This window comes from Pinus tabuliformis, chromosome 2_2 (genome assembly GCF_031772625.1).
Source record: "Pinus tabuliformis cultivar Carrire ecotype Pingquan chromosome 2_2, CPIR1, whole genome shotgun sequence".
Classification (NCBI taxonomy): domain Eukaryota; kingdom Viridiplantae; phylum Streptophyta; class Pinopsida; order Pinales; family Pinaceae; genus Pinus; species Pinus tabuliformis.
The window spans coordinates 1,041,339,311-1,041,411,399 of record NC_142300.1 but is presented as its reverse complement, the minus strand read 5'-3'; the positions used below and the strand labels follow the sequence as shown (position 1 = coordinate 1,041,411,399).

Genomic DNA, 72,089 nt, shown 5'->3' with positions numbered 1-72,089 from the left:
ATCATGTTCTATTCAAGAGTCAAATTAGGATTAACATTTAGATTTTTTTCCAACTCCGTTTAAACTAGGATGCTCTTGAGATTAGGGGCATTTTTCATATGTTCTAGACTCAAGTCTTCCATGGTATCTTCTATGCCTAAATCATCAATAGAGGTAACAATAAGGGAATTATTGATAATGTCATCGTTTGTTTCATTCTTAAAATAATGGGCTTTGCCAAGAGTGAGGAGTGCTCAGAATAATCTTATTTAGGTTCAAATTTATCGCATAAGGGATTTTCCAAATCCTCACTTTGTTTTGGAGGAGGATAAAGGATGAGGTTCTTTGTGTCTTATCCATCTGAAATTGTCATGAAGCCTAACCTAAAACCTATGAATGCATCTGCAGTAGCCAACCAAGGCCTTCTTAATATCAGGGGATGTCGCACAATATTTTATTTGGTTTGCAAAATAAGAAATTCTGCTAGATACCCGAAGGAATCCACTGTGACGACAACATCCTCTACTACTCCTTCATGTTTAACACACGGCCTATCTACTAGTTATAACACTGTAGGTGTTTGTCTCAACCCATGCAACCCTAAACTGGTCAAGATTTCCTTAGTCAATACATTGATCGTTGCCCCTAAATCAATTAATTTGTTCAGAATGGGCTTCTCATCAATATAAATAGTGACTGTAGGATTCCTTGTGTCATTGTATTTAGCTAAAAGAGGCTGATCAATCATTTATTCCGATAATTTTCCCATGACATGGATGGTAACGGGATCTTTAGGCTTCCTTCCAGGTTTTTTAACACATAGGTCTCTTACTATTTTCGCATAGATGGGGACATCCTTAATGTCTTGTAGCAAGGGAATCCTTCTGTGTAGATTCTTTAACTCCTTAAGAAAATCATATTTAGGTTGACGAATCATCCTAGTTTCAACTAATATTTGTAGATATGGAGGATTCTTAGTCACTATAACAGTTGGATTGTTTGTTACAGATACATTAGCATTAAATGAATTAGTTGTTACAGGTGTAGCAGTTTCGTCAAAATCCACAGGATCATCCCTAGGTGATTCACATTCCTCTTCAGTAATAATAGGGGAGGTTTTCGAGTTTACTACTTTTCTTGATTGAAGGTGGATCTCGGTGCATCCAACAAGGGTAATGTAGTAAGTTTGGAAAGAAGTGGGGGATTTTATATTCTGAGCTACCTTATTATTTCGGTAATGGTTAGACTGTACAGGGAATTGGGGACGTATGGGAGAAGTGGTAGCAGATGATGAGAGAGGTGGAAGTTGGAATTTTTGATGCACTGGTAATGAAGGAAGGATTGGGCCTAAAGATTTCCCCCTCCAATTTTGAGGCCAAGAGTATGGCTGAGATGGAGGATACTGAAAAGGTGGAGAAGGAAACCATTGGTTGCATGGTGAAGGAAAGAGTTGGAGGAGGAGTGGGATATTGCCATGGAAATTGTTGAGCATTATATACATTATTCCATGGTTTGAAAGAAAAGTATTGAGACATAATTGGTGGTCGTGGCTGCCAAGGTTTCCTAGACCCGATAAAGTAAGAAGAAAGAGCCTCCTCAACTAATTCCTTGAGCGCTGCCTTCAGTCTTGGGAGTTCTAGACAGTAGTTTGTAGAATGCTCCAGGTCACAAAGATTGCACAAGTTAATGTTGTTGACTCTGCATTCTTTCAGGGAATGTTTCTCTTTACATTTTGGGCAGAACACGGCCAAGGCCTTATCAACTTCATCTTGTGCCTTTTTCACTTGTGTTGTCATCAATTGGGTAGATAAGGTATTGAGAAGATCGGTCTTGAGATTTTCAAACAACTTTCCAATATCAGCTCTAGTCACACCTCCATTCGCAGAATTCTGTATTTTAACAAAGGCATCCCGTGCCATACTTCTCCCTTGTGACGATCCTTGTGAACACCTTAACTAGTTTTTTATTATCTCATCATATGGCTCCTGAGATATATCTCCTTTTCCTAAAATGTTCAACATTTCAAGGAATTCGCCTATCATTCCTCAGATGAATATTATTTTCAAAATCTTTGGATCCAAATCGCTACGTTTGGACCTTTGTAGATTATAATGGAACTACTCTACATAATCTTCTAATTTCTCTTCTTCCTTTTGTGTCATTCTAAATATCTCCTCTCTTAGATATCTAGTTCGGCAATAGTCATGGTATTTTTCCAGAAACGTAGTCTTCATATCTCCCCATGTCTGGATAGTGGCAGAGCCTAGTCCCATAAACCATCTTAATGTTTCTCCTTTTAGAGTGGCAAGAAATAGTTTTAGCTCATGAGCATATGAAGTGTAGTCATAACTCCTACACAAAAAATCAAACTCAAACAAAAAAGCATCAGGATCTTCTACAATTAATCCCTAGAAAGATGGAAGGGCTGATAGAGGGATATTTTTCATGAGAGATTCTCCCCTTATATCACTTATTGGAAATTCAAAAGTGGTAATAGTGGCATCTTTCCTATCATTGTTGTTATTTTTGTTGTCTCCCATTAGAAATTCTCTTGATTATTGTTCTAGTGAGTATCCGTTTAAAGATTGTTTGGATGAATTTTCTGTAGATAAGGATTCTTGTAATAGTTGCTCAGATTGTTTTGGGGTTGGCTGTTTTACTGCACTGCTTGAGTTTTGGTATTCAAAAGTAAAATAATTTTCTTTCGATTTTGGTTCTTGATATTTCCAACTGGTTTCCCCTTGTCCTTCTAATCCAAAATCTTGGCCACTAGTTTCTCCTTGTTGTTCTCGAGTTGAGTTTACAGATTTGGGAGTTTGTAGGCTAGTTTGAAGAAAATGGAGTCCTAAAATAGAGGAACCAGAGACTCCTATTTTTGATGTAGAAGCAACATATTTCGGTGGGCCTATTTTTGTCACATCCCTATGTGGTGTGGACTGCTCTTTATGCTTTTGAGATTAATTCGTGGATGAACATTTTTCTCCCTTGATCTGTATTTTTCTTGTTCTTTTTCTGACCCCTTTTTCCTGTAGATTTATTAGAATTCCTACATTTTGCTTCTTCTTCACTCATACATTCTATACGTGGACCATATGTGTAATTATTTGCACACCCTTAGTGTCCTAATTATTACAATGGTGAGCCCGCTAAGGTATACTAGAGCGATGAACAAGTTCTTACCTTTCGTCTTACTGCCCAACGCCTGTAAAATTAAATGCATTCTATCAAAAGAAAATTAAAAAAATTACACACCCTAAGTGTTCTAATTATTACAATGGTGAGCTCGCTCAAGTATATTAGAGCAATGCAAAGGTTCTTACCTCTCGTCTTACCACCCAAAGCCTGTAAAATTAAAGACACTCTATCAAAAGAAAATTCAAAAGTTTACACACCCTAAGAATTCTAATTATTACATTGGTGAGACTGCTTAGGTATATTAGGCCGATGCACATGTTCTTACCTCTCATCTTACCACCCAATGCTTGTAAAATTAGATACACTCTATCAAAAGGAAATTCAAAAAGAAAATGTTGGCTGACTGTATCATTGACAATCATCCCTGGCAACGACACCAAAATGTTTGGTTGGTTTTTATCACTTCTTAAAGTAACTAAAACAAAATCATTAATTATCAACTAGGATAAGTCTTTTTATTTCAAAGGTGTTTGCACTATCTGTGCTGATACATATAACATCCAGGTAAAACAAAAAAGATGTTGTTGAACACACTTGCATAAATTAAAATACTCTTGCAGAATGGATATACAAACTTGCAAGAATTAAAAGGCACATTGCAGAAATGAAACACTCTGCAAGGAAAGAATCAATACTTCATAAAAACTTCAGAATAAATATAGGCATGCCATATACTATCAGCTAAATATATAATAAGAATTAAATAACATGTAATTGATTAACCTGTGTAACAACACACAATAAAACTAGAAGCGGAAGTGTATCTATCCCACAATAAACATGTATAATGATCATAAGAAATCCACACCTAACACATGAAAGAAAAATATATCCTATCAACAATGATATCCCTTCTAAAGAGGAGGGCCCTTCCTCCCTAGCAGGGTGCAGGAAGAAAACGAAAACTTAGTTAAGAATTCAACATAGAAATTGTCGTAACATCACCAGATATGCTTATATTAAAAATAGTTGAAGAGTACAAGATCAAAATGTCCGTATCATCTCTGTTCCATCCTACCTCTCACATGAGACTAATCTCTTTTTATAAAATCTTTATAGAGCCCCAAATTTAGGAAAATGAATTAGTCATGAGAATCTTTGATTCTCATGCTGATTAAGCTAATAGAAATAATAAAAATATATAAATTGTTACAAGTTGTTTTAATAAAGATTTGTTGTGGTTACACCACTCTTGTTTAGACACAATTGTAATTGCTCAAATATTCTTAACTATCCACGTGGAATTAATTTATGTGGCCCTTGTTAGTTGTCTTTGAAAATAACATGTACAGTCTTGACAATTCGCGGTGTAACAACAACTTCGTTGTGTAACAACAACTCAAACCGTGTAACAACAAGGAATAGAAACATTCATTCATCCATGGCTATTAGTAGCTATGGAAACACCTGAAAGAAAAAAAAAAAATTGAATAACTCTTCCAAAGGTACACTAGTTAGTCATCCCAAACAAAGCATTGTTTCATTCAATACTTAGCATAAAATAGCATAATAATACATCAAAGAAAAGATTGCTTCTTTATAAGAGGGAGTGAGATTGTACTAGGGAGATTGTTGGCTCAAATGAGGGAAAATTGTCAAAAATGGGGAAAAGGATGCCTAAAATATCCTTAAATATTGCACCCAACAATGTCCATAATCACTATGTTGATACATTGGTGGACTCGATCATCGTATGATAAACAGATAATCACATTTCAGAGTTCACCAACTACATGGACAAGAATATTGTCCAACTAAATGATTTGTGCATCTGTTTTCTCCCATTTTGCATTGATTTTCTTGGCAACATATAATGGCCTTACGTTTACTGATGCGCTAGAATCAACCAAGCAATTGTGTACATTGAAATTAAAGATTTCAAAAGTCAACAAAAATGGAGGCCAAAGTGTATTTGCATCCATTTTCAAAGAATTAAGTACAAATTTGAGGGAACCAGAGGACATACCAAATCCCTTGTTTGAAGAAGCATCATTACCTGCGGTGGACTGCCCAAGTGTGTGTAAGAGGATGTCCTGTTGGCTCGAGATATTTGTTAGTTCGAACATTGAGATATTTGCACGAGCATTCTTCATGCATTCAATTATATTATAATCCAAAGTGAGACAAGTTTCCAAAATGTCTGGGTGCATGACTTGGTTTGTGACTTACGAGATGATGGCCTTACTCTTATTTCTTATAGAAGCACTTTTCATTGTATTTGTGTTCCTAGACTTGCTCTGAGTGTTCTGTACTAAGCTGACGGGTGGATTGATATTTCTTAACAATTTTTCTTTGAGTTTCTGCTTTGTAAGCTCTAGTCCAGTGGTCGACCCTTGGACTCTCAGATTATATCGGTTGGTCTTATTTTGGGCCAAACCATGACTCAAAGATTGTTTGTTGGCCATGTTCTTTTGGGCTGTGAGTATGCAATTAAGCATGTTTACTGTGTGCCCCACACTAAGAGTTTATTCGGTTGCAGCAGATTCTTGTTTTTCTTATGCTGGCTCTATTTTCTCATCAACCATTACCACATTAACAATATGTGTAGCAAGAATGCTCATGTCGTGATTTCAATGCGGGCATGTTTTCTTGGAATGATATTCTTGATGATATGCACAATATTGGTTTTTGCCCATGCTTTCAATATTCAATACAATGTTCGAGCTAGAGCATAGACTTAGCTAGTTGGTTGTTTCTACTGTCGAAATTTGCAGTCCTTCTAAATAGGTCGATCTTAGGAGGATTTTTTCTCACGGTGTTCTTGCTTGACCATCTCATTTGATAGAGTCTTGAAAGGACGGGTCAAGCTCTCAAGATCATTAGTTTCTCTCTCTTTGGCCTTGCTTATGAAGGCCCGAGACCTTTTACCCATGTCTTTAGAGTCTTTGGCTGGTTCATCATCTACAATGACTCCAATCATGTGCAAGTCCTTTTTTACTGCAATTTCCTCTTGATAATTTTCTGTTAAAGTTTGTTTCACAGTTCTCTCTACAAACTGCGCAATGCTGGTTAGCAAGGTAGGAGTGTAATAATCAATGGTGATGGAATCATGAGGTTTAGTGTTTATTGAGAACTTATTTAGAATGTGGTTAACCCTTTGATTGAAATATTTCACCTTTTCCTTTTGCTCCATATTAAGACTGCCCAGCTCTTTCAACCACATGGTAGGGGTCTTGTTATCAGCAAATTTCTCAAGGAAATTTTTCTTAAACCCCATCCTGTTCTGGATGGAATTCAGAGGAAGGAAATGGTACCACATAGTTGCTCTACCATATAAGGTACACGGAAATAGTCTACATGCAACATCATCATAGCATACCTCAAGTGTTTGCATATGTAGGTAGAAGTTGTCTAAATGATCCTCTGCCTATACTATTTTGTCAAGGTCATACTTCATTAGGTGCTTTTCCAGATGCCTTGGCATCTTGTGTAACACACCCGGTAGAGGAAGTGGGCCTTGAGACATCCAATATAGATCTTAGTATGTCATGTCTTTGTCTCTATCTTCCCCTTCAGAATCTAACTGGTCTCCTTCTTCTTCTCTGCCCAACTTATAGAAAGTACCGCCTGAGACCACTACGTTATCACTGTCACTGTTAGTGTCAGTCTTTCCAGCCTTCCTACAGTGATCAAATGTGCTCTTACAAAGTGATTTTGAAGTGTCAAGGTCAAATTTTGTCATTTCAGTGAGTCTTCAAGCAAAATTTGGTCACTAGGCATTAGGTCTAGGGTTTGCCCAAATGTCAGTCCATGTCACCATTCAGCTGAGTTTATCATCATTCGTAGGGTTGTCATTATCATGTCAGTGTCTAATGAGTCATTTTACACCTTGTTCATGCTTCATGTTGCGCCCAGGCAAGGTCATTTCCCTCTCCTAGGGCTTTGAAGGCAATTTCTCTTGGATGGTCAAATCACCGGCAAAACTTGTTTCCTGATGTTCATACACCTTCCCCTATCCTTAATGTACCTTATCAAACACTTCCCAACACTCAGATCCCCCAAATTCCTCATTTTTGCACAAATCCTAGTTTCTAGCTACAACTTGGCAATTTTCTAGGTTGGGCCTGTGTTTTGCCCTTTTGGACCCCTTCCCCTCACTCAATCTCTAAGATTCCACTTTTCCCTACTTCCTAACATCCCTCCCTACTCCCAAAAATTTCCCCAAGAAATTAGAATCCCCTTATCCCCTTCATTTCGCTTCATTTCGACCAAAATCCTTGTTTCACACATCGGGGCAAGTTTCACTCAAATGATGTTTCAGAGCAGTCAAAGATGAATTTTGGAAAACGGAGAGAGGTTTTGGTCCACAACATACCAAATAAGAAAAACCTCCTTCACTTTTTACACAGGTGTCATGGTTTGAGAGAAATGTCAAGAATACCGTTGCCTCAGGAGAATCAAAGACACCTCTGAAGTGACCTTGGGAAAATCAAGTTTTCTCCTAGCTTGGTTGGCCAAATGACTTGATTGATGGGTAAAATGATAACTAGACAAAGGGATATTTCCAATGAGCTATCATGAGGTCAATTTGGGGTTGAGGAAGGCATTCAAAAGTTGACTGCAACAACAATCTTCCTTGAAGCAGCCTCATTTGGCACTTTTTGACCAGTCTTTAGCGATTTGATTTTTTACAGGTCAAATCAACTCCAAATTGAAAAATTCCACTTGGGTTGGAAAGTAGACTCAAATACCTTTCCAACGAGCCATCCTGTGCCCGATTCTGACACCAGGAAGGCCCTCAAACAAGGCTGTGAAGGGGTGCGACCACTCAAGCGGGGTGCGACCACTCAGTGACCCCTCTGCAGTGTATTTTTCTCAAGGGTGCGACCACTCAGGCAGGGTGCGACCACTCAAGCTGTCTTCTACAGAATCACTCTAAATTTACTAAATTGCCCTCTTGCTTGCTAAATTGATCAAGGTAGGCACTCAATTCATGAATGATGATATGGATGGTGAAAATAATGATGTGTGTCATGGTTTTATCATTTAAAGTTGCAAGTGAATGGATTAATATGGCCGTTGCTAATGTTTGTAAAATGCTAGGGTTTTGTGACTGTTTCAAGTGTTTATTGTCCCATTGATCCCTTCCTTTTTTCACTCTTTCATTAATAATCATGTTTGCATCTCTGTCCTATTTCATTTGCACATAAATGTTGCCCTACTTCCATCCCTAAGTTATAAACCCTACCCCTCTTACAAGCACTCAAACCCTAATTTCCTCTACCATACACATGCAAAAAACTAAAACAAAAAGAAAAGATACATTGTAAAGACTGAAGAGAGTCATGTAAATTTAATGTGCTGTATATTTAAAAGCATGTACAAACCCCTATATATCCTTGACATCCCCTTATACATGAAACACTTTCCCTTCATGTGAAAATGATGAGTATGTACTCCTTAATGTGCATGTAACCCTTAAAGAACAAAAAGAGCAGAATCTGCCTTATAACACACATGAACTCCTCAGTGAATTTGGTGTATGGTGTCCCTAGGTCCCTCTTGATTCATGTATGCCCCTTCCATGTTCATTATCATACATGTTTTGTCCCATATGAGATGTTCTTGGCAAGTGATTTCCCAATGTTAAAACGGTTCCTATATGCATGACAATGTGTAAAGTTTCCCTTGAAGATTCCCTGTTATTATCATATATTCCCATTCCTTGTTAAGAAGTTCCCTCCCCTAACATTCCCCTCATGTTTTTTTTCCCCTTGAAACAGCATAGAGTTCAGTACTTTTGCAGGCAGAGGCAACAGTCCAATTTGTCCTTCAGTTTGCCCATTTTGCTCCAAAACCATGCCAGATACTGAGACTTATGAGCAAGGTGATGCCCATTCATCATCTACAGAGGTTGAGGTACAGAGGAGGCCTCATAAGGGTGGAAAGGGCGGTCATCACAGGTTATTGGGCTAGGATGCATGTTTGCAAGGCAAAAATGAAGATACTCCAAGGGAAGTTGTCCGAGGCCCGAAAGAGGAAGAAGAAGACCAACCCACTCCGTATCTTGGCTGAGGCCTCTCTTACTCACCATGATACTCACTAGCCTTCTTCTAGCAGCAAAACCAAAAAATTTGAGAAGTTTTGGAGCATTTTTGACATTTTTGAGAAATTTACATGTTTTGGCCGTTGGAGTGGTCTCACCCCGCGCGCGACCACTCGTGGGGACAGCTCAGATTGAGGAAAACTCTACATATTTGGATTTTTCATGACAAAATACACTTGGATATGGATGGGTTTCAAATTTTATGGGGATTTGGGCCTCCAAAAGCTCAAAATACATGCAAATTTTGACTTTCTGCCCCTTTTTTGAGTTGCAGAAAGCTGCCTTGGGAGAAATGATTTTTGAGGGGTCAAAACAACTCCAAATTCAGAAATTCTGGTTGTGTTGGAAATTAGACTTCCAGACCTTTCCAACGAGCTATCCTGCACCTGATTTGGACTCCGGGAAGGCCCTCAAATAGAGCTGCAAAAAGGTGCGACCACTCGAGCCAGAGGTGCGACCACTCAGGCAAAATTTGCCAGTTTTTGACCAGTTCGGCCAACAAAGCACTGTTTTCACTTTGGTTGACTATTTGGGCATGTAAATGATGGATTCTTGTGTAAATGTCATGGCATTAGATACTTTTACTCTTCTTTACCACTTCTAGAAGCTTCTTTGATGTAAATAGTGAATATTTAATGCATAGATAGGCTTCCTAAGTTTTAGAGGTAAGTTGTTGAGCTGGCCTATTATCTAGTGACTGATTTAGAATTAGTTGCAACAGCTCCTAGGAAGCTGAGCTCGACCCCTAGAGGTGGGGAAAGGAGTTGGATCTCCTATATTATGCCTTCTCTTTCTCATTTTCATGGTTGGACTCTTGAGGGAGAAGCTCTATTGTATATTGTACTTGTATTTCTGCAATTTGAGGAAAAGGAAGGCCAGGGTTTTGCAGACATCATTGGGATTCTTGTGGACTCTTGTGTTGATGGTGTGTTCTCTTATTGTAATTGTAAGTGTGTTTATGTGTTTCATCCCTTTCTTTACTGCTGCTAATTAAACAAATGAAGTGATAAAGTTTGAATTCATGCATGTCATGCTCAGCTTTCAAATTTGTTTAATGTTTATGTTTTCCACTGTCTAAAGAGGATTCAAAGTCATTGTTTGCCCTCTTTAGCTTCTCTTCTTTCCTCCTTGATCATCCATCTCAGCTAAAGGCATCAGCACAAACTCCTACCTTGCCCCAAAGACCCACCTGCAAAAACTGAGCTCAATCCCCACACCCTGAATTGCACTCCCTCCAATTGCCACCAAAAACCCCAAAAAACTTTAAATCAACCCTCCTTATTAGTTTACTAGCCTAATATCAGTGTTACCTTTGATTGGTCATCTCGCCCCATTGAAAGATCTGCCGAGATAGACCGGAGAGAGCCTTCTCATACCCCGTAGGGCTAGCTACGAGGTGAAATGGTTTGATGTTGCCTTGAAGGTTTACCTTCCTCAGCCTAGGGTGAAATCTCAAGCGCTAACATAGTGGCGACCATACTGGGGAAGAACAAACTTGTCTGTTGATTGATGTGTTTGTTTCATAAGTCTTAGACGGAGCCTGAAGTTACGCCAGAAGCCTTCGAAAACGCTCTTGTTTTACATCAGTGTTAGTAGATAAACGCTGCTTCAGTCAATCTCCGTGAGCTTGTGAATATAGCACTTCATTTGCATTTTACCCCAGTACATGTATCAAGTTCAGATGTGATTGTTGATGGTGAACAACGATCAGACACTTGAAAGGCTGAAATCATTCACTTGGCGACTCTAAATCAGTTTTGAAGATCAGATCCAAAGACTCCACTGGAGGATGATCCCGACCAGCAGAAACATGAAAGGAGAATATGGCAAAATCAGGTATTCAAGTTGGAATTTCATCCAAGACATTTTGTTCTTTGTCATAAATTATTTCTTCTCTTTTCCCAAGAATGTAAAGAAGGCTTTGCAAAGTATACTATGCTTGAGAAGAAATCCTCGGCCTGCAATTGATTCTTTCCCTTTGAAGATTGTGAATACCAAAGATTTGCATGCTTTTGAGCTTGATCAAGATCCTTTTTCCGAATTTTGTGATGAACCTCAAGCGACCAAGTCTGATTCTATACCTGCTGTACATACCCCTACGCCTTGTAAAATTTCAGATCGGTATAAACCTCTTGTTTTACCTTCTTTTCTTCATGCTTTCCCCAAAAACTATGATCTATACTTGCCGATGTTTGATGGTGAATGTAAGAATGTCAACGCTGAGCAACATGTGCAGAATTTTGAGAATTTTCTAGATCTTTTTGAAGTTGATGAAGAAGATGTTTGTATAAGGCTTTTTGCTCTTTCTTTGCAAGCCAAAGTGAAGAGTTGGTTCAAAGCCCTGCCTGATGCGAGCATCTCAGATTTCCAGCAGTTTGTCAAAGTTTTTCTCGACAGGTGGATGATCGGACAGAACCTTCTCTTGATTGTAGAAAAGTATAATCAGCTGAAAAGATTGCCAGGGGAGACAGTACAACAATTTTCAGCCAAATTTAATCAAGTTTATTATTCAATCCCAGTTGATATAAGGCCTACTCCTAGATCTGCTCTCTTGCACTATCCGGGTGCCTTTGATCTGGAGATGGAGTTTCAGCTGAGAGAAAGGGACAGTGCAACACTTCACGAGATGCAAAACAGTGCAGTAAATGTAGAGGCGCATCTGCTGATCCGAAGGGCAAGGTTGGAGGAAGAAGGGATGAAAAACATAGATCCGGAAAAATCGACATCTTTAGAGGTAAAGCTTGACATTTTGGTAAGTGCAGTGGAAAATATGATGGACAAGATCAACGCAAGGAATGCTTATGATGTTCAAGATCATGGCGCGCTGATTGAAGAAGAACACATTGCTGATTCAAAATATTTTGTTTATGATCCCAGTTGTCATAGTGATTGTTTTATAGATCATTGTGAAGAAGAGAGAGTTGTTGATATGACGTGTATGTTTGATGATGATTTGCCTCAGTTTGATGAGTATGATGATGATTATGTTCTCCAAACAGTAGCTAATCTTGTAGATAAATCAGGAGCTAGTTTGTGCGAGGAAGAAGTTCATTTTCAGCAGCTTGAATACAATGTTCAGCCATCACATATCAGCTATGAGAGTGACGAGGAAAGTACAACAAATTTTGAAGTAAGTGAAGGATCTTTGCCTTTTTGTTTTGATTCATGTCAGTTCATTAGAGACAACTTCCATGAAATCAGAAATCAAATGTTAACAAGTCTTGAGAGCAATGAAGATTTTGTTCAAGACTTCTCATATTCAGATTTGCAAACTCCGAAAGCCATTGATTGTCAAGACGCAGCTGAAGACTTGGAAGTGGACACACATGATTTAATGATTCAGGGTGACTCTGCACCATTTTGTTTTGAATCAATTCAGTTTTTGAAGGGTAGATTGCATAGTAAATCATTTAATGTTGAGGATGAGACAGATAACAAAATGCTTGAGCAGCCTGTAGCATCAGATTTGCAGCCACCAAATGAAATTGAAGGGCAGATTACAGATGAAGGTATAGCAGCCGAAATACATGATTTGATGATGCAGCAAGATTCTATTCCCTTTTGTTTCGAAACATTTCAGTTTATAAGGCAGAATCTTCATAAAATCTCTCAAGAAAAAGATGAACAGCTAGAAGGATGTCATACATCTTCAATGGATACATTGCAGCAGTCTTTTCAAGTTTTTCATGATCCCATAGCTGATGTTTTGGATGAGTTTTGCAGTCAAAATCTTTCTCCATTGACTACATGTGAGCTTGAAAAATGTGCTGATATGAATTTGATCTGGCAGCCAGTTTCTTCGTCATTTTCAGCAGGGGTCTCGTCACAAGGCTCAGATCAAAGTTTGCATGCATGGTATGAGGAAAAGAGAAGTACTCCATTGTATGAGCTAAGTTCCAATGTGCTTGAATTTCAAGATCCTTATGCAGTGTTATTGGAGGCGGATAGAGAATTCGTATCATTTAATGGGTCTGTTTCTAAGTTGTCATGGGAGTTGCCTTTCAATAGTTCTCTTTTGTTGTTCATAAGCAAGCACTTGTGGAGAATTCGAACAGCAAATGGGACACTTACTTGGTTACATTGGTTGTTTCATTTCACTTGACCAGGTGATGAATGAAACTGTTAGAGTAGGTTTTGATGAATAAGCTCCACTTTGAGCATCATTTTCAGTTGGTCGAGTGTGTTTAAGTATCGAGTCAGTTTTTAGTTGAGTCATGAGTCCTTTATGAGTCAATTTTTAGCCTTGTGGTTAAGTTAGTTTGTGTCAGTTTTCAGTCTTGCATTTCAGCTTGAGTTTATGACTCCATTGCCCAATGATTGTAAGGCACTGGTCTGCTCTCCCAGAGGTCTAAGGTTCTTGGCACCTCCAAGGAGCTACCATCCCCATTGGAGCCAATGTTAGTGTCAGTCTTTCCAGCCTTCCTACAGTGATCAAATGTGCTCTTACAAAGTGATTTTGAAGTGTCAAGGTCAAATTTTGTCATTTCAGTGAGTCTTCAAGCAAAATTTGGTCACTAGGCATTAGGTCTAGGGTTTGCCCAAATGTCAGTCCATGTCACCATTCAGCTGAGTTTATCATCATTCGTAGGGTTTTCATTATCATGTCAGTGTCTAATGAGTCATTTTACACCTTGTTCATGCTTCATGTTGCGCCCAGGCAAGGTCATTTCCCTCTCCTAGGGCTTTGAAGGCAATTTCTCTTGGATGGTCAAATCACCGGAAAAACTTGTTTCCTGATGTTCATACACCTTCCCCTATCCTTAATGTACCTTATCAAACACTTCCCAACACTCAGATCCCCCAAATTCCTCATTTTTGCACAAATCCTAGTTTCTAGCTACAACTTGGCAATTTTCTAGGTTGGGCCTGTGTTTTGCCCTTTTGGACCCCTTCCCCTCACTCAATCTCTGAGATTCCACTTTCCCCTGCTTCCTAACATCCCTCCCTACTCCCAAAAATTTCCCCAAGAATTTAGAAGCCCCTTATCCCCTTCATTTCGCTTCATTTCGACCAAAATCCTTGTTTCACACATCGGGGCAAGTTTCACTCAAATGATGTTTTAGAGCAGTCAAAGATGAATTTTGGAAAACGGAGAGAGGTTTTTGTCCACAACATGCCAAAGAAGAAAAACCTCCTTCACTTTTTACACAGGTGTCATGGTTTGAGAGAAATGTCAAGAATACCGTTGCCTCAGGAGAATCAAAGACACCTCTGAAGTGACCTTGGGAAAATCAAGTTTTCTCCTATCTTGGTTGGCCAAATGACTGGATTGATGGGTAAAATGATAACTAGACAAAGGGAGCTTTCCAATGAGCTATCATGAGGTCAATTTTGGGTTGAGGAAGGCATTCAAAAGTTGACTGCAACAGCACTCTTCCTTGAAGCAGCCTCATTTGGCACTTTTTGACCAGTCTTGAGAGATTTGATTTTTGACAGGTAAAATCAACTCCAAATTGAAAAATTCCACTTGGGTTGGAAAGTAGACTCAAAGACCTTTCCAACGAGCCATCCTTCGCCCGATTCCGACACCAGGAAGGCCCTCAAACAAGGCTGTGAAGGGGTGCGACCACTCAGTGACCCCTCTGCAGTGTATTTTTCTCAAGGGTGCGACCACTCAGGCAGGGTGCGACCACTCAGGCAGGGTGCGACCACTCAAGCTGTCTTCTACAGAATCACTCCAAATTTACTAAATTGCCCTCTTGCTTGCTAAATTGATCAAGGTAGGCACTCAATTCATGAATGATGATATGGATGGTGAAAATAATGATGTGTGTCATGGTTTTATCATTTAAAGTTGCAAGTGAATGGATTAATATGGCCATTGCTAATGTTTGTAAAATGCTAGGGTTTTGTGACTGTTTCAAGTGTTTATTGTCCCATTGATCCCTTCCTTTTTTCACTCTTTCATTAATAATCATGTTTGCATCTCTGTCCTATTTCATTTGCACATAAATGTTGCCCTACTTCCATCCCTAAGTTATAAACCCTACCCCTCTTACAAGCACTCAAACCCTAATTTCCTCTACCATACACATGCAAAAAACTAAAACAAAAAGAAAAGATACATTGTAAAGACTGAAGAGAGTCATGTAAATTTAATGTGCTGTATATTTAAAAGCATGTACAAACCCCTATATATCCTTGACATCCCCTTATACATGAAACACTTTCCCTTTATGTGAAAATGATGAGTATGTACTCCTTAATGTGCATGTAACCCTTAAAGAACAAAAAGAGCAGAATCTGCCTTATAACACACATGAACTCCTCAGTGAATTTGGTGTATGGTGTCCCTAGGTCCCTCTTGATTCATGTATGCCCCTTCCATGTTCATTATCATACATGTTTTGTCCCATATGAGATGTTCTTGGCAAGTGATTTCCCAATGTTAAAACGGTTCCTATATGCATGACAATGTGTAAAGTTTCCCTTGAAGATTCCCTGTTATTATCATATATTCCCATTCCTTGTTAAGAAGTTCCCTCCCCTAACATTCCCCTCATGTTTTTTTTTTCCCCTTGAAACAGCATAGAGTTCAGTACTTTTGCAGGCAGAGGCAACAGTCCAATTTGTCCTTCAGTTTGCCCATCTTGCTCCAAAACCATGCCAGATACTGAGACTTATGAGCAAGGTGATGACCATTCATCATCTACAGAGGTTGAGGTACAGAGGAGGCCTCATAAGGGTGGAAAGGGCGGTCATCACAGGTTATTGGGCTAGGATGCATGTTTGCAAGGCAAAAATGAAGATACTCCAAGGGAAGTTGTCCGAGGCCCGAAAGAGGAAGAAGAAGACCAACCCACTCCGTATCTTGGCTGAGGCCTCTCTTACTCACCATGATACTCACTAGCCTTCTTCTAGTAGCAAAACCAAAAAATTTGAGAAGTTTTGGAGCATTTTTGACATTTTTGAGAAATTTACAGGTTTTGGCCGTTGGAGTGGTCTCACCCCGCGCGCGACCACTCGTGGGGACAGCTCAGATTGAGGAAAACTCTACATATTTGGATTTTTCATGACAAAATACACTTGGATATGGATGGGTTTCAAATTTTATGGGGATTTGGGCCTCCAAAAGCTCAAAATACATGCAAATTTTGACTTTCTGCCCCTTTTTTGAGTTGCAGAAAGCTGCCTTGGGAGAAATGATTTTTGAGGGGTCAAAACAACTCCAAATTCAGAAATTCCGGTTGGGTTGGAAAGTAGACTTCCAGACCTTTCCAACGAGCTATCCTGCACCTGATTTGGACTCCGGGAAGGCTCTCAAATAGAGCTGCAAAAAGGTGCGACCACTCAAGCAAAATTTGCCAGTTTTTGACCAGTTCGGCCAACAAAGCACTATTTTCACTTTGGTTGACTATTTGGGCATGTAAATGATGGATTCTTGTGTAAATTTCATGGCATTAGATACTTTTACTCTTCTTTACCACTTCTAGAAGCTTCTTTGATGTAAATAGTGAATATTTAATGCATAGATAGGCTTCCTAAGTTTTAGAGGTAAGTTGTTGAGCTGGCCTATTATCTAGTGACTGATTTAGAATTAGTTGCAACAGCTCCTAGGAAGCTGAGCTCGACCCCTAGAGGTGGGGAAAGGAGTTGGATCTCCTATATTATGCCTTCTCTTTCTCATTTTCATGGTTGGACTCTTGAGGGAGAAGCTCTATTGTATATTGTACTTGTATTTCTGCAATTTGAGGAAAAGGAAGGCCAGGGTTTTGCAGACATCATTGGGATTCTTGTGGACTCTTGTGTTGATTTTGTGTTCTCTTATTGTGATTGTAAGTGTGTTTATGTGTTTCATCCCTTTCTTTACTGCTGCTAATTAAACAAATGAAGTGATAAAGTTTGAATTCATGCATGTCATGCTCAGCTTTCAAATTTGTTTAATGTTTATGTTTTCCACTGTCTAAAGAGGATTCAAAGTCATTGTTTGCCCTCTTTAGCTTCTCTTCTTTCCTCCTTTATCATCCATCTCAGCTAAAGGCATCAGCACAAACTCCTACCTTGCCCCAAAGACCCACCTGCAAAAACTGAGCTCAATCCCCACACCCTGAATTGCACTCCCTCCAATTGCCACCAAAAACCCCAAAAAACTTTAAATCAACCCTCCTTATTAGTTTACTAGCCTAATATCAGTGTTACCTTTGATTGGTCATCTCGCCCCATTGAAAGATCTGCCGAGATAGACCGGAGAGAGCCTTCTCATACCCCGTAGGGCTAGCTACGAGGTGAAATGGTTTGATGTTGCCTTGAAGGTTTACCTTCCTCAGCCTAGGGTGAAATCTCAAGCGCTAACAGTCACCACCGTTGAAGGTTGGAGGTTTTTCTGGTTTTCTGTGTTTTCTTTAGTGTTTGTTAACTCTACAAGGGTGGCAAGAACCAAATCTTCAACTATTGATACCACTATCCCAATGGGGGTGGTTTGATTCTTCTTCGAAAAATATGGAAGTGTTTTTATTCCAGGTATCAATCCAATAGCTCTCGCAAAATTTCGAGTGATGGGGTAGATGGATCAAAGTTGTTCATATGTGAGCTTGTAAGGTTGTGCAGTCGCAGGATGAGAAGAATTAACAACTTTAGGAATGTGCGCAGGGGAGTTGCTGGGAATGTGATTGCCTTGACGAAAGAAATTAAGATTGGGGTTAGTGGGGTTATCAACCATAAACGTATGGTTTCCCTCCTTCTAGTGATATAAATGTTGATGATGCTAGACTCACCAACATTCAGGGGATCTCCCTAATATGAAGTCCCAATTAGACCTAACACTATTTGGTGTGGGAGTCCCATCCAGTATAAAGTCCCGGTTGTTTAATCCTTAAAGGTTTTCATTGGCTCTAACTTTTAGCAAGAGAGAGGGATGCAATGGTTCCTTCAAAAAGCAAGAAGGTGTGCATGGCGAGTGTTCAGTTGTAAATGTGTCAAATTTCTTCTACTATAGAGAAGGGAAGAAAGTGAGCTTCTAAGAGAGAGGTAGTAGTACCACCCAAGAAGAGACACACATGAACCAAAGGGATACGTCTAGCATCCAATGAAATAGTCCAGATAGGATGTGACGATTATGAAAACCAACAAATGAAAAGGTTTGTCTAATATCCTGCAGAATAGCCCACAAGGTTGGGACAACAATAAAAACCATTACAACAAATTCTCAATAAGATAAATACAAAACAACCGAAATAGTTCAACTATCTTAGCACATGTGAAAGCAAACATGAAGTACAAAAATCCCCAGAATATTCTTACAAACATTCATAATTTATGCATGAAGAATGTGCTAGCCTTGAAGGCCTTTGTTATTAAGTAAAATTTCCAAGACACATGTATACAATGAACATCACTAGCTCCAGTAGTGGAGCATTGGAGCCACTCCTTTCTCCCCAAAAGACCTATATTTTCTCCCTAATGCTTTGTGGGAGGAGCCAAGGTGAAAATTCCTTTGCTCATACAATTAGGGAGTATATATAACCAAGGGGTAATGCTTCCCTTCCTTGTTACTCTTTGACTACCCTCGAGATTGTTTGACTTCCTATCACTTTTCAACTTTACACGACTCTTCGTATTCCACACATGTCCTTTGGAATTTCACTTTACAATACATTTCTGAAACATATGTTACATCATCGTCCACAATGTGTGGCATGTGACTACATATGACATGAAATGACATAGCACCACTAAAATGGACTGCTTGATGATGTGGCAATTTCAAGCCACTGCTATTGCTAAGTGTTGAGTGTCTTCTTGAGAATGCTCTTCGTTTCACCTTCGTATGACTTGGTGATGAGGAATCTTCAATGATCTTAAGACTTGAGTTGTAATCACAAACTGATGTCAATTTTATTTTCTTGATTGATCGGCTTGTGTTTTAATCTACAAGAGTGTCTTTCAGCATTCTTCCCTCCTTCATCTCCTTCTCCATCATCTTTCTATGGTATGCTAGAGTAACTACATTTGCAATTCACTCATGATGAGATGACATCAGTCAGAAAACCCCCTAGTCTAAGATAGTGCATTTTGAGCCATTAACTGAGCCAGAACCAGGTGATAGGTCAGGAGAGAGGGCTTAGTGACTGCACAGTTGCGCAATTCAAGTAGTCAGGGGTGAGGCTTGAGCTCTAAAACTATGCAGTTCATAGTCCAGGTAGGACTTAGGGAAAAAATGTGTGATTTTGAGAGCCAATGGGACAGGCTGAGGGGAAGGATACTGAGATGACATACTACATATTTCTGGGAGATAAGGGAGGTTGGGATATTATGAAATTGCATAGTTTAGAGGCTCAGGGGATGAGATTTATGCTTGTGATTAAACCGTGCTTAGTGAAGGTCAGGCTAGGAGGAATGATTGTGCAATTCTAGATGTCAAGGTTGGAGCCTGGGCATAGAAACTGCATAGTGCAGCAATCCTGGGAGGAAGGAACTACGCATTACGCAGTGCCAAGGGGCAAGGTCATAGCTAGAGTACTAAAACTACACAATGCACAGTTCAGGGAGGTCGGGTGAAGCCTATTTGGTTAGTCAGGAAGCCTTCTCAGAAATGGCTAAGTGTAAGATTGATTAAACTAATGTGAATAGTGATAAGACTTCGAATGTGATCTCACACTTAGAATACTTTTTGACACAACAAAAAGGATCACCCAGGACACATGAGAAATGTATTTTCCTCTATGTGACAACTTTATGACCAATTACGACAAGTGGGACACTTAAGATAGACTTTGGGATGACCTTGACGACACTTGTATGACATTGCTTAAAACTTTATGAATGAGTGCGACATATGTTTACATAGTTAGAAAAAATCATATACATAAATATATACCCTTGAAATCATCATAACATGCTTCTACACATTGTGCGACAACCAATCATGCCCAAAAGACGAAAAATTTACCCAACTTGCAAAGGGTACAAAATACTTCAAGAAAGTTCATGAAATAAGCTTTGGTGTCTGCAACAATAATGTACAAGACCAAGGAAGGATATGAAATTAAGTGTAAGCCAAAATTTTGGAGGTTGTTGTAGAAACTACAACACATTCCCAAGAATAAATGTTTCACGTCTAGTGGTCGACACACAGAGAATGCAACTTAAATTTGTCGTTGCAGTAAAGATGGAAGAAATAAATGTAAGGGAGGAAGCTAATGCAAAGGGATGGATAAACACATAATCCTATGCAACAAATCCCGGTAGAATCATGAAAGGATAAAAGGAATGAAGTGCAGAAATTATGGAGCACATTTTAAGGCTTATAATTCAATGTCTCCCAGGTACTATATGCTATCACACAACATACCTAAATGTGTAATTTCACAAGTACCATCTGCTATCACATAAAATAGGTAAATCTATAATTTCACAAGTACCATCTACTACAACATAACATAAGCAAATTTGGGATTTAAGAGTGAGTCTGGCAACTAAAATTACATAATTTATGAAGAAAAAAATACACATCAAGTGAAATATAGAGGGAGAACACATACTACATATCCCAAATGATTGGAATCACCATCCACTTCTTCATTAATTTTCAAGAATGAAATATATGTCACATGGCCCAAACTTGAGAAAAATGCAAAACAGTTATAGCCTCAGGGGCAGAAAAATAGAACCATCAGAATCGGAAAATCCAAAACCCTTCTAATGAGTTTTTCCCCCCTCTTTACAGGGAGAGCCCAAACAAACATTAAAAAATATTTTGAAAGTGCTATAGTTTTCTGAACTACCAGCTGTCTCAGCATGCAGATGTTCTAACTGTCCTAATTATTACATAACATATCTGATTCTTTTCTTGAAAATGCAATATTAACTAAAACATGAGCAATAGGAGTTTTCATGATTGACACAAAAAAATATCTCCCATGTCAATTCCTTTGATTGCATTTGATCTGGCCACACCTCTACCATAATATTCATCCATGATTACCTGCCAATACACTTGTCACTTTCTCCCTTTAACTGCTTGAATTTCCTCTTTCTAGATTGAGACATGGATGAGCGTGGTGGTGTTAAGGAACTGATCACATTTATGAATCATTAACTGTTGAGAATGGGCCTTTGAGTGATATCCATATTGAGAATTAATTCTCAGTCATACTCCACAAAGATCAAAATGTACAACAACATGGCTTCTTTGTTAAGATAGTCTTCGGCAAAATCACATAACCAATCTTTTGTCGACGCATTTCGAACCAACCAGTGTGGTTCATCGTCAGGACAAGTTGAAGAACTAATCTGGCTTAGCTCGCTTAAATATAGTGTGCAGAGACTCCAACGGCTAATTTGACCTAATGAACCTGGTCAAATCACTAAAATAGTTAATTAATATTTTTCTAGAAATAGTTAAAATTGGTAAAAAGGAATTCATTTGTGAATTTAAAATAAATAGATATATTATTAATATTATTTCTATTAATAGAATCTATAGTATAAATGGTTATTATATGTTAAATGATTTATTATTATTTATTATTTAAATAATTGAATAATAATAAATTAATTTAAAAATAGATATATTATTAATATTATTTCAAATCTCTAGTATAATATTAATATTTTAATTATAATGGTCATTATATAATGATATATTACTATTCAATTATATTATTAAATAATTATTATTTAATATTAATAATAAATAGATATACTATTAAAATGTTAGTTTAAAGATAAATAGATATATTATTAATATTGTTTCAAATATTAAGAGAATCTATAGTATGATACTTATATTTTAATTATAATGGTCATTATATAATATATATTAAATTATTTATTATTATTCAATTATTATTTAAATATTGGTAATAAATCACTACTATTTTAATAATTTAGTTACATTAGGTAATTATGTAATAACTTAATGGTCCATTGGTAAGTTAGATTTCCATTATTTAGTTCTTTAAAATATATCATATTCATTATTTAAATATAATGGTCATAAGTTATATAAAGTAATATATGTTTATCGAATACTTTATAACTACTAAATGATTTTTAATCCCAAACAAATTGTTAAACCATTATTCTTCCTAGAGTCTTGTTATCCTAGGTAAATGCCATTGTTAATTCATAATAGTATCAATAATATTGGTAAATCAAAATTTTTTATCCTTTAAACTTAATGGTCAAATAATCAATGTTAGTTCAATAATAGAGGTAACTAAGACCTTAGGTAAATAAATTGTTACCTACAAGGTTGAAACTAACCTTATTGGTCTATCACAATTTATCCTTTAAACTTAAGGTCAAGTTACCATTAATAATCGATATTTATTCAATATTTATTTATTCAAAAAATATATTAAAGTCAACTATGTCATAAGGTAAGTATTATTATTATTTATAAGGATTAAGAAAGGGGGTCTTTATAGACATTGATAAAGGGAAACTCAATGTATAATTAATAAATCTATGAAAAAATAATAAATGCCCAATGGTATCATAAACCGGTTAAGGATAATACACTAATACGCCGAGACTGATTCCTAACTTATTAAAAACACTCCAAAAAATCAGACAAATCTGCCAAAAGAAAATTAAAGGAAGGGGAAGATAGAAACCCTAAGACCAAACAAAAACAGGGACAGAGGAGGCTAGGAAGACAAGGCTGGGACCCAGCAACTGCTGATCTTCCAGCCATCATCCCTATTAAGATTGTTTGGCCTTTTCTCAATCTTCAGGGCCTCTCTAAATTTACGATGGTGAAACTGCGCAACTTTGGCAATGACTTGAGCCTCCTCTATACATACATGATGCATAGTCTTCCCCGCATGCTCAGCCAGGGCCGAGGACTTGGTCCTACCATGTCTTAAATCCGCAAAATGCTCGCTAATCCTCTTATTGATAGAGCGACCAGTCTCACCAATATAAGGGGTGCCACAGGAACATGGAATGACATAGACGCCCTTCAAGTCCTTAGGGTCAATCGGGTCTTTCACAGACCTGAGGGAGCCACGGATAGTATTGAGAGGTCTGAAAGTTGCGGGAACATTATACTTCCTCAGAATCCTCGCAATCCTATCCGTGGTTCCTTGGATGTAAGGAAGATTCACACCCATGATATGATCACTAGGAACCCTTCGGATCGAAGGCTCCTTCTTGGCCCTGAGGAAGGCTTTTTGACCGAGGTGCCTCTTGTAACCATTCTTCTCAAAGACTTCTAGGAGGTGAGCCTTCTCCGACTCCAGGCTTTCCTCATCCGAAATTCTAACAACACGGGTGGCAAGTGTGCTAAGAACTCCTATCTTCTGAGCGGGAAAATGATGCGACGAAGCATGTAAGTATTGCTCAGTGTGCGTCTTCTTTCTATACACCTGATGAGAAAAGGAACCATCCACCTTCTTTGAGATGAGAACATCCAAGAACGGGAGACAACCATTATCTTCTTTCTCCATCGTGAATTTAATGGCGGCGGATTGGCTATTGAGGTGACTGAAGAAACGATCCAGCTCTTCAGGTCCATGAGACCAGACAACACCAGTGTCATCAATGAATCTTTTCCAAAGCTTTGGTAAGAGGCGAGAGGAGGCCAAAGCCTTAGACTCAAACTCCTCCATGAAGAGATTAGCCACGACAGGGGACAAAGGGGAGCCCATGGCAACTCCGCAAGTCTGCTCATAGAATTCTCCCTCGAAGCTGAAAAAGGTAGAGGTAAGGCAAAGTTCAACTAACTTAGCCGTATCAGGGTCAGTTAGCTTATTAATTACCTTCATGGCCTCATTGATAGGAATGCAAGTATAAAGAGAGACCACGTCGAAACTTACCAAAATGTCATCGGGCTCAAGATTAATTTTCTTAAGATCCTCAATGAACGAAGCTGAGTCTTTGACAAAGGACTCAGTCTTCCCAACCAAGGGTCTCAACTTTGCAGCGAGGAACTTGGCCAAGAGGTAAGTCGGACCACCGATGGTATTGACAATTGGTCTCAGGGGGACCCCATCCTTATGGATTTTAGGAAGACCATAAATCCTGGGAGTGATGGGGTTACCCTCAATAAGTTTCTGAGCTAGAGGAATCGTGGAATTGCACGACTTGATCGCAAGAGCAACCGCTCTGGAAACATTTTTGAGGGGATTCTTCGAAAGCTTCTTATAACTACCACTGTTACACAAATGGTCAAACATGAAAAGGGGATTAGTCAGTGTCTATGGTCAGTCTGTGAGAAGAAAATCTTGAAGAACATCAGCAAGTCTGAACTACATTGTATTTAAATCTTTTTGGCAGATGAATATAAAACTGTTTTGAGCACTTAATCCAGTCTTCATTTTCCTGGGGAATCTTGTGAGAGGGACTGGGCCCACCTTCCTCACAAGATTCACCCATTTACTTTCCTGTCAAGTGTGTAAGTGTGCAATAGTTTCTTTCTGGTACTCTGCTTGGATTTGATAGCATTACCTCTGGTATTCTTTGTTTTGCTAGTACTCTGTTTCATTAATCACTTGAGTTTGTTTCTCACCGGTGAATGAGAGTGCAGTGTGCATTAGTAAATCTGATTACAGGGGCAGGTGCTGAACGTCCCCATCTGGAGGATAGGGTCCTGATCCTCTGCCAACAGAGCATCCATCATTTCGCTTTCCAGATTTGTAGTTTTAATTAATTGCTTTCACTTTAACCAGTACTGTAATGACATAGCGTAAGAATTATGTATACTACAGCTTTTCAATGCTTTTAGATTTTGAGTACATACAGTACGCGGTAGCCTTTGGAATAAAAAGACTTTCCCTGGTTGACAATTAATGTGGTACTTGAATGTTTAATTCATAAACAATTCAACTAGCCAACAATCTTCGTTGCTTTGTATCTGATAAACAGGCACAATGGGTCAAATGGTTGCCTCTGGCTGAATGGTGGTATAACACTTCCTTCCATACTGCAACAAAAATTACCCCATTTATGGCACTTTATGGATATCATCCACCATCCATCACATCATATTTAAGAGAAAATTCTAAGGTTCAAGCAGTGGAAGATCACATCGAGCATCAACAACAAGTTCTCCAACTCTTAAAGGATAGCCTCACCTTGGTGCAGAATAAAATGAAACAGCAGGCAAATCAACATCACAACGAAAGAAGTTTTGATGTAGGTGATTGGGTATTCCTACGCCTACAACCATATAAACAAATGTCCCTCTAGCAAGCTAAGAAGGAAAATAAATTATCACCAAAGTATTATGGTCTATACAAGGTGTTGCAAAAGATAGGTACTATGGCATACAAATTGGAGCTTCCTGCAGCTTCCTGAGTGCACCCAGTTTTCCATGTTCCATGCTCAAAGAAGGTTATAGGTGACAAGCTTCCAGTTCAAACAATATTGCCAGAACTTGATGAGGAAGGAAAAATCATATTGGAACCTGAAGCAGTCAAAGAAACAAGAACTCGACAGCTACGAAATCGATCAATTTCAGAGTATCTCATCAAGTGGAAGAACTTACCCGTTGAAGATTCCACATGGGAGGATGAAAATTTTATACATAAGCATCCAAAACTACTCAAGCGTCGAGGACAACACCTTTTTGAAGGAGATGGGCATGTTAGGTCCCTATAATACTAGTGATTCCCCCATTACTATTGTCGTTGTATCCCTTATTGTTATTGTTGTGCCCCTATTGTCCCCATATTGTTATTATTGTGCCCCATAGAATCCCTCTATTGTTATTTTTGTGCCTTTATATTATTATTGTTAGGTCGGTTTGGTTATATTGTGACCCCTTAGACTCCTATATATAGAAAGGAGGTTTTGTCATTTCAATCATCCAAGAATTGTTCATTTGTGTAATGTAAAGGAGGTTGCCCCCTCGAAGAGGCTTATTTTTAAGGCATTCATCTATCTTTTCTATCTTTTTGTGAGCTGGTTTCATAACACGTTCCTTGCAATATAATAGTTTGATCCATGTTTATCTTGTCTTCTCGTGTGATATTTGTTGGAGTCTTTTAACCTTCTTATTTCTCATTAAAGTTGGGAGCTCAACCCCTCGGGTCATTTATGAGCGATTTGATTTATTTTCTTCATTTTTTCCATTTGTCTTTGTTCTCAATATTTCATCATCCTTTCTCATTGTAATAATTTCCTCTTGTCACATTCTTCATTAATTTATTTGAGGGTGTTCCTTTACATATTGTTTTGATTGATTCCTTTATTTTCCCACCCTTATAAACTTACTTACCTTTATATTGGGTTGGGGATTTTCCCTCATTATTTTTGTGTGTCCCTTTCTCGTTTTAGGATATGTTGGCAGTGATGTTAAAGATGTCCATATTCACGATAATGTCTAACTTTGTCTAGGAAGCTTTCATAATTGATTAATGATCTCCACTCATGACCTTCATGATACAATATTATGTATTATTGATTTAGGTAGTAGTTTTATTAGATCCATGCATGCATAAAACTTGACATAAATCTTTAGTCTCATTACTTTCATTATTGCTGAAATTAGGAAAATCTTAATTAAATCTCTTATTTTCTTCAAGAATTTATCATCATAAATCTCAAGTGAAAGGGAGTATGATATCATTCGAACTTTCGCCTTTGAGAAATCTTCCATTTGCAAATAAAAACCATTGATCCAATATTGCACATATATAGATAATTTTTTGTTTGATAACATGGATCATTTTCCATGATTGCTTCCCTTTCCTCTTTATATTTAAAGACCCGTAAAAAGAAACCCTTTACACAAATCTTTAAATTGATTTACTCATCGATTTACCATGATTTTGTTCCACTGCAACATGGTTGGTTCAAATGGATATATGACCAAAAAAATAGATGAGTACACGGCCAATGATGAACTTCATGATTTCTTTAAATTTTTTGAAGCTACGTTGAGGCATTTCCCCATTCTTTTTAGACAAACCCATTGCCACATTTGAGAGAATTGCACCCTATTGGTTCCTCTATATTGTTCACATGTTTTAACATATCTTGAAGACTTAGGGCCCCGACACTCGATCCATGACAATAAATTATTTTGGAAGGAAGGGGTGGCCCCATACCTTGGTAACCACTACGGAAAAAACTTAAAAAAATAAAATTTATAGAACCTTTTTATTAAACCCTTTACATCTAGTTCACATAGGTCCTTTCCTAGAGAAATATTCATTGAATGTGAAACTATTGATCATAGAGGTACACAAATAATTTCCTTAACAACATAGACATTAAGGAATCTTACACATTTATAACATATTTGTTTTTTGTATTTAGGTTGAGCCTAGGTTGGGGCCAACCCATCTATTAGATGGAAGAATGATCTACCCACTAGTGGGATGTTATCACCAAGATTATGTGAAGTTTGGTTAAGCTTGGACGCCCCTTAGGATAGTTTAATTTCCCCACAAGTGAGTTTCATCCTCAATCCCTCCCATGCGGTTTAAACTTGAGATATGGTGTGCACTAAACCCCACTTCAACCAACTAGTCTACATGTCATGGGTTACACATTTATAACAATAACTTAGTGTGGATTATATTCCAAAATATCTCAATTTTCATTTAGTTTCCACTAGTTTAAAACATAATTATAAATACTTTCAATGGAAGTTTTAAATGGGACATAAGCCAAGTCCAAAGATAAATCGTTATATGTGCTTAAATTTATGTAGAGCATGACTTTGAGTCAAAATTTATAGATTAAGGTAGTTTTAGAGTAGATTGATTCTTGTTGGATTTGGAAATTGGAATATGAAAATATGGCTTTTATTTATGACATAGTTAAGGGATATACCATTTGAAGAATGTTTCTCCAAAAATAATGGTCTCTTAGGAACAAAAACGGAAAAATAATGAACCTAGATGTTGAATTTATTCTTAGATGACTCCCATGGAAACTCCAGAAAAATATGTAGTTTTCTCATACATTAGAACCTTAACAAAGTGTTAGGAAATGGCAACAAGAAATTCCAGTTTAATTTGTCCTTGAATTAAACTGCGAAGTAAAATCGAATTCTATTCTCATAGCAACTTGTAAATAGTTAATTAAGTTTAATTAACTTAATTAGCTTAGGAATTTCGAGTTGGAAGTCTTTTGGAAGTCATGTAAGTGTTCTCCCTAAATTTTAGGGGTTCAGTATGAGTTTAGATTGAGTTGTAATTAGATAACTCAGTTTACTGAGTTATAGTTAGTTAAACTAGTTCTAACTATTTGTTGAACTAGTAGAGGGTTAATAGTCAGTTAGTGCACCAGTGCACCCACAAGTGCTACTCCAAATAACTAAAGATTCACTCTTCGAAAATTCATGCATGTCAGTTCTGAGAAAGACCCAGTTAAGACTAGAGTGCAGGGACAACGTACTATCAGTGGTATGATTTACTAAGTTGTAAATATCATGCATGCAATCAGGAAGAGGACCTAGTTAGGATTGTGCAGCTTTGGAAGCATGAATTTCCTTTAAATATAGGTTATTCATCCTAGGAATTGCGTAAGGCAATAGGGTCTTGGTAGGCAGTGGAAATTGGCTAAATGTTAGCTAATAATGGGCTTGTGAGGTAGAGAGTTGAGCATACTTGTGCGAAATTGTTCTAGTGAGAACAAGCTTTGTATCTTCACTCATACTTCTGATTAATGCAATATAGATAGGCGGGGTTTTTGGTAGTGGCTTTCTCCAGGAAAACTTATTGTGTTATGTGCCATTGATTTGTCTTCTTCCTGTTCATATTGTTTTCATTGATATATTGGCTTCCACTGGTTGAAAATAGAAGTATATTCTTGTCACGTGCTTTAGTAAATTGCATGATCTTGTGAATCTATAGGAAAATCTACATGGTATCAGAGCTGAAGACAATATACTAGAGGAGATTTCGAAGTTTTGAGTTTTGGGTTACATGTGAAATTCGAATTTGTAATACATACTTTAGGATCGACAAATGGCGTTCTACGATTTGTGGCTCGAGTATGCCTTGGAAGGCAGCTCGAATTATAAAGCCTGGAGGGACAGAATGGAGGTTGTGCTAGAGGATAATGACTTGAAGGAATTGTTTGATCAAGACATTCCTAAGCCAACAACATCAGATGCACAGAATTTGGAATAATGGAAGGAAGTGTGTGGTGAAGGCGAGGCAGATAATCCTTGAGGGAGTTCGAGACCACATTGTATCGAGTCTCCATTGCAAGGAAACTTTGTATGCTATGTGGAAAGCATTGACAGACTTGTATCAGAACAACAATGACCAAAGGAAATTGGCACTGAAGGAAAAAAATTTGAAAAATAAAAATGGAGAAAGGCGAGACTATTCCAAAATACTTGACCAAGTTCACTCAATGTTGTGATGGACTTGGAAGTGTTAGAATCATTGTTTCCGAGGATGATACGGTAAGTTTTCTCTTCTTAGACTGCTAAAGAGTTGGCATAGTTATTGGGACTCTGTCAATGGTCAGGAGAAGCTGTGAGATTGGAAACGATTGTGGTCAGATTTGATGCAGGAGGAGATCAGGAGGAACACCAGGGATGACTCTTCATCAAAGACAAATGATGAAGAGAACTATGCCTTAGAGATTAAGGCAAAAAAGGGGAAAGGGAAAGCTTCCCATTCCAAATCAGATTCTTTCCATGGAGGTAAGAAGAAAGACATGACGAAAGTTAAGTGCTTTCATTGTCACGAGTTGGGCCATTTTGCTACAAATTGTCCACTAAAGAAGTTCAAGAAGAAGTCCTTAGGAGGAGCGGCGGGTAAGGCTTTAGCCTCTCAATTCAAATTGGACTTTTCCCTCATTGCATGCATGGTGTCATTAATGGTGGGAAGTGTATCGTACTTAGATAGTGGAGCTTCATTCCACATGACTGGTGACAAGTATATATTTAGTGACTTGGAGGAGAAAGATCTCCATATGCATATCGATATGGGTGATGATGAGGGGTATAGTGCTATTGGATTGTGCACGGTTACTTTTTAGAGGGAGCATGGGTCTCCACTCACCTTGAAGAATGTTATGTATGTGCCCAAGCTGAATAAGAACTTGGTATCTATTGCCATGCTTGAGGATAGAGGCTATGATGTAATCTTCTCGAAAGGAAAGGCGTTCCTTCAACACATAGCCAAGGGTCAGGTAAAGAAGATAGGGATTCAGGTGAAGAATCTCTATAAGTTGGAGGTAGAAGATTGTGCTACCTTGAGTACGAAAGCAGAGATGGTGCAGAGCTGAGACGTTGGCGAGTTGTGGCACAGGCGATTGGGCCACTTGCATCATGGGGCTTTGAAGATCATGAAACAGATCTCCACTTGTTTTCCCAAAGGTATGCTAGAGCAAGTTGATACATTCAAGGGGTGTTTGGGTAAGTACACCAAGTCTTCCTTTCATGACAGAGACAGTCAAGCAGAGGCTATTCTGGAGCGAGTCCATTCGGATGTGTGTGGACCATTCTCGACAACATCCATGACCAAACATAGGTATTATGTTATAATTGTTGATGGATTTTCTTGAAAATGTTGGATATTTTTCATGCAGAAAAAAGGATCAAACCTTCACAAAGTTTTGTGAGTTTAAAGAATTGGTGGAGAAAGAGTCAGGCAAGAAGGTTAAAGCTCTACAGAGTGATAATGGTGGTGAGTATGTCTCAAATGATTTTAAGAACTTCTGTGTAGCGGAAGGGATTAAATGGGAGTCGACGACACCCCATAAACCTCAACAACATGGGGTGGTCGAGACAAAGAACAGAAGCATAGTAGGGGTAGCAAGGGCGATGTTGCATGATCAGGGCCTACCACTACACTTGTGGGTTGAGGCATGCAACACAACGGTTTATGTTTAGAACCGTAACCCACATCAGATACTTGGGATGAAGACACCAAAGGAGGCTTATTCCGGTAAGAGGCCAGATGTTGGTCACTTCAGGATTTTTGGGTCATCGGTATATTTCCATGTGACCAAAGATGCACAGAAGAAGCTTGAGTCGACAACAGAGTTGGGGATATTTGTGGGGTACACTGATACACCTCACAACTATCGAGTGTACTTGCTGACCAGCAGGATGACAGTGGTTCATAGGGATGTCAGATTTGATGAGGAGAAGGCCATGTGAGTTTCCCTTGAGAGGGAGCTTCAACTACATGCGGTTGAGGAGATTTTAGATCCTAAGGTTGAGGAGCCTCAGATTGATGTGGAGCAACCACATGCAGAGGATCTAGGAGTGGAGACATCCACTCAGGTAGAGTCTTCCAAAGATGGGAGAAAGTGCACCAGAGAGGCAGATAAATCATTGTCGGATGCTAGAGAGAATGTGGGAGAACCCGCATCATAGCGTAGACAGAGGAGGTCACCTAACAGGTACACTGAATACATGATTCTTATGAGGGGATGTGTCGTGACAAAGCCATCTTCCTTTGAGGAACCAGTGCAACAATCGATTTGGGTTGATGCCATGGAGGAGGAGTATGAATCCATAATTCGTAACAGTGTTTGGGATGTGGTCCCGAGACCAGAGGATGAGTTTGTGGTGAGCTACCCTTGGCTTTACAAGGTAAAGCATGTTGGAAATAATACTGAGAGGGGGGGGGTGAATCAGTATTATCAACTCAATAATACTTTTTCATTTCCACACTTAGATACATATACGCTACTTCAGTTAATGGAACACGCGTGTATACACAACTGTGTCTAATGCAACTAGCGTATATCTAAAATACTTATGATTCAGTTAATCCCTTAAATGTTGATCTTTATTTAGTGCATCAGAACTTCATTAACCATATGAACAGTAAGCAGGTGCAGTAAAACAGAACAGATCATCACACACAAGAAGCACACATGAACACCATGATATAAGGTGGAAACCCAATGTGGGTGAAAACCACCTACTGCAAGTCATCTCTATCTTCTTCTTAATAAGAAAATTCTTTTACAAAAGTTTTGTACTAGTGCAGTCCTTTACCAGTACGCAGGCTACTACCTGCAGAGAGCTACAACCCTCTCTCGTTCTCCAGTCTCTCCTGGATGGGAGCTACAACCCCCTTAGCTCTTGTACTAGCTGATCCATTTACTAGTACGTAGGTGCCTGCCTACTGAATGCTCCAACCTTCACTTGTTCTCTAGCTGCTACTGGAAGGGAGCTACTACCCCCTTTGCTCTTGTACTAGTTGATGTACTAGTACGTAGGCACCGACCTACAATCTCCTTTCATCCTCCAGGGACCACATTTCACACATTTTCAGACTGGATACTCCTGAAGCACAACACTATAATCTGAAGGCCACGTTTCATCAAATTTTCATACTGGACCCATAAATATCATTGAAGCACAAAACAATCAATACTAGCATCATCAATTTCTGAATCACTGAAACCCTGTCAACAACACAGTCACCAGAACACAGAGCAGAACACTGAACTCTGCAACAATATTCAGAACCAACTGTATCATCAAAATCATGCATCAAAGTGCATACGCTAGTTGGAAGTGCCAAACCAGCGTGTATACGCAACTTTACCAAAGTGAACCAGCGTATATGTCATTAATTACTTATTCAAAACTTCGTTGCACTTCCTGACTTCAGACATACCCAGATCATTACATATACAAAGGTAATACATGTGTTAGCAAACAGATCTAGTTCATCAGATCACATAAGGGTAAGTCATTCTGATCCTGATCCATTATAGATCTCATCCATCAATACTGAAGCTAAACATAATCCACCAATCTAAATATGCAGAATACTGACACCAGTAAACAGCCACCAGAACTCATCAACAACCAGAATCACCTGTAACTTCAAACATCATAGCTCAAAATGTATACGCTACTACCATGAACCAAACCCGCGTACATACGCGCTTACACCAAAGACAACCCGCGTATAGATCTATAAATATTCAATCATGACTTGCAGCGATTTCAAACTTAAGTTATACCCAGTTCAGATCATTACATGCGTCAGTATACAGATCTAGAATAAACATAATCAATCATATAGAGATAGTTCATTTCAAACCATTTGATCCCGATCTATCCTTAGATCTTGTTCTCCATCAACCGGTGAGATCCCTCCTTAGCTCAGATCAAACAATGCGTCATCAACCCATAACCTGCATACTGGATCTCCTACTTCATCAGATATTCAAGACTTTTTCGATATCTTTGCCTAATGATCTTCTTCTCCTTTTATAGTCTTAGGCCTTGCTCAATACCATGGTCCAAAACCATAACAAACCAATACCATGGACCTAATACTTGGGATCAACACATCTGATGAGATACTATGGTCCAAAACCATAGGTTCAAATACCAAGGACTAACTACCATGGACCAAAAGTAAGTTCTCCAACATATACGCGCTTTTCCTTGCATGAAAGTGCGTGTATACGCATACACGCCTTGGAAACGTCTAACCCGCGTGTATACGCGGCTCGGTCATGATGAACCTGCATATATATATTTTCTCTTCATTCTTGTAGTCTGATCATCAAATCCTTGCTGCTGACCTGCTGCACTATGATCTGTCATCTGTGTGATTTGCCATCAAGGACAACACTTGTCTCATAATGCCAACAAAGCAAGCTGTAGATGGTAGTGTGGAAAAACATAAGGCTAGATTTATGGCCCATGGATTTTCACAGGTAGAGGGGATTGCCTATGATGAGACCTTTGCTCTTGTTGTAAGGTACTCATCGATCAAATCTATATTGGCACTATATTAAAGACAACCTTCCTTAATGGCATGATTGAGGAAGAGGTGTACATAGAGCAACCTAAAGGTTTTGAAACCTTTGACGTGAGTCACATGTGTGCCAACTCAAGAGAGCGTTGTATGGGCTGAAGCAAGCACCCCATGATTGGTACACCAGGATAAACAACTACTTCACCGGGTTGGGCTTCACGAAGGGTGAAGAGGATGTGAACCTATACCACATAGTGGTGGAAGGTAAATTGTTGATCAATGTACTTCATGTTGATGATCTCATGCTGACAGGTGATGGTCAGTTGATCAAATCTTGCAAGGAGGACCTTGCAAGAGAATTTGAGATGAAGGACTTGGGGCTCATGCATTACTTTTTGGGCATGGAAGTATGGTAGGGTGATGGGAGTTGGTAGGGTGATGGAAGTATGGTAGGGTGATGGAAGTATGCCAACGAGATACTCAGGAGGTTCCACATGGAGAGTTGCAAGCCTATGGAGACTCCTCTAGCTGGTAACTCGAGGAAGGTGTTAGGGTCCCACCCTAACCCCCTTATTTATGTCAGGGGATCACGTCATAGTCAAGAGTCAATAAAGCCCATATTAATAATTGTAAGTGGTTAACCCGCAATTAATGACGGGACCACAGTTAGTTGCAAATGGGCGGTAGTATTAGTTAGATGGTAAATGGGCGGTAGTATTAGATAGATGGTATTAATAAAACCCACGATATTGGCTCGTGGTATTGCATGTATGAGTCATATATAAAGGATAGAGACTCCCTGCGAGGAGCATTGTGTCTTGTTTTGTAATCGAGCTCTGCTCTATTGGAGGTTGCCCCCTCGAAGAGGCCTGTGAACATTTCTCTCTGGATAATAAAATCATTGCTATTCTGTGCTCTGGGTATATTTTCTTCGCATATTTTGTGTTCTCGGTATCTTTTCTTCGCAAATTCTATGTTTGGGTATCGCTTTGCAGGTTAAGAGCATAACAAGTGGTATCAGAGCACTTTCCAGGGCTCGGTGGGATCTCCAAATTTTAGCAAAAAAAAATTTAGGCTAGAGACGTGTTCCGGCGTCTTTAAACCACGGGATCTGTCGTTAAGCGCATAAACCTGCGGATTTGGGGAGGCATGCACGCAGGAAATACAAGAGGTGGTCACGTCTGTTGGACTCCCTTGTAACCCCTGTGGGTACCCCTTCGAGTAGTAGCGCATTAGATAGAACCGCGCACAGACTGTCTTCCACGTACCCTTTGGGTATATAGGAAGCCCCCTAGCTCCCTTGAAACCTCGCCATAGATAAAACTTCGGCCGTCTTGTGGCTACAGTACACCGAGAACAGCACTCGGAGAGATTACTCGCCCGTACGATAGGGTAGTCGGGTTGTACGGCTAAGGGTACGGTCGATCCTCCTTAGTTAGAGCCCTGAAACATTGGGCCGAGTACTATTGTCAGACCCTTATGTATATTGCGATCTGTAGCACCTGACACTCCCCAAGACCATAGTTCCCTTTCTCTCGAGGGATCACACATCATCTATTCCAGATCAGCAGCAGCAGTTGTTCCACCATTCAGATCTCTCAGATCCACCAGATCGGATATTCCAGATCAGCAACAGCAGTTGTTCCACCATTCAGATCTCCCAGATTCGCCAGATCGGAGTAGTTGGAAAGGGTTCCTGTACCTGGATATAATTTTCGCATGACTTTTGATGGCATTGACATTTTGAGGATTTGGCGACTGCAGTATTGATCAGAAAGGAGTAAAACTCTGTTAGGAGTTTTCAAAAAAAAAAAAAAGTCTGAGATCTTCCAGGGCGCTTATTGGTGACCTAGCCCATCAGAATCAGGACGACGAGCTGAGCAAGGTGGTACCATTCAATTCTTGGCAAAAAAAAATTCGGCGGTCCCAAATTTTCGTCAGACGGGTGTATGGTAGAAACTCGCGCTCAAGCAATGGCCACTGAAAGGATAGAAAAAATAGAAGAAGAAGTGCACTCCCTCCACTCTGTGGTGGAAAGGATTGAAAATCATCTTAAAGGATTAGATTGCCTACTACAGGACAAGGGCAAGGAGCCAGCCCACGAGGAGGCGTATAAGGGTCATGAATACCATGAGGGGGAGTATAGCCACTCTCCTCACGTCTGGCACACCCATCCACCACCCAATCAGAGACCTCCCAAGTTGGATATGCATAAATTTGACGGTTCTCACATGTCCACATGGCTAACACAAATGGAGCAGTATTTTCAATTGAATCATATCATAGATGAGGGGACTAAGCTTATGGTGGGCACCATGTACTTGGACAGTGAACGATGGCAATGGAAGGAATGGTATCAGCGTTGCAATGGACAATTTCAGAATTGGGGCCAATTTACCAAAGCTCTTCGAAATCGCTTTGAACAGGAAGACTCCTTTTTGGGGCGTCTCACTAAGCTCCGACAGACGGGTACAGTGGATGAATATATTACCGCTTTTGAAGCCTTAGCCTTCCGCACTAAGGGTCTCACAGATGAATTCTACATGGAATGCTTTATCAACGGTCTTAAAGAAGCCATCAAAGCTCAGGTTCTACTCCACCACCCCCCCACATGGAACGAGGCTTGCCAGGTAGCCCGTAAGGTGGAAAGGGCATTAACAGCTCAATCCAGCCACCCCAACTTTCCTGCTAAAGGTCGTCCCTCACAGGCTCCCAATATGACCCAAACACTTAAGATTCAAAAGGTGTCACCTGCAGAAATGGCCGAAAGAAGGAAGCAAGGACTATGTTACTACTGTGATGAAAAATATTCCCCGGGTCATAAATGCAAAGAGCACAAGTTTTTTCAAATAGATGCTACTGACTACAGCTCCACCGAGGAAGATCCACCACTTGAGGAACCAGAGGCGACCGAAGAAGAGAACCAACAGGAGATGGTATCTGATGAACCAATGATTTCGCTACATGCATTGGCAGGAATTTCTTCACCTCAAACTCTCAAAATCAGGGGTTTTCTTAAACATCGGCCAGTAATAGTTTTGATTGATAGTGGCAGTACCCATAATTTCATCCACCAAAAGATCGCTGAAGCAGCACATTGTTATGTCCGAGCAATTTCTAACTTCCAAGTCCAGATTGCAGATGGAGGCACGAAGGTCGCTGTGAAAATGTCAAAATTCAAATGGGGGATTATCAATTGAAAACCCACATGTTTGCAATACACATGGGGGGTTGCGACATTGTCCTAGGGGCGGAATGGCTCCGCACTCTTGGGCCAATCACAATGGATTTCCAGGAGTTATATATGAGTTTTAAGCAGAACGACTACACACATACCCTCCGTGGGCTACAAGCGGGAGCCCCATCTATCATAAGCTCGCATCGTATGGAAAAATTGTTAAAAAAGGGCCATCATGGAGTAGTAGCTCAATTTAATGCCATACAGGTAGTAGATACCATGTCTTCGCCAATTCATCCTGAGATGCAATAGATTTTGAATAAAAATCGGACGGTCTTTGACAAACCTCATGAACTTCCACCCTCGCGAGGGGAACATGATCATAGCATCACATTGGTCCCAGGGGCCCAACCCCCAAATGTGCGGCCATACAGACATCCGTTCACCCAAAAGAATGAAATAGAAAAAATCATCAAGGAATTGTTGGAAGCAGGTGTCATTCGTCCTAGTATTAGTCCTTACTCATCTCCAGTCGTCATGGTCCTCAAGAAAGATGGGGAGTGGCGGATGTGTCCAGACTTCAGGGCCCTCAATAAGTTAACAGTCAAAGATAAATTTCCCATCCCGGTGGTTGACGATTTGCTGGACGAACTCAATGGGGCTCAATTCTTCACTAAATTGGATCTTCGTTCACGCTACCACCAAATTCGCATGAAGGAAGTTGACATTCCCAAGACAGCTTTCAGAACTCATGAAGGCCATTATGAGTTCTTGGTCATGCCATTTGGTCTCTGTAATGCCCCCTCTACTTTTCAGAGCCTTATGAATCACCTCCTCAGACCATATCTCAGAAAATTTGTACTGGTCTTCTTCGATGACATCCTCATCTATAGTGGCACTTGGGCGGCACATCTTAAGCATGTAGATATCCTCTTGCAACTGCTCAGCAAGCATAAACTATTTGTCAAAATGTCTAAGTGTGCGTTTGGCATGGAAGAAGTTGAGTATTTAGGCCACATTGTGGGCCGTGAAGGTGTCAAGGTTGATCCCAAAAAGATCCAGGCAATGCAAGAATGGCCTCAACCTAAGACCTTGAAAAGCTTGAGAGGATTTTTGGGTCTCACAGGCTATTATCGTAAATTTGTCCGCAACTATGGCTGCATAACGAAGCCCCTGACGCAACTTCTCAAGAAAAATTCCTTCTTCTGGAACGAAGAAGCACAACAGGCATTTACCGCTCTCAAAACCGCCATGTGTTCCACTCCGGTCTTAGCACTACCGGACTTCACCAAAACATTTGTCATTGAATCTGATGCTTCGGGAACAGGTATTGGAGCAGTCTTAATGCAGGAAGGGCGACCATTGGCCTTCACCAGCCAACAACTAAGTGGGAAGAACTTGGGCCAATCTACCTATGAGAAGGAAATGATGGCCATCTTACATGCAGTTGAGACCTGGCGACCTTACTTGTTGGGGCGACGTTTCCAAATCCGCACAGATCATCACAGTCTTAAATATTTTTTGGAGCAACGCCTATCTTCCCCCCAACAAAATAAATGGTTAGCCAAAATGCTGGGTTATGATTATGAGATCATTTACAAGAAAGGGAAAGACAACAGGGTAGCAAATGCATTGTCACGCCAATTTGAGGAGGAAAGTACGCTGCTCGCAATATCCCTCCCCATTCCAGACTGGATTGAAGAGGCTCGCGGGGAATGGTTTTCACATCCTGAGCTCTCCCAACTCATTTCTCAATTACAGGCAGATCCTAATTCCAGCAAGGGCTACTCGTGGCAGAATGATATTCTTCGCTACAAGGACAGAGTCGTCATATCACCAACTTCCACCCTCAAAAGCCGCATTTTGGCAGAATTGCACTCCTCTCCCATTGCAGGACATTCGGGCTTTCAGAAGACATACGCTCGCACCAGAAGATCATTTTTTTGGACCGGCATGAAACAAGACATCCTTACTTTTGTAGCAGAATGTGACGTCTGTCAACGCCACAAAGGGGAAACCGTCAACACACCAGGCACATTACAACCATTGCCCATTCCGGCGTCAATTTGGATGGAGGTCTCCATGGATTTCATTACAGGTCTTCCAAAGTCTGGGAACAAATCAGTCATCATGGTGGTTGTGGACCGACTATCGAAGTATGCTCATTTCTGCGCTCTACCCCAACCATTCACACCTACTTTGGTTGCTCAAACTTTCATGGATCAAATCTTCAAATTGCATGGCATGCCCACTTCGATTGTGTCCGACCGCGACCCAATCTTCACCAGTAATTTTTGGCAGGAGCTCTTCAGAATACAAGGCACTCAACTCAAACTCAGTACTTCATATCATCCGCAAACAGATGGTCAAACCGAAGCAGTCAACAAATGTCTAGAAACCTACCTTAGGTGTTTCACTTCAGAAAAACAACACCTTTGGGCACAGTGGTTACCTCTGGCGGAATGGTGGTATAACACCAACTATCATGCCACCACCAAAATGACTCCCTATGAAGCAGTCTATGGACAACTTCCGCCGTCCCCTACTTCTTATCTCACGGGGTGCTCCAAAGTACAAGCAGTGGATCAACTCTTACAACACCGTGCAACCATGCTGGCCCACTTGCGCGAGAATCTTCATCAAGCTCAGAATCGTATGAAGCAACAGGCTGACCAACATCGCTCAGAGCGCCAATTTCAAGAAGGGGATCAGGTCTTTCTGAAGCTACAACCATATAAGCAAACATCACTCAAAGACAAGGGCTGTCAAAAGCTCTCTCCAAAATTCTACGGACCATATCAAGTACTTCAACGCAGTGGAGAAGTGGCTTACAAGCTGGCTTTGCCACCTACAGCAAAAATCCACCCAGTTTTCCATGTATCATGCCTCAAGAAAGTGATTGGGAACAATTGCCGAGTTCAAACCAGTCTACCTGAATTGGATGAAGAAGGATCAATCTGGCTTCAACCTGAACAGGTTCTAGACACACGAGACAAGCACCTGCGTGGCCGCGTGATTAAGGAGATCCTAGTCAAATGGAAAGACACCTCGCCGGAAGATGCAACTTGGGAACCAGCCGCTATTCTTCAGCAGTTTCCGCAGCTTCAGCCTTGAGGACAAGGTTAGTCTTAAGGGGGAGGGCATGTTAGGGTCCCACCCTAACCCCCTTATTTATGTCAGGGGATCACGTCATAGTCAAGAGTCAATAAAGCCCATATTAATAATTGTAAGTGGTTAACCCGCAATTAATGACGGGACCACAGTTAGTTGCAAATGGGCGGTAGTATTAGTTAGATGGTAAATGGGCGGTAGTATTAGATAGATGGTATTAATAAAACCCACGATATTGGCTCGTGGTATTGCATGTATGAGTCATATATAAAGGATAGAGACTCCCTGCGAGGAGCATTGTGTCTTGTTTTGTAATCGAGCTCTGCTCTATTGGAGGTTGCCCCCTCGAAGAGGCCTGTGAACATTTCTCTCTGGATAATAAAATCATTGCTATTCTGTGCTCTGGGTATATTTTCTTCGCATATTTTGTGTTCTCGGTATCTTTTCTTCGCAAATTCTATGTTTGGGTATCGCTTTGCAGGTTAAGAGCATAACAGAAGGATGATGCTACTTCGGGAGAGGTAGTGGAAGCTACTGTTTACAGGCATCTTGTGGGTTCACTCATGTACTTGGTGAACACATGACTAGATTTATGCTATACAGTTAACCATCTGAGTCAAGCAATGGTTAGGCCTACCAAGCTAATTGGAAGGCAGCAAAGCATGTATTGAGATACCTCAGGGGCACTACTCAATACATATTGTGGTACATGCAGACAGAGGAAGTGAAGCTGCAAGGCTTCACAGATGCAAATTGGGTGGGGAGTCCATCCGACCGAAAAATCAGATCAGGAGGGATTTTCAGTATTGGGTCAACGACAGTTTCTTGGTACAGCAAGAAACAAAGATCGGTTGCACTTAGTTCGACATAGGCATAGTACATGGTTGCAAGTTAGGCAACATATGAGGTCATCTAGATGAGGAAGATCCTGGTTGGTCTGTTTGGTTAGTAGATGGATCCGACAATGATTTACTGCGATAATCAAAGTTGTATCAAACTCTCTGAAAATCCAGTTTTTCATGATAGGTCCAAGCACATTGATATCCGATATCATCATCTCAAAGATTGTGTATTGAGGCGGATCATGTTGTTAGAGTACATTCCCACGAAGGAGCAAGATGCTGACATTTTGACAAAGGCATTGTCAAGATGTAAATTCGAGTTTCACAGAGACAAGATCGGGGTAGCAGATAATCCCTTTCTTGTTGAGAGGGAGTGTTGAGAAATGGCAACAAGAAATTCCAGTTTAATTTGTCCTTGAATTAAAATATGAATTAAAATTGAATTCTATTCTCATAGCAACTTGTAAATAGTTAATTGAGTTTAATTAACTTAATTAGCTTAGGAATTCCGAGTTGGAAGTCTTTTGGAAGTCATGTAATGTTCTCCCAAAATTTTAGGGGTCTAGTATGAGTTTAGATTGAATTGTAATTAGATAACTCAGTTTACTGAGTTATAGTTAGTTAAATTAGTTCTAACTGTTTGTTGAACTAGTAGAGGATTAACAGTTAGTTAGTGCATTGGCGCATCCACAAGTGCTACTCTAGATAACTGAAGATTCACTCATCAGAAACTCATGCATGTCAGTTCTAAGAAAGACCCAGTTGAGACTAGAGTGTAGGGACAATGTACTATCAGTTGTATGATTTAATGAGTTGTAAATATCATGCATGCAATCAGGAAGAGGACCTAATTAGGATTTTGCAGTTTTGGAAGCATGAATTCCCTTTAAATACAGGCTATTCATCCTAGGAATTGCGTAATTTTGGAAGCATGAATTCCCTTTAAATACGAGTTATTCATCCTAGGAATTGCGCAAGGAAATAGGGGCTTGGCAGGCAGTGGAAATTGGCTAAGTGTTGGCTAATAGTAGGCTTGTGAGGTAGAGAGTTGAGCATACTTGTGCAAAATTGTTCTAGTGAGAACAAGCTTTGTATCTTCACTCATATTTTTTATTAATGCAATACAGATAGGCGGGGTTTTGAGTAGTGGCTTTCCCCAGGAAAACTTATTGTGTTATGTGCCATTGATTTGTCTTCTTCTTGTTCATATTGTTTTCATCGATCTATTGGCTTCCGCTGGTTGAAAGTAGAAGTAGATTCTTGTCCCGTGCTTTAGTAAATTGCATGAGCTTGTGAATCTACAGGAAAATCTACACAAAGGTCCCTGCAACCCATTTTAAGGTAGGGGTTATAGACGTCGATTTGATCAAGTCAAAAGTAAACAAACCCTCACATGCATGTTATTTAGATTAACAAATCCTCAAGGGGCACAAAGAGACAACATGAAATAAAAAACTCAGACAAGAAATAAAGGGAAAGAACCCCTTTAATTGAAGTAGAGGAAATTAGATAGTTGGTTCCATTGGAGCCTCCACCATTGTCACTTTGTTTGATTGAGTAGAAATATCTTACAAATAAGAGGGGGGAAAGTAATCAATAAAAAGTTTATGATACTCAACTACAAGAAACTAATAATCTCATGTTTTTTGACACTTTAAAGCAACTAAGCTGGAACCTTGGCTTGATTGATCATAGTTGCAATTAGATTTTTAGACCCAGTAAAAGGTATTAAAAAACAATTTTTAATCATAGATTTGAGCTTATAGTGGTCAAAGATTGAAATTCAGATTTTCAAAAAATAGTTGTACATGCAAAATTTATTTTCAAAACTACAATTCATTCAATTTTTTTTTTTTTTAAATTCTTTCACTCCAAAGTTCAAAAGACAAATATTTGATGTGAGATGTATAATGTGGTCAAAACCATCTCATGCAGTACATACCACCCTTTTAATTAAAATACCACAACTCGAAGCATTTATCTTAGCGAAAGTTATGGAGGGTTTGCATTTGGTTCCATGCTAAAAAGAAAAGGAAAGAAAATTAAGCAATAAAGGTTTAAGATCCTCAACTACAAGAAACAATAAAAATCTCACAATCTCACATTTTTTTGACAGTGTAAAATAGACAAGTTGGAACTTGGGCTTGATTGATGACACTTGTAATTATATTTTTTTATATTCAATAAAAAAACATTAAAAAATAGAAGAATATTGAATCCTAGGTAGGATTCAATATGAGTATGCAATGGTCAAAGATTGAAAACCAAATCCTCATTTGTATATGCAAATTGCATTTTCAAAAATATATTTCATCAAGTTTTTATTTATTTTTGGAAAATGTTTTGATTCAAAAGTTCAAAAAATGTGAAATATACAATGTGGTCCAAACATTTCATGTAGTATATAACACCTTTTTACTAAAAATACCACAACTGAAGGTATTTATCTTATCAAAGTCATAGAAACCTTGCACTTCTCCATTTTAAAAAGAAAAGGAGGCAAAGGGAAGCAATAAAAGGTTTAAGATCCTCAACTACAAGAAACAATAACAATCTCTTATTTTTTTGGTGGTATAAAGCCAAGTTGGAAATATAGCTTAATCCATGATAGTTGTAATTAATTTTTTAAATCCCCAAAAAAATTTAAAAATTGAATATTTAATCCTATATTTGAACTTAAAGTGGTTAAAGAATGAAAACTAAATACAAATATAGTTGTGCATATATTCTTATTTATTTAGATTTTTTTCAAGTAGTTAAAGAATAAAACTAAATACAGATATAGTTGTGTATATATTCTTATTTATAATTTGATGTCATTTATTATTATTATTATTATCCAAATTTAAGGTCACGGCTAAGCTAGACACCTAATTGGTGTATGAGACCCCCTTGTTTTTCAGGCAAGGATTTGACTATTAAGTCTACAAAGGCATACAAACTTTACCCCCTTTAGTTTTGAACCTGACTCTCTTTGGAGGAAAAACATGGTCTTAACCATTAGGCCCACTCGAGATGCATACAATGCAATCAAAGCATCACTTAATATTTTTTAACTTAAAATATCACAAGTAATCTAAAATGTTTATTTTCTCTAGTTATGTAAGAGTTGCACTTAATTTAATTTATATTTGATATAACACAAACTTAACTTAAAATATCACACTTCTAAAATGTTAATTTTATCATGTTAGGTAAGAGTTGCACTTAATTTAATTTGTATTTTATATAACATAAACTTAAATAACATGTTAAGAAAAAAATCAAAATTTAATAAAATAATAATAATATATATATATATATATATATATTTTTTTTTTTTTTTCACAACTTGGGAAAACCTATCATAGTTTCACTTGCCAAACTAGCAGCGAACTAGCAATGATGACAACCATCTCTAGCTGCTATCAGGAATGTAGGCTGACTCATCACCATTATTCAAGGAAAAACGCCACCTTGAATAACCAACTAGTAATCCGTAAGGGGCAACTTTCACTCTTCAGAGATGCATGCGGGTCTTGAGCCCTTAACCTAACCTGTTTCCTTGCATCTGAAAAAACAAGTCCTTAGCCAAACAAAAATAATTTTAAAACATACTCACCTAATAATATTTTACTTTTACTACATCAACAAATTAATTAAATATATAAAATCCTAAAAATCTAATTGGCTCCCTGAAATGGAATCCTTGAGATTCACACCCACATACCTCAATACATAATTGTATGACCCGAAGCCTTAATTACAAAGAAAAAATTAGGTTAACTACAAGGGAAAAATTAGGTTAAAATTTATGGAACACCCTAAAAGAGATAAGAGTAAAAATAATTTGTTTAAGAAACCTACGGATTTTTTTTCAAGTGCACACATGAAAAAGCATTAATTAATGCGAGTGTGCCGCTGAAAATTATTGCCAAGACTTTTCACCAAGGAACCCAATCAATAACCCTCATCAGGGAAGGCCTTGGACTCGCATCAACCAAAGAAGTGGACGGCCATATCATTCATGCTAAATTTTCTTAGTTACAGTTTTGCTCAAAAGCTACTATAGATTATGAAGATCTATTTGAGTCCCCATGCCAAGTGACACCTGTACTCTCATCATCCAGGTTTACTATCTATATCAAAATTCACTCTCATAAGCACGGAAAAGGTGAAAATTTCAGTTATCATAATCCAGAAAGAGTTCACACCATATATGGAATGGAATAACTTGAATTTTACTCCTCATGGCAATAGCCTTGGTTTGAAAGGGGCAGGTCCGTAATATAAATAGGTGAAAGTGGTCAAAGCGATCTCTAAATTTGAAAATTTATGTTTGGGATTGGTGGGAGAAGTCTTCAGCGTTCTTTCCCTCTTTCACACCACTTCTCCTGTTATGCTTCTCTTGGGCATACTCTTACTTCAGTAGCTTTTGCCCTTGTTCAGAAATTATTCCAGATCCATGGCCTCAGACCAGCACAGAATTCATGCAAGCTTGTCCACAGATGCAGATAATGTAAACAATGAAGGTACCATGCACAATAAACTGAAGAGCCAATCCATCACTGGTGCAGGTTCGGTTTCCTCTGCTATGAGGCCCAGTACATTTCAGTGCTACGCAGAATGCGATGAAGGCATTAATCTGGTTGTTGATTTGAATTCTAGTCCATCAGACTTTTGTGAATTGGGTCTGCCCCAGAACCTGCATAAGCAGGTGTTTAGAACGAGGCCGTATGTGGAGAAGGGTGTAAACTTGCCTCCTGCAACTACGCAGGGACTTGGTGAATTTCATGGGTCTACAAAGGGACATGAATCCCTCTGTACTAATTCATCAAAAAGCCGTTGTCTTCCACAACCATCAAGAGCAATGGAAGAGCTTTTTGTACAATCTGGAGCTTGGGAAAATGGTGCCATGTGCGAGAAGCAACAGCCGGGGAAGGAAGGAATAGATCAATCTTCATTGACATGCATGCCTGCCAAAGAAATCGAGCCAAGAAATGTTGAAATGGGCGATCAAGTTGCTTCGGGTTTTTGCCAGCAAGTAGCAGGGAATGAACTGGTAAGGGTCACTACCTTTTCTCAACGATATTCTGCAGTATGTTGTTTTTGTTTGTCTTGGTAGGTTTCATGAGTATTTTATCTCTACTATTAACATCGGTATTATATACTATCCAAAAAATGAAATAGCAGGTAATTAACGAAGGGCATTCAGACCAAGCCTGGCTCCACACTATTTATATGCCAAATGGGCCTGTGCAGGAGGGGAAACTCTACCACCGTTGGATATTCTGTAGCCCTAAAGAGTACCCTCACAGTTGTAGTTTCTCTGCCCTTTTATAACAACTGGTACAAGCCTGTTGTGTATAATCGCCAGAATTTCCTGACCAAGACTAGGTGAATGTCCTCATTGATGGAATGTGTGTGCAATCAATTTTTAGCCATATGATAGAGGATGTTTGTGAATGCCTAGACTGCCTTTTTTGATAGAACTGTTAGTACTCGCGAAGTTGTGTTTGAAGGGAGGGTTTTGCGTTCTCGGACTCTACAATGCTGTAAGCTAAATACCCGCTCTCTACAATGCTGTAAGCTAAATACGCGCACGAGTAGAGCTCGACCTTTGTTTAGTGGCAACAAAAGCAGAGTTATGGGCTTTTACTGCTCACCCTTGTTCTTTTGATTAGGTTTATTGGATCATTTTGGAAGGAGGGGATCTAGAGAGTGCTCTGGGTTGCCATTGGCTGCTATTGCAATCATAAGTGGATGTAACATTTGGGCTGGATAAGTTGGAAAACTAGGGAGGAGAATTTAGCGGCGATCCTCATGATTTTGATCATGAGATCCAGGAGGATTAGCTATGAAATTCTTCTACCCTGTTTTTGAATTTGTCATCGACATTCCCAACTATCTTTTAATATTTTATATATGCAATATGCTTCGATGACATCAAATTAGGAAACTACAAGCCATAGTTCTATATGTATGATCAATGACGTATTCTTGTGTGGTTGGTGCGTTATAGTTCTATTTTGTAAATGTTCAAAATGATTACATCTATCTACATATACATATGGCTGTACGTGTGACTTAGAATATAGAGGGATTTCATATGCATTATAACTATTATCACGCCTATGGTTACAATGTGAAACTACACTATTTTGTAAATGTTCAAAAAACTTACATCTATCTACATTACATATGGCTGTACATGTGACTTTGAAAATAGAGGGATTTCATATGCATTATAACTATCATCACACCTATGGTTACATTGTGAAACTACACCACATAAACAGACACACACACAAGCTATCCAGCTTGAATTACAAAGTTGGTTTTTAAGGTAGAGAAACCAGGGATTAATGAGATTGAACTGGCATGACAGTGGCTTACATTTGATTTTTTCCCACATTCTAGATGAAGCTCCTAAGGTCTTGGCAGAATATATCCAGCATGATTTTAATTCTTGCTTCTCTTGAACATAAAGATATTCAAGGCAGTCATCTCCATTTTGCATGTTTTGCAGTTTTCCCACAATCTGTCAATATTTTGCATTTTAACTGAAATTTTATCCATTATTTTACTATGCCCCATTATATCTCCTTGATCTACTGTAGCTAAGCTAAGCCTTGAGATTATGAAAGCTTCTCAAATTGTCCACTCCACCTTTACCAGATATTCTCATCAGATTCATTTTCATCTTCCTTTCCAGAACAAAGACATTTTTCCTTGTTCAATGGGAATTTGGGGTTTTCATTTTCATGTCTTGTCTGAGTACTACATAAAGAAAAGATATCAGAGATACATAAAGCAAAAGTTGGCCTTGTAAATTTTGGTGGGCTGGCCACATTATCACCCCTCTGCAAGTTTTTAAATACTTATATAATCTTGACAGAAGTTTGCTTAATCATGGCATAAAGAATCCATTGCCTCAAGTCTACTCCCATGTAACCTCAAATCTCTTTAACCATTTCTTCCTCTGGTTCCATGTATATGTTCATTTGGTATCTTTGTTTGGGATGTAAGGGGATTCCCAATTTTGGCCCATTTTTTCTTTTACCTTGGATAATGGACTATGGTTGACACCAATTTTAAAGAATTTAATTTGAAAAATTCCTATTTCCCTAATAAAGCTATTTACTTTCTAATTGTACATCTATCATGCTCCTCTTCCTATATTAATAATCAAGAATGAGTCTCCTTTTATAATCAGACTTATGAATTTCATGTCTTTGCCACAACATTCTTTCCTTCGGAGCAAACTAGATTTCCCCTTTTGATATGAGTGGAGGATGAGGTCTTGGCGATCATACTAGGGCTTCTTTTTCTTATGCGATGTTTCTTGATGAAAACTGTGTGGAACAAGCGAGTTGTTTGGACAACTTCCTCACCTTTGAAACTATTTGGAATTCTGCCTATTACAGCCTTAGCTAGTCATTGAGAAGCCGAAGGCAATGACCTTACTGCAGTACATTTTCTTGCTATAGTGTTCAATCTAGGACCTTTGAGGAGTTAGGGAAAAGTATCAATAGATATAGCGGTGTGTTTCTTCTCATGCTTTTGCATGGAACATCAACTTTCTGATCTTGTGCTTGGTGTCCTGGTGTCTAAATCGCGGGCCTCAAATTCTGACATTAAACAGTAAATTTCTGATCTTATGCTTAGTGTTCTGTCATCTAATGCATGTATACAAGTGTTGAGATGGGTTATCTTTTTTTGTTTTTTTTTGTTTTAACTTTAAGACTCTCCCTAACTTGGCTTTCGGTATCATGTTCAATCATTGTCAAGGGCTGACCTGCACAAAGGACATTTTTTTCAGTCTCTTAACAGATCTTGCCAAACAATTTGTCAAAGAGTTTGGAAATTGGAATAGGAGTTCCAAAGACTTTCTAAATGCATTAATAGGGTGGAAATTTCAAATCATATAAAGGCATTGAGGGTAGGCTGGGAATTCAAGTCAAGTCTCATATAGAGGCAATGGGTGTAAAAACATTTTGTAACGGAAAAATCATGTGAACATGGAAAAACTAGTGATCTTAAAGATTGTGTGGACTTTCTTCTCATCTAGTTAAGTCTGTTCTTGAACCTGAAATCTAAGGATAGACATGGGAAGAGTCTCTAATGAAACTTAACTAAAGTTAAAGAAAATTAACTGTCAAAGACACACACAGGTGACAGGAATCTTAATGACAACGTTTGGAGTCTGGACTAAAGGAACTACCTTGTCATGCATTTTTAAATGAGTTTCATTGCATTCTTTGATGCCATTGTTTTATCTCTAGCTTTCTCTGAATTAACTATTAATACGAACGGTTAATGTACTTTGGTCATTTTATAGTAAAATTGGGCTGCAAATAACGCCACCACTATCATCAACCAGTGGTGTGATCCTCTTCATTTCTAGTAGATCTTCAAACCTTAGGCTCCGAACCCTTGTGCCACGTTTTTATAGAGTATCCTGGTAGGAGGGGGTGGCTTCATAACCCTGATAACTATTAAGTAAACAACTTAAAAAACAAATTTATAGAACAACATCTTCAAATGCTTACACCTAGTTCACATAATCCTCAACCTGAACTTATATCCTTTTACTTGTGGATGTGGATCTTTATCTGAAAAGTCAGGATGGAATGTTTGGCAAGGTACTCATGTCATTAGTAATTCATTCCTGTGTATGGGGTTGTCATGATCAAGGAAAAAATAAATTCTTTAACAGCCTAGATGTTAAGAGATCTTGCATGGTAGAGATCATGTAGTATGTCACATATCCATAAGATCCACACACCCTTTTACAATAGTGAGAGAAATGGTTTCTTCTCTTGAATACATATATTGAACACCTTAAAAAACCAAAGAAGTAATTCTTTATAGTGAATATGAAAGAAAGATGTTTTAGTATTATTGTACAATTAAGTTGATAGTTGCAAAGATAAGGAAAGGCACTGGACTCTTATGCACACATTCTTCTAAGAGGTGGATGCCTATATTGTTCTTACTGAGTTTTTCTTAGTAACACTTTGCTCTTGAAGCCTCTGATACCATAGATTATGAATATTTATTTTATTCCTCATTCCAACTGGCACTTGAATTCTCATCATCCATGTCTTTTTTTTTTATCTTTTTTCAAAATTCACTATCTAAATAAATGCAAGTTATATACATCAAAGAAGAGAAATTTCCTAGTTAGTGTCTTTCACAAAGAGTTGTTAGCCTATATATGGAATGGAATAACTTGGATTTTGTTCCCAATAGCAAATGCCATGATTTGAAAGGGAATAACAGCAACATAAATAGGTGGAAATTGCAAGTGCTCGAAGTGATCTCTGAATTTGAAAAATTAGGTTTGGGATTGGTGGGAGAAGTCTTCAGCATTATTGTCCTCTTTTCAACTGTATTTACCTCCTCGTATTACTTGAATAGCATTTCCTTTGTTCAGTAATTATTTCAGATCCATGAAGTCAGACAAGGACAGAATTTATAAAAACTTGTCCACAGATACAAGATAATGTAAATAATGAGGATACTATGCACAATACGATAAAGGCCCAATCTGATACAGGTTTAGTCTCCTCTCCTATGGGAGCTGGTACATTTCAGTTATTTAGAATGTGAGAGTGGCATTATTCTGTATGTTGGTTTGAATTCTAGGCAAGCACACTGGATGAAAACTTGTCGTTATGAAATGGGCCTCCTGTGGAACCCACATAAGCACAAGCTCAAAAGGAGGCCTTCTGTCGAGATCTGTTCAAACTTCTCTCCTCAACTGCACAGGTAGCTTTTATAAATATTGGGTTTGATGATTTTTATGGGTCTATGAAGGGACAGGAATCCCTGTACAATAATTTCTTAAAAAGCTGCCTTCCATTGCTTCCACATTTATCAAGAGCAATGGAAGAGCTTTCTGTACTAGTCTGGGGGTTTTGAAAATGGAGCCATATGCGAAAAGAAATTGTTGGGGAAGGAAGGAATGTTTCTGTCTTAACTGGCATGCATGCTTGCCAGAGGAAGTGAACCAAGAAATCTTGAAATTGGCAATCAAGCTGCTCTGGGTACTTCCCATCAAAGACCAGTAGATGAATTGGTAGGGGCCATTTCCTTTTATCAATGGTATTCTGCAGTATGTTGTGCTTGTCTGTCCTGGCAGATTTTCTGAGTATTTTCTCCCTACTGTTAACATCAGTATTACATGCTATCCAAGCAGGAAATCATACCTGATCAACACTGACAATCAGACTGAGCATAGCTGCATGCAATTTATATTCCAAATGGGTCTATGCGGAAGTGGAAAATATGCCACCTTGCGGTATTTTGTAGCACTAAAAAACCCTTCACTTTAGTAGTTTCTATCTCTGCCCTTATATAACAACTGGTACAAACCTGTAGTGAATAATTAGCAGACTTTCATTACCAAGCGAATGTGGATGCCCTCATTCACGGGATAAATTAGTTTGATATTTTTCAGTAGCAGCAAATAAGTAGGGGCTGTGCAATCACCTTTTTAGTATACGCTATATAGGATGGTTGAGAATGCATGAACTGTTTTTTGACTGATCGATTAATACTTGCAAGGTTGTGTTTGGGGGGAGGGTTTTGGGTTCTCAGACTGCACGTTGCTGTAAGCTTTGACACCTGTGCATGTAGGGCCTGCACTCTCTTTAGGAAATGCAAAGGCAGAGTTGTGGGCTTTTACTGCTGGCACTTGCTCTTTTTAGCAGCTTTGTTGGGTCCTTTTGGAAGGAGGTTATTTGTGTTAGAATATTTAGACACTTAGGAGTTAGTTAAGATCAACTTGGTCTAATGTGTTTATAGGTAAAGTGTGTTTCTTTAGTAAGCATTAGTTGCATTGTAATCCGAAAGTCATGATATGTTATAGACATATAGTGATCCAACGGCTCATATTCTCCTCGGTACTGACGGCTATTGATCTGTGGCTAACACCTGATTGGTCAATGGTCTCTATTTAAAGAGCATGGAGGGTCATTGCTGATGATTGATTGTGAGAAACTGTTTTATGTACATATTTCTTTTGCATTAATAAAATTGCATCAAGTGGCCATGTTGGCTGGGGATGTGGAGTGTTTCTCTCTTAGAGGTTTTAAACCACGTAAAAAATACTGGGATTATGATCTCTGATCTAGTTGTGTGAGTGGTTACTTAAGGTGTTTGTCCTGTGTGGAGTACTCTGTTTTCCCAAACAAGTTGGAGAGTGCTTTGGGTCATCAGGACTGCTGTGAGTTAAATTGAAAGTGGATATATTATGATGGTTAAATCTTTGAAAGTGTCTGGTGTGCCCTCCCAAGCCTTGGTGAGAATGCAGGTGGCTAATAAGCATGGAGGTATGCCTGAACTCCAAAGCTTACCTGAGCAAGATAAGGTTATCCTTTATTTACCTTTGGTGAGGTCAACCTTTTGAGCTAGGGTTGAACTTGAAGAATGAGATGAGGTATGAGTTGCCTGCACAAGCGCTTATTAGAGGTATCGGGCTTGAGGTAGGAACAACATGGTAAGACCGACAAAGTCAGGAGCTCAGTTAAGACCATTTAAGGCCAACCCAAAACCAAGTAAGGTTGGGGCCTTAACTGCCCCTAGGCAAATTACCAAACTTGACTTGAAGAATGACTCAGTGAGGCCAGAGAGTAAAAATGATTGCGCATCATGAAAAACTTTTGGTTGACTTGAGAAATTACAGAAGATTATACATTAAATTTCAGGAAAATGATATCCATATAATGCAAGTGTTCAATAATGACTTGTTTCAACTTTCAATAATAAAAGATGCTATGGATTTTGGATAGTCAACAAACTTTGTGGTTGTCTGCTATGAAATAAGGTTAGAAGAACAAGCAAATTGTATGTATGTTTGGTTTTCTTCTTTCTTTTATAGACAGACAAATAAGTCTGATTCAGGGGAGTTGTGAGCTAGACTTGTGGATACAAGCTAACTCTCATTTTACTAGGAGTGACTCCCAGCTCCCAAGTATGACTTGGGGCTGAGTCATCATCGAAGGAGCTGACTTGATTTGTTTCCTCAAAGGGCAGAGTTAAACTCAGGAGTCGACTTGCGCTTGTAAGAGTATGTAACACATCTCTATGGTTGACTGATGCCTTCTGATACTCAAAGGTTATGACCTTGCAGATTGTTTTATCCCATACCCTGGCATATGTTTGCCTTCAGTCTTGATTCGTTTTGCTGAACAGATTCAACAAGCTCGGTAGTGTCTTTTTGGCAACAACACTGCTGGGAAAGTGCTTCTTTATATTTTCTTCCACATGCCCTCTAAATGCTATGTGTTCTGCAGCTTCAGTGGTCTCAATATATCTGTGGGAAAATGGTGCATTTGTAAGAGTGATGAAGGAAGGGTTCATGAACCCTTCGTGGCGGTGTCTGCCAGGAGAGGATTGGATTATTGCACTATTCTTGTTTGCAACTCTCACAGATTAAGCATAACTCTGTGATTATTAGGCACCTAAGTTCTCACTTTGCTTGAGGAGTCCAAGTTTCTAGCATACTATACATATTTTCTGAATGCATGGTATCTATGTTTGCATGTGAGTTTTGCTGAACAATTTTGATTGAATACATTTTATTTAACTAAAAACAGGTTATTGACCTGCCATTAACTGTCTACATCCTAAGCTGTGGTAGGGTAATGCGCATACCTCAAATTAGTAAATTTTCATCCATAAGCAGGTAATAAGCCCATCAATTCTTCATACCATGTTTCTGTGTCAGCCTAGAAATATCCATCACTTGCAATGAAAATACTAATAGTTCCTCTTTGATTGGTATTTCGCTAAATCTTCTAAGTAGAGGACCTCACTAGACCATAGAAGCCTGCGAGAATTTCCATTAGACGCAATGGAATGTTGTTTGAATTGGATTTGAAGAATCTATCCTTTCAATAACCTTTGGTTTTCTTGGTAGCATGCTATGCTCTAATAATTTAAGTGCTTCAATTTCAAAGTTACATTCTGTTTCAATCTATTGAAACAGCTGTTAATAGCAGGAAACCAGGACTGATAACTCTTTTTCTGAGGGTGACGACTGGGCAGGGGAAAGATGTGGTTCAAAAAATGAATATAACTGGGGAGAGATCACATGCTTTAAAAAACTGTAGCATAGGAAAAACAAGAAGAACACTACACTTATTAGTGATCTTTTAGGGTGTATAACACACCACACAGAAACAAATTACAGTTATTAAATAAGAAAGCATACCTCTTGGAACTTTGAAGGGTATACACATTCAGTGCCAAAAGTATTTAGACTACAAAGGGATCACAAAATCAAGATAGGATTGTCAGAAAGTATCATCTTGATCTTCATCAGAATTTTCTTGTAATCCTCTTGGTTTTTTCTTGGGAAAACCTTGTGGGATGATGGATCCCTGCATCTTCCCCGAGATATTCAGATGAAAGGTGGCTCAAATGCCAGTCAAAATATCAGCTGGTAACCTTGAATGGCTCAACCATATTTGAACCTGTGACGTATGGCCTCCTTGTCTGCAACATGCCTTCTGTGGACAGTTCAACCAATTAAGCTAAGCCTTGGGGATTTCTAATCCTCCTGTTAGCTGCACAGTGAACATCACTTAACATCACTTTCGCTTTCTGAGAAATCTAGTTCAAAGAGGAAGCATGAAAAAATTGAAAGTAGGAAAGAGCTTTAATTAATTACCAATTCTCTTGTTTGCCTTTACGTAGTCTAGAATAATAAGCTAAAGATGGTTCTACCCTAGAAACACCGACAAAATAATGTGGCTAAGTTATTACAAATGTAATGATAAATAGTGGGACCAATAACAAGATTGGATTTGTATTTACCTCATGGTAAACATTTTAGATTGTGTCAATACAGATTCTTGGTTAGATGGTAAATAAGGGGTGTTTCACAGTCCTCACCAAGGTTCAAATTCCCCAGGGACTCATTTTTCCCTTTCAGGGCCATCTTGCCTGTGTAAGTGGGTTGTACCGTTGTCATAAGTGGTTGGTGCCCAGTTCAAGTTTTACTTGACTTTGGCACAACAAATAATCCTCAGCCATGACTTCTTAGCTGAAGGGATATTTTTAGAGTGTTGTAATCCGATTACATTGCATTGTGATATTCTCATATTGGGAAAGGGCATGCTTGTTGCATAGTGATAATGGGAAGTATCTTGCCAAAAAAATTCATTTGACAAACATTATAACTTGCTTTGGTGCTGTGGTTGTCACAAGTTCACCTACAAACTTAAAATAAGGTTTATTATGAAATGACTTAGGCCCTTTACATTGGAGATTAATGGCACTTAGGAAATCAATTTGGTGAATGGACCAACATGTGCGTAATGTTGCATACTCAACCTTGCTTCACTAACCCACATTATATTATATTCGTCAAGCCATTTTGAAATTTGGCCATTTTCAATGTTACAAGCCCCCCCTGCTATTGAAATTGAACAAAACTCACACTATTTTAGGACAATATCTTACTGACGTGAAAATATTCCTTTTTAAATGCAGTTCTGGGAGTATAGCTACACCACCCTTTTATTCATTAATCTCAAAGAAAGTTATTGATTCTAGCTTGTGACTCCAAGCTCTGTCATCGTGTTAAAATTGACTTTAACTTCTTATAAGCTTAGGATATGCAAAGAGTGATTGTCTTTTGAGTCATTTTGACCATTAGTCAGGATTGTGGTAAGTTGCTAAGCTTGTACACATATGATTTGTTCACACTTTATGCATTTCTTCACATTATGGTAGGCAAAGACGTTGTGTGGGTTATTAACTTATTATCGATGTTTCAAAAATAGTGTACAGCAATAATTCAGCAAGGATTTGAAAAATAAGTCAGGAAAAAATAGAAAAAAGTGGGCAAAAATGGAAAAACTCTGCGAAAACCAAGAAATGCTGTTTTTCTGAATCACCAATTCTGATAACATGTTATAATTGGGACTTATTTTTTGTTGTTTAGGGTAAAAATCCCATGTCAGAAATTCATGTATGTGCTAAACATTTCTCTCTGTCAGAGCAAAATAGATTTTCTCCTTTCAATAAAAATGGAGGTTGAGGTGTTCACCATCACACTATGGGTTCTTTTGTTTGTTTGATGTGTCCGATGAAACACTGTTTGGAGAAAGCAAGTTGTTTGGAAAACTTCCTTGACTTGAGGCTACTTGGAGTTCCACTCGTCGTAGCCTTGAATAGTCATTCAGAAGCTGAAGGCCATGACCTTATTCTTGTACATTTTCTCTAAGTTACCAAGATACGGAAACGGATCTGGATACGGATACTGAGCCACCAATTTTTTTAAAAGTGAGGATCTGGATACGGAAAGTACAAAAATATATAATAATATTTTTTTTAATTTTAAAAAACATATTTGAAGTTCAAAATCAAAACCATTCATGAATAACAACGTTAGCATTGAATATAAAAAAGCATTCTTAAAACACTATAGAAAAGCTTTTATAATTTATAGTTTATATTATTTTAAATTATAATTATTTAGCATAACATATGATAGTTTAAATTATAACTATTAAATATTTAAATATAGGTTAACTATTAAATAATTTTAAATATTTAATATTTTGACTATATTTATTAAATGTAATATTTAATATTATAAGGAAATTCAAATATTAAAAATGTTAATATAACTATATTTGATAGTTATAATATGTTAAATATTTGAATAATAATTATAATTTAAACTTATTTATATTTATTTTTTCTAAATGACTATTTTAAACCATAATTTAAACTAATTTATATTATTTAAACTATTTAAGGTGTATAATTTATATTCTTGATATATCTATACTTAAATATTAAATGAACACATCACATTAAATATATTTAATATTATAATAATATTGATTTAAATTATAGATATATTATATACAAATAATTATAAACTACATTCTAAATAATTATAAATAAATTCTAAAATTTAAAACATACGATTTTATTTTTCAAACAGAATGGTCAACTCTATGGACACGATATACATAACGCAGCGCTCCAAGCCCATGGCTTTCGCACAACGCTCCAATGTCGTCGCCATCGCTCTTGTGGCCCTCTTTGTCACCCTCAAGCGCTACTATCCACATAGCGGTCCAGTGCTATTGCCCGCCCTCACATTTGCTCTCGTCTCCTCACTCACAGTGTTTACAGTGTTTGTCGACTACTCTCAGTTTTTGTCATTTTGTCTCTTATTACAATGGACAAAAGAACAATGGTGTTTAGATGCTGTCCAATTTTCTATGAGATTTTTCCCAAACGAACTGCCAAAATGCAGAAAATCGTTTGTTGTTGTCCGATCCGCCTCCAAAACCACTAGATTCGAGCCTGGGCTTGCTAAAACATTTCGAAATTGTTTGAAAATTCCAGATACGTTCCAGAACCCTATGCATGGCGGATCCTCCACGGATCCAGCGGGATCTGTATCCGCACTCATTTTTGATCCGCGGATCCGCGTTTTTGTCCTCTGATCCCCACAGATCTGGTAACATAGCATTTTCTTCATATAGTCATCAATCTTAGGGAGAAGTGTCAACAGATATAGCTGTCTCCTTTCACGTTTTTGCATTAAACAAAAATTTTCTGATCTTGTGTTTGGTGTCCTAGTAACCAAGTCATGAACCTCACGTTTTCACATTTCTGATCTTATGCTCAGTTTCCTGGCATCTAAAGCATAGATACAATGTTGACATAATTACCTTTTGTTTTTAGTCACTCCCTATCTCAGCTTTCAATTTCTTCTCAAGTTGCTGTCATGGGTTGACTTGCAAATGCTCTTTTCTTTGGTCTCTTAACCAAGGTTACGTGGGAGCGGGAGTGGGGAGTGGGGAGCAACATTTTCAAAAGCTCCCGGGTGGGGAGCAAATCGGGAGCGAATTTTCATATAATATATATTTTGATGCATATATGTCAACAAAAGCATATAGAATGATGAATTAGATATAAAAAGCATAAAAACATGGATTAAACCATATAACATCAATCATCTAGAAGTTATAATCTTCATCAACCATGTCCACAAGTTACAAGTTCTCATTTATATAGCATGTAAGGGTGCACATAACCAAAATAGCATCGAGTGCAATCCATCTCTGAACCGAAAATACATCAACAAATAGGTTCTAGATGGCCTCTAGCATCCAAAAAAATCATGCTACAACAAATAGCTACATATCATCAAAATCATTGCCTATCTTGGGATCTTTGTCATTAATATCACCCTCAAAGCAATTAACATAAGATAGAAAATGTGTAGCATGTCAGGTCAAGATTTTGTTTGAGTGATGGGTACATTTTTAATAGGGTCATGATAGAGGAGTTCAACAACCAATGTCACTAACATCAAGATACATAGAGGGTTTGGTGCTCTTGATTAAATACGATTCCCATACCCTAGAACATGACAAAATCCAATGGAAACATTGCAATCCCCCCAATCTTGAAATCCTGAAAAACTGATATGTCTGCTGGATTTTGAGTGAGATCTAAAATTCTACTTTCTCCATATGAAATCCAATGAGGTCGAAACTGCTCTCAAACATCCCGAGTCATTTAATGGTAAAGTTAAAAAGTTAAGTAAAATGATCCTTTTACTTCAAAATTTAACATTACCATGAATTGCATATCAATACTAGGGCCATAGGCTTGAATATTAGGTTGCCCTACTCAAAAACTCTTGTTTCTTTGAAAAAAAAATTGTGTTTGGAACAACTTTGTGACAAAATTTTGTGAAAAAAACCAGGGAGTGATTTTTCAATTTTATTTTGTTGCTTAATTTCAGGAGTGTGCTCCTGGGTCGCTCTTGATTCACTCCCGCTCGGAGTGCTCTCTGGGAGCGATTCGAAGGGTGGGGGGGAGCGCTCCCCTGCAACCATGCTCTTAACAGACCTTGACAAACAATATGTTCAAACGCTTGGAGTATGAACATCAAAAAATTGCTAAATTCTATTAGGAGGCTGGAGAGTTCGACCCATATAAAGGCATTGAGTGCAAACAAATTTTGTAATGGGAAATTCATGTGCCCAGCAATGGGAAAACTAGTTATGTTACGGAGTGGGTAGACTTTCTTCCCATATAGTTAAGTCTTTTTTGAACCTAAGACCTAAGCGTAGACAAGGGAAGAGTCTCCAGTAAAATCCAACTCAAGTAAAAGCAGTCAACTTTTGATGTCATATGCTAGAATAAATCACAACATTTGGAATTTTGGACTAAAGTTATGACTGTGCCACACATGTGAAATGAATTTCCTTGTGTTCTTTGGTGCATTGTTTTACCTCTATTCTATGTTTTTTTAAATAGAATGCTTCCTTTAACTATTCATATCAGCAAATGTGCATTGGGCGTTATATACAATAAAAACAGGCTGCTAATGTAGCCACCAGTATCACTAGAAAATCTAACATCGGACAGGGTTGAAATCCAGTCACCTATTAGCCTAATGAATGCTTGTTTGGGTTTTACATCTAGCTTTACTTGAAATGTGTAAATAAGCTTGACAGATATTATGGCTGGCTGTAGTAGCTTGGAGGTTGCCCAGGCAGCAGTGATGGGAGAACCGACTAATATTATAGGATAAGGCATGTGGGGAAGTCGGAACATATTCAGGCTATGGAAGAAATCATCCAAAAATTATAACCTTCTCTTCATAATATGAAACTGTTTAAAGTTTTTTATTTGTGAAAAACATCTGCAGGAAGCTTTTGAAGAAAGCTGGAAATTATATTAATGGCCCTTTGATCTGGAATGGATCCGAACACAAGACAATGATTGTAAGACTCAGTACCTATGTGCATTTCTGCAATTAATAAGGGTAGGAAAATAATATCTTACAATGCAAATGCCATAAATTAAATGAGCCAAAAGAGAAAAAATCAAAGAATTGAAGAAAGCAGAAAAATAAAAATAGGAGAGGAAAAGGAATTGAGAGGTCAGTGTCTTGGCCTTCCCATTATCTCCTAGCTCTCCTAGATTTCCTTGTAACTTCATTCTCAAAGGGTTGTTGGCCAGGAGGAGTGAATGCAAAGGAGGAGCTGTGTGAATCGTTCAATGACCATAGAGCCATGAACTGTACTGTATCCTGAGATTGCTGAAATGGGAGTTGAACGACCATTGAATGCTGGTTTTCCAGTTTGGGTTTTCAGGGTAAAATATCTGATTTCATTATGATGCATTGCTGCATCTACTATGAGTTTTTACTGTTGTGTGATCTCATGTATTATGGTTGTTATTCTCATCTGTGTTTTAATGGATTGCTACGGAAAATGCAGACTGTTGGAAGTTAATTCTGCTGAGAATCAATGATTTCGTTTGTCTTGTTCAACACAACAACCATGAAACTTGAACTGTCGAATCAAATTGTTTTCACTGAGATCTATGGTTGTGATAGTATAACTGTTGCAATTGCTTGTCCAAATTTGTCTTTCTGTTTTTAACTTTTTATTAACAGCAAGTCGTGGATTATGGAGAGACTGTTGCCACTTAAATAAGTTGTGGTTATTCTTTAACGAGCGTCTAGACTAATTGATGAAGGATTGAGGTTGTCTGACTCTCCTAGTGCCCATCAATAGTGGTTCTTGGAGTTTGAGACCATACGCATCAGCAAGGGCATTCTCTTCTATGCAATACGTGGAAGTCTTCTACCCTTTGACTGTTCAATTGGATGAAAGCCTGTAGGCAGCAAATGAATTGTTCATTTGACAGTGTATGCTTAAATTCTCACATTCCATCAACCTTTGGACTTTATCTTTGCTAATGCTGTGTCTCCAACACCAATGATTGACACTTAGTTGAGTTTGTCTAATTGTCAATTCGTGTCGCGCTTTGTTGTCTCTCACTGTTCATTAAAGGCTTGAGTCACTGATGTAGACATATCTATTACCTGTATTGAACTGGATTATATTCACATGGGCGTTGATTGGGAGTGAGATCATTCCAAAGCAAGCGAATGGGCATTAAGCAAAAGAGCCAGAGTGCAGAACCAACCATATAAAACAAATACATGGTCTTTCCCATGTCAATTGTTGAGTTTCAAAGGAAGAAAATGATTTGGTAGCTGTTGGCCTCATCCAAGCTTGTATATTCACATATCTTGCTGCGGAAATACTGCCTTGCATCCCTGTTATTACTCGTTGCTGGGGCAATACATTATACTTGATGTTTGGTTTGACTTTAATGCCAGAGAAATTAATTTTATTGTTGTTGGAGTGTGGGAAATGTAACGATTGAGCAAAGTGATATTGTCTTCATTCATGCTGGAACATATTACTCTTTGTTCATAATTGGAGCAGTACACATATATTTGTTAATTGCTCGATTATATTTACATGCACATATGTAGGTGCTGGGTAACTCCGCTACTTAGTATTTCTTAAGTTCAATGATTAGTGGCTAGCTGGTATGTTTATCATTTAAACGCAGTAGATATCCATTACCTTGTTTCAATCAAGAAACCACTGTGACCTGTTAACCAATAATTGATCAAGCCAGTACAATCAGAACTGAACACACACTCAAAACCATGATGGTGTCTCAGCTTCGAGCGACTTGAGTGATCTAGTTCGGTTTTATATCAATGTGCAAAGGGGTTGCACAAAGGCAGTTATCAGTGACAGGACAATTGCAGAGCTGTGATTATTATTGCATTTGTCAGCTGGTGGTTGCTTGTGTGCAGGTTACACCAGAGAACAACCCATCTTACCAGTCCTGAGTAGTGTTGCAGAGTAGTTGTATTCAGAACTGCAACAAGAACAGAAGCCTTGCTCTTAACAGACCTTGACAAACAATATGTTCAAACGCTTGGAGTATGAATATCAAAAAATTGCTAAATTCTATTAGGAGGCTGGAGAGTTCGACCCATATAAAGACATTGAGTGGAAACAAATTTTGTAATGGGAAATTCCTGTGCCTAGCAATGGAAAAACTAGTTATGTTACAGATTGGGTAGCCTTTCTTCCCATATACTTAAGTCTATTTCTGAACCTAAGACCTAAGCATAGACATGGGAAGAGTCTTCAGTAAAATCCAACTAAAGTAAAAGCAGTCAACTTTTGATGTCATATGCCAGAATAAATCACAACATTTGGAATTTTGGACTAAAGTTATGACTGTGCCACAAATGTGAAATGAATTTCCTTGTGTTTTTTGGTGCATTGTTTTACCTCTATTCTATGTTTTTTTAAATAGAATGCTTCCTTTAACTATTAATATCAGCAAATGTGCATTGGGCGTTATATACAATAAAAACAGGCTGCTAATGCAGCCACCAGTATCACTAGAAAATCTAACATAGGACAGGGTTGAAATCCAGTCACCTATTAGCCTAATCAATGCTTGTTTGGGTTTTACATCTAGCTTTACTTGAAATGTGTAAATAAGCTTGACAGATATTATGGCTGGCTGTAGTAGCTTGGAGGCTGCCCAGGCAGCAGTGATGGGAGAACCGACTAATATTATAGGATAAGGCGTGTGGGGACGTCGGAACATATTCAGGCTATAGAAGAAATCATCCAAAAATTATAGCCTTCTCTACATAATATGAAACTGTTTAAAGTTTTTTATTTGTGAAAAACCTCTGCAGGAAGCTTTTGAAGAAAGCTGGAAATTATATTAATCTCCCTTTGATCTGGAATGGATCCGAACACAAGACAATGATTGTAAGACTCAGTACCTATGTGCATTTCTGCAATTAATAAGGGTAGGAAAATAATAGCTTACAATGCAAATGCCATAAATTAAATGAGCCAAAAGAGAAAAAATCAAAGAATTGAAGAAAGTAGAAAAATAAAAATAGGAGAGGAAAATGAATTGAAAGGTCAGTGTCTTGGCCTTCCCATTATCTCCTAGCTCTCCTATATTTCCTTGTAACTTCATTCTCAAAGGGGTTGTTGGCCAGGAGGAGTGAATGCAAAGGAGGAGCTACGTGAATTGTTCAATGACCATAGAGCCATGAACTGTACTGTATCCTGAGATTGCTGAAATGAGAGTTGAACCGACCATTGAATGCTGGTTTTCGAGTTTGGGTTTTTAGGGTAAAATATCTGATTTCATTATGATGCATTGCTGCATCTACTATGAGTTTTTTACTGTTGTGTGATCTCATGTATGATGGTTGTTATTCTCATCTGTGTTTTAATGGATTGCTGTGGAAAATGCAGAGGGTTGGAAGTTAATTCTGCTGAGAATCAATGTTTTCCTTTGTCTTGTTAAACACCACAACCATGAAACTCAAACTGTCGAATCAAATTGTTTTCACTGAGATCTATGGTTGTGATAGTATAACTGTTGCAATTGCTTGTCCAAATTTGTCTTTCTGTTTTTAACTTTTTATATAACAGCAAGTCGTTGATTATGGAGACTGTTGCCACTTAAATAAGATGTGGTTATTCGTTAACGAGCATCTACACTAATTGATGAAGGATTGAGGTTGTCTGACTCTCCTAGTGCCCATCAATAGTGGTTTCTTGGAGTTTGAGACCATACGCATCAGCAAGGGCATTCTCTTCTATGCAATACGTGGAAGTCTTCTACCCTTTGACTGTTCAATTGGATGAAAGCCTGTAGGCAGCAAATGAATTGTTCACTTGACAGTGTATGCTTAAATTCTCACATTCCATCAACCTTTTTATCTTTGCTAGTGCTGTGTCTCCAACACCAATGATTGACACTTTGTCGAGTTGTCTAATTGTCAATTCGTGTCGCTCTTTGTTGTCTCTCACTGTTCATTAAAGGCTGGAGTCACTGATGTAGACATATCTATTACCTGCATTGAACTGGATTATATTCACATGGGCCTTGATTGGGAGTGAGATCATTCCAAAGCAAGCAAATGGCCATTAAGCAAAAGAGCCAGAGTGCAGAACCAACCATATAAAACAAATACATGGTCATTCCCATGTAAATTGTTGAGTTTCAAAGGAAGAAAATGATTTGGTAGCTGTTGGCCTCATCCAAGCCTGTATATTCGCATATCTTGCTGGGGAAATACTGCCTTGCATCCCTGTTTTTACTCGTTGCTGGGGCAATACATTATACTTGATGTTTGGTTTGACTTTAATGCCAGAGAAATTAATTTTATTGTTGTTGGAGTGTGGGAAATGTGACCATTGAGCAAAGTGATATTGTCTTCATTCATGCTGGAACATATTACTCTTTGTTCATACTTGGAGCAGTACACATATATTTTTTAATTGCTTGATTGTATTTACATGCACATATGTAGGTGCTGGGTAACTCCGCTGCTTAGTATTTCTTAAGTTCAATGATTAGTGGCTAGCTGGTATGTTTATCATTTAAACACAGTAGATATCCATTACCTTGTTTCAATCAAGAAACCACCGTGACCTGTTAACCAATAATTGATCAAGCCAGTACAATCAGAACTGAACACACACTCAAAACCGTGATGTTGTCTCAGCTTCGAGCAACTTGAGTGATCTAGTTCAGTTTTATATCAATGTGCAAAGGGTTTGCACAAAGACAGTTATCAGTGACAGGACAATTGCAGAGCTGTGATTATTATTGTATTTGTCAGCTGGTGGTTGTTTGTGTGCAGGTTACACCAGAGAACAACCCATCTTACCAGTCCTGAGTAGTGTTGCAGAGTAGTTGTACTCAGAACTGCAACAAGAACAGAAGCCTTGTAGCCTTGCTGAAGACTGACATCTCTCTCCAAGACTGAGAATAGAATAGAAAGTGAATTTCGCAAAGTATTCATGCTTGTGAAGCTAGTGGGCTATACAGTCCCTTGTTTATGGATCACCTTTGATCTCTAAAACAGGTCAAAGGTATTAAAAAATATGGCAAAGTAAAATAACATGGTAAGGAGTGCCTAGGGCTTCTTCTCCCTAAAGCAGAAATAAATAAACTAAATAGCATAATATTCTAACAAAATGGCGGTGGATCCAAAATGGAGAAGTTTTTCTGAAGTTGTTGTAATTTACATGTTAACCTTATTTTGTAAAGGTGCTTTGTTCTCACTTTCAAGGGAGAGTGTAAACTCCTTGTTAAACGATTTTTTAATTATGCTTGATTGTGAAGTTCTGAAAAATTCATACGGTAGCAGTAGCTCCCCTTACATAAGTTATTTCACATTATGCCATTGAAAAATGCACAGTAGTGCCAGTTCCGGCATAATGCCATTTCATCTAGGGAGTTTGGCAAAAGATTGTGACCTTGATTGTTCTCTATTATGATTCATCTCTAAGCCAAAATGAGATGCATTTCTTGGTGAGTTTGGGAATTAAAGGCAAATAGCTCAGACGAAAAAGTTCCCAGCCCTTCATGATGTAATGCTCAAGCCTCCTCATGGATTTGCAAAAGCAGGAATGCTACCGGATAATTCTGCCTTGATCCTAAATACACAAGTGTTGGTTTTTTTTCCTAAGGAATAAAGTGTAATATTTTTATTTCAGATTGAATACTGTAATATATTATATTACATTCAGCAAGTGCCTGCACACAAAGGCAAGTATAAAAACTGCCATGATCCTGAACAGGATCCACTTGGCAAACGCTATAAACCATTAATCAAAACTTGACTAAGGCATAATGCCATTACATAAAGCATATCAAAATCTATTTTAACATCACTGCAGAAAGTCACAAACTTCACAGTTCCAAGGATGTAAAAATTATAAGAAAGAACAAAGCTGGTGTTCAGTTTGAACACCCTCCCTGAACTCACGCATTTTCAATACTCCAAACTGTAAGAAGACCCCTGCTTTAGAAAGCTTATCCGCCACAGTATTAAGCTAGTGGAAGACATGTTTGAATGAGGCAAAGGTAAGTTGGCTTCCCCATTTCTGTAGACTGTACCTGATTCACCTGTGCTTGGAGTTACAATTTTTGAAAGTGTACATCACCAATCATCTAGACTCCCCAAATACCTGCAAACTAGTTATACCTATTTCCAATGCAATTATGAGGAGTTTGGAGAGTGCATAGAACTTGGCCCTATTATTTGAATCATCTCCCAACCCTATTGAAGAAAGAGAGTTGATGGGTAGCCAAAAGAAAATGGACTCACCCAGCACTGCATTATCCTGGATTGCCTTGCAAGGCACCATCAAAATATCTCCAAGGCACTGTCTCATCAATCTTTGGGGGCTCAATCTGCCCCGGAATTTGTTGCTTCGGAGTGATCGTGTAGTCATCAAAACAATATTGGATTTGGAGGCACCATTATAAAGGAGTGGAAGAAACTTCCTGAAATATAGCCCCATTCCTTGATCTCTATATAGCCCAACTTACCTCCAATGGGAAATCTCTGAATGTTTTTGTTGCAGGGTCCTCATAACAGTCCTTGTAGACCTGTGATAGGGAGTCTTCTCCCCATTTGCTAATGCCTCCAGTTAGTGTGTCTGCAGCACACCATATCTCAGGGGTAAAATAGCATCCAACTTGAAAGATAGTTTCTTCATGTTCCTTACATAAAATACATATGCTTGATCCCTGCTGGGATGTCCTATGAAGTATATCATACTTTATCAGAGAGTGCTAGCCAGCGGATTAAAAAAAACGTCCTCTGTGTATCATACTTATCAGAGAGTGCTAGCCAGCGAAAAAAAAAATAGCTGTCTTGAACAACTGTTTTAACTTCTTTATCTTTGACCACCACAAATCCGGATTTGCTTGTGTTTCTGCCATGAATAGAGATGAGTAACCAACGCTATATGAGCCATCCACGGTATTCTTCGATCAGACCCAATTCTTACCATGCCTCCGTCATTAATTTTCTATGCCAGCGAAGAGCCCAGTATTGGGAAAGAGGAAATTAGTGCTTTCCAGATAGTGGGGCAGTTATGTTTACTTTTCTGAGAATTTCTGATCTGTTCCTGCATAGAAATTGGATCCACACACTTCCTGGTGACCTGATTCCATGGTTTGTTCTTTATTATTACAAACTTTAGTTCTTACAAAGGAACAAATAAAATTCTGTTCACAGAATTAATTGGATCCACACACTTCCTGGTGACCTGATTCCATGGTTTGTCCCTTATTATTACAAACTTTAGTTCTTACAAAGGAATAAATAAAATTCTGTTCACCGAATTTGTGTTAAGCTTTTTTCGATATTGATCTGCACAAGGTGCTTCATTGCTCAGCTTGTACTTTTTTGTGAGAATTGATTTTCCCTCTTCGGTTGCTCTCATAGGTAGGAAAAAAATATTTAGTGGATAAAAGTTAAAACTTTCAACTTCTTTTTACCTCAATTTCCGCAAAGCAATGCCAGCATTCATTTAAAAAGTACTAAAATTTACTTCTGAACCCATATGGATTTGCTTAGTAATTAAATATATTTCATATAGTTTTGCTTAGCTTCTGTAATTAATATTTCAAGGGTGATAAAGGATTACCAAAATTTCCATGGACAGAAAAAAAATGTTTCTATGAATTCTCTCTTGTTGTAGGTTGGATTTGCTCTTTTGGTTCAGTGATTCTCTCCTAGGTTTTTTGCGTATGAATGAACAAAAAGCTTTGAAAGCTTTTTTTACTGCAGGTGGACGTTAGAATGCTATCTCTCCTAAGTGTTTCTTATTGCATTGCTTTTTGGCTTCTGGTTGGTTCCTTTACCCTGATTTTATTATTTACATTTACTTATATAGTCTCTTTGTTGAGTCACTAGTATGTGATTGGCTATATACGGGTACATTCCATAGTTAGCATATATGATTACGAAATTGATTCAATATGTAAAAAAATTGAATGAGAAAGTCTAATTTGAGAAAAATACAATTAAAATGAGTACCTTTTATGAATTCTTTTATTATAATTGCAAAACTAATATAGTTATCATAATGTGTTCCACCCCTTGTTAAGACTTGTTTGACTACATTAAAATCAAATATCATAGTCAAGTTTGATTAAACTAGTGGAAAAATCAAATTTCTTCCTCTGCACTTGGTAATAGTCACAAATTTTAGAACTATAAATAATAGGTAAACTTGGGTCACGTGGAAGGTTCGGGGCCGAAATTGAATGAAAGGAAGAAAGAATAGGCGAGATTTCAGGAGATCTAATTCAAATTTTAGTCAAATGTATTTCAGTCGCATTTTTGAATTAAAATGGTCAACAGGTCCATATTCTGTAACCCATGGTACATTCTCTTAGGCCCCTCGTCAATCTCTAGTCTGTATCGCTTCTATAATCAGAGATTAACATGTGTATTTTCATGAGTTCTTTCATCCAATATTGCTTGGTTTCAATTTTTCTCCAGTAAGTTTAGTTAGCATGAATCTTACAATATGCATATAACATCTATTAACGTTGGAGTCTATCTCATCAACAACTATTTCTTAATAGCTATAGAGTGCGATTATCAATGCAAAGAAATCAGTTTTTATTTCCGGAAGAATCTGAATATACTTATCCAGTTTCCCAAGATATTGAACTTAAACTGACATATGTATACTTTAATGCAGGTTGTACAAAACCAGGAGAGAGAGATTCAAAGGTCAGAGAGACCCCATAATTCTGATTACAAGCTATCTAAATGTGATTTTTAGGGAAGTAAATGACTGAACTCTAGATTTGTTTTATGCAGAAGTTTGGGGGTGCATTATGCCATGGAGGAAACTCGGAATGAAATGCAATGTACACATCAGAACATTGAACACTCCCAAGTTGAATCCCGGAGATGTATTCTAAAGTACAAGGATGGCGACAATAAAACTCCAATTGTGAAGAATTTGAGATTCTTGAAAACTCTGGCTAGGGGCCCCCTTGTGCAAACTAGTGCTGTGGAAAGGAGAAGATCGACTCGTCTTGTAGATAAGGTTTACTTTAAATTCATTCCCTTTGATTTCTAGTATACATGATGTCAATTGAAGGTGTCTTTTTGAGTTGGTTAAGTTTTAGATGATATTGTTTATGGAAATTTTCATTATTTTTTCATTTCTTCCAGAGCCCTTGATTGCAACCTTGGGGACAAAAGCATCACAAAGTCGGGCTCATTAATGTGTTCATCAACACAAAGAGACCAAGGAAATTTTGAAGTCTGATTATTTACATGGATCAGGAGGGAGTACTTTCATACATAACAGATTAACTAAAATGGCTGCAGAAGCTTCGAGGATCAGCATGGTTAGGATGGACAATTGCTGGCAAGAACCTTGGAGTTTCCATAGACATTGCTATCATTAAATTTGGCAATTTTTTGTCACATTGATTCCATTGGAAACAAAGGTTACTGAGATCTTCCAAAACATTAGTATGTTTTGAATGTCGAAATTAGAAAAAATTGTGGTTCGACAGGAATTGAATTGAACTGAAGTGGATATGCTTGAAGATAATGTAAGGCCTCTTTTACAGTGTATCTAGGAACAGAGCTAAGGAATTGCTGAAAAGTGATCATCTGTTGACAAGCCAAGTTCTATCCCTTTTGTAAAAAATCATAGAAGTTGAAGGATACACATTCCCAAGGTGTTCTGCTTTGGAGTGTACTTGAAGGAACTGCAAGTGTTGTAAATTCAACAGGATCCATGAGCTATTATCAACTGATAAACCAAATGTGTTATAGAAATTCATAGCAAAATTCTAGAGGACAGATCCAAATCCAAGCTGCTAGAGAGAAGGCAATTCTCATCATTCTTCAGTCCAATAAGCCAGAGGTTTGAATTGATGTTAAAAAGAAACCGATTAATCTTCTGTTTCAAAAAGTTGAGGGCTCTATTCACCCAATGCGGGAGTATTCTTTTTGCAGTAATTATTGTCTGTAGAATATGATCTCTAACTTGGTGGAACTGGCATGAGACAACAGTTCGAATAACTGTGTTTTTCTTGTCAGAAACATTGAAGAAGCATTTATTTAGTTGCTGCAACACGTTTCTGATTACAACAAATAGAAGGTTGAACGGAATATGCTGAATGAAATGCTATATTGAGCTTTTTTCCTTATTGATCTGTATGTGTAAGCATGATCATATGGCCCTGCATTTTCAGAATTGGAGGTAAATGGTTGTTTAGAAATGTAGTGTAGTATTCGAGGAGATGGCTTGTCTGCATTGCATGTGTTTTATGCAAAATATCTTTAGGAAAACTTGTGTATTTAGTATTTTCCCTTCTACATTTAAAGCATTGACTGAGGACAGAATTTGTTACCGATGGGTTAGTGGGAAAATGAGTCTATTTTCCCTTTAACATGAAAATCATTGAACTGGGGACTACACTAGGAAGAAATTGTTACAGATGGGTTAGTGAGAAAACTTCTGTTTCCCCGTTTACATTATAAGCATTGAATTTGGGGTTATACTAGGAAGAAATTTTTACAGATGAGCTGGGCAAAGACAGAAATGATCCTTGTTCATTTCTGAAATAGTCTCAAACTGCAAAACTTACAGTCTTGTTTCTTGAACTTATAATTGAAAATTTTCATATTCTTCTTGAATTGTTGTTGGATATTTACACCAGTATTTACATCATTCTATTGAATATATTGGATTGTGCCCTAAATGAGCCTTTGACAAGGTGCTATCATTATGGATCCCATTAGTAAAAATAGCCCAGGATTCTATGGAATTAATTGATCTAACCATGAATCGGCTTAAATGCTAGTGAAACATCTTGAGAGTTGACATCAACCAGGGTAGCATCTTGAAGGTACTGTTGAATAATGCTTTATAACTAACCTTAGTAACAACTATATTTTCGGGACACCAACCGAAAGGTATTTCCTAATTGAGTTAAGCACTTATATGGAATATTATAATCAGAAAACATTCTGGTCTGATATAGACAATAACAAACTACTGCGATGGTCTACTCGTAACTAATGACTTCTTGTTTCTAACAATATAATTTCTCTTGAGTGATTTTATTTTCTGTTCTAGTCACTTAGTCATATATAAGATGCTATAGTTTCTAGGAGCCTTTTAGTACGGATGTTGATGATTCAAGGAACTTTATCGCAGCACCGTATACATTGATACGTTTGCAACAAATATGCAAACTAGGACCCAATCTATCAAATTGTCAATTAATCTCATTAAAAGTTGTTTGAATTTCTATGGCAAACAGGCGTAGTGAATTGCTGTTGAATAGTCAAATGGTGCGAAGATGAGTTACAAAGAGACGAAATTCTTAAGATAACTATCGACATCTAATGCATTAATATTACAGGAACCTACATCAGAGACATAATATTATAAGAGTAAATGGTGACATATATGTACATGATTCTTTTATAACAGTATGTGCAGACAGCACTTGAAAAAAGATAAGGGCATCACCATGGGGTTATAAAGAAAGCTTAAATTACTTTCCTATTGAAATTTTGGACCAAAAGTCAAAAGTCAATGCAGGGCATTAAACATATAGAATCTCCCTCATGTTCTAGCAGTAACACTAAAAAGTCATTGGCACAGTGAAGAACTAGAAAATAAAGAAATCATTGACACAAAAATGAAGAATTAGCAAACTACAAGTCATTAATGTGCACAGCCAGTGAGCATAATCGTGACTAAATCCAAGTCATCATCTCTGAGCTTAGTCCCACAGGTCACAAACAGTAACCCCTTGTTCTTCTTATATGGTACGTCCTCAAGTCATTTAGGGGGCTAACACAAATATTAACTTCTTGTCCTTCTTATATGGTAAGACTACTTGTGATATGGTTCATTTGTCACCCAATGGTGTTGTGATTGTGGAGCCAAGGTTTTTTTTGACCCTTGACGAGACATTTGAAAGTGTGTTGGTAACCAAGATTTGGGATGTTTGGGTAGGACACAGTACACTATGAGAGGGCTTCTTAATAATTCTTGAATCATTGACCTTGATGCTCAAGTGCCCATTAATATTTCTCATCTCTTATTTTGGGCTTGAATGGGAAGGTAGAATTGGCCAAGATAACAATGTTGTGAGACTAGTTAAAGAGAAAATATTGTCTTCATTTTTAATTGTGATTCTATTTTGAAAATCTTTTAGAGATGGAGGAGAATTTTCACTCTAAAGGCAATGCTAAACCTTTGTAAAATAAGCCATTCAAAGTGGTTGCCTCTACAATAGCAACTCTCTAGATTAACTTAATCCTTTGTGTATGCCACGTTGCTTATTCTTAAGAAATTTAGAGCTTCTCACAATACTAGAAAACATGATTTAGAGTTTAGAAGGACCAAGAAAAGCATAGAGAAGCCAAGCTACTCTTAGATGATACAAGTTCCAAA

At 38.2% G+C, this 72,089-nt stretch overlaps 1 protein-coding gene across 1 annotated transcript; it reads left to right on the top strand.

Moving 5' to 3' along the window:
* The first annotated feature begins 45,002 nt into the window (after positions 1 to 45,002).
* LOC149196934 (uncharacterized) lies at positions 45,003 to 69,735 on the top strand. Its single transcript, XM_089405685.1, has 4 exons — positions 45,003 to 45,985; positions 68,352 to 68,383; positions 68,474 to 68,705; positions 68,834 to 69,735. Exons 1-4 carry the CDS (start codon positions 45,389 to 45,391, stop codon positions 68,840 to 68,842), a joined length of 870 nt encoding a protein of 289 aa, XP_089261811.1. The 5' UTR covers positions 45,003 to 45,388; the 3' UTR covers positions 68,843 to 69,735.
* Positions 69,736 to 72,089: the final 2,354 nt, after the last annotated feature.

Coding starts and splice junctions, on each gene's coding strand:
- LOC149196934 (XM_089405685.1), top strand. CDS start 45,389: ATGGCCTCAGACCAGCACAGAATTCATGCAAGCTTGTCCACAGATGCA. Junction 45,986..68,351: donor AAGTAGCAGGGAATGAACTG/GTAAGGGTCACT, acceptor ACTTTAATGCAG/GTTGTACAAAACCAGGAGAG. Junction 68,384..68,473: donor CAGGAGAGAGAGATTCAAAG/GTCAGAGAGACC, acceptor TGTTTTATGCAG/AAGTTTGGGGGTGCATTATG.